General features: G+C 43.7%; 4 protein-coding genes across 4 annotated transcripts; 2 read left to right on the plus strand and 2 right to left on the minus strand.

Annotated features, from left to right (window-relative positions):
• Positions 1-30,437: 30,437 nt before the first annotated feature.
• SRSF9 (serine and arginine rich splicing factor 9) lies at positions 30,438-37,708 on the plus strand. Its single transcript, XM_075276144.1, has 4 exons — positions 30,438-30,683; positions 30,866-31,032; positions 36,869-37,041; positions 37,131-37,708. Exons 1-4 carry the CDS (start codon positions 30,487-30,489, stop codon positions 37,266-37,268), a joined length of 675 nt encoding a protein of 224 aa, XP_075132245.1. The 5' UTR covers positions 30,438-30,486; the 3' UTR covers positions 37,269-37,708.
• GATC (glutamyl-tRNA amidotransferase subunit C) lies at positions 37,665-40,817 on the minus strand. The gene is made up of 5 exons (XM_075276152.1): positions 40,666-40,817; positions 40,540-40,587; positions 38,119-38,288; positions 37,941-38,044; positions 37,665-37,864 (listed from the first exon to the last, which is right to left on the minus strand). The coding sequence occupies exons 1-5, from the start codon at positions 40,738-40,740 to the stop codon at positions 37,800-37,802; spliced, it is 462 nt and encodes a 153-aa protein (XP_075132253.1). The 5' UTR covers positions 40,741-40,817; the 3' UTR covers positions 37,665-37,799.
• A 33-nt stretch (positions 40,818-40,850) lies between these two features.
• Positions 40,851-41,579, plus strand: TRIAP1 (TP53 regulated inhibitor of apoptosis 1). The gene is made up of 2 exons (XM_075276163.1): positions 40,851-41,102; positions 41,182-41,579. The coding sequence occupies exons 1-2, from the start codon at positions 40,956-40,958 to the stop codon at positions 41,272-41,274; spliced, it is 240 nt and encodes a 79-aa protein (XP_075132264.1). The 5' UTR covers positions 40,851-40,955; the 3' UTR covers positions 41,275-41,579.
• Positions 41,580-50,648: 9,069 nt separating this feature from the next.
• COX6A1 (cytochrome c oxidase subunit 6A1) lies at positions 50,649-59,746 on the minus strand. Its single transcript, XM_075276176.1, has 3 exons — positions 59,584-59,746; positions 59,320-59,459; positions 50,649-50,897 (listed from the first exon to the last, which is right to left on the minus strand). The coding sequence occupies exons 1-3, from the start codon at positions 59,681-59,683 to the stop codon at positions 50,799-50,801; spliced, it is 339 nt and encodes a 112-aa protein (XP_075132277.1). The 5' UTR covers positions 59,684-59,746; the 3' UTR covers positions 50,649-50,798.
• Between the last annotated feature and the right edge of the window lie 1,202 nt (positions 59,747-60,948).

Raw genomic sequence — 60,948 nt, forward strand, 5'->3', positions numbered from 1 at the left:
CCTTGTTCTGTAGGTCAGTCTGTTCACAGTGATATGAAATTTACCGTATGAACTAAACAATTCAAAACTGTTTCCAAAACATAATTTGTTTTGCATCTCCGTATTCAGACACAACTTTTTAATATTTCTTTCTACAGAGCTGCAAAACTGCAAGGGCAGCTGTGGAATGAACATTCACAATATGGTATAAATACTTTACTGTTAACTAACTTGGGCATTTTTGAACTCCAAAATACCTAACATGTCTGTTTTTATCTAATCTAAAAATGTAAAATAGGTGTTGATCCAAATTTTTTATGTTTGCTTTTTAAAAAATGTTTAAAGCCAGGGCCCCACTTTGTGAAAGCGCAGCCTTTTGGCTGCTACAGCAACAAAACACAGCGTGTTACTTTATCTATGAAGTGGATGGGTTCTGGGTAATCCCATCAATACATTGTACAAAAAAAATCAAAACATTATTTCAAAAACATTCATTTTGTACATTAATTATACTGTTGTTTTCTGTATAGGTATAATAGAGTCAGAAAGTCAGTAGAGGAAAGCACTGTGAACTTTCTGCTAAAATGTTGCGGTAGATCCCAAATACCTAGGCCCTCGCACTCTTGTCAGTGTATCATGCTCTAAAACGTTTGGTAGGTCCTCCCCTGGCCTTTTGTTTATCGGCGAGGCCTGCATGCCTTTGTACCTTCTGTTCGTTTATATCATGTTCTTTATTTCTTCCTTTTCTATTGTTATTGAAAAACCTTAAATAAACATTGATTATGCATAAAATGTTGCGGAAAAAAATGTGATGTATTTCGACCCTAGTCTTTTCCGCAGTGTTTTTTTGGCTGCAGCTCGCTATGAGGGGCCTTAGCATAAAAGTTTTTTTTAAAGTCTCCCTGTAGTATTTTTAGTCTTCCTATAGGTTTCTCCAATCACTCATTCAATGTAAGGCAATGCATCTTTATTGTGGTTAAAGGTGTTTTCCAGGCAGAAGATCTGTTTTTCTAGTAATGGGTTAGCAAGTGCATCCATAACCTTTAGCAGTGTTTGGAGTGATTTCTGAGTGTCTCTGGTTGCTGCTGGCAGCCTCTGCATTTGTATGGTGTAACTTCCTGCTGTGCAGCTTCCTGTGTAACTTCTACACTAGTTCCTTCTCATTCAGCTCCCCCTCTTCTCTCACTCCGTTACACTCACCCTCCGTCTCCCTAGCTAAACTATCCCGTCCACTACTCACCCCTTCCCCCTCTCTCTGTCTCACTAGCTAAGCTATCCCACCCATTACTAGCCCCTCCCAGCCTTCTTAGCCCGGCAATCATATCCATTACTAGTCCCTCCCACCCTCTCCCCTCTCCCTAGCTAAACTATTCTGCCCACTACTAGCAGAGAGGAAGAGGGGAGGAGCCATTCCCGGACACAAGAAGGCTCGGTAAATATTGATGGGGATTTTGGGCATTTCGGAAGTGGTGAAACGGAACATCACCAGATTATCAGAAAGTGTCCCTGGGGCGGTCACATGACCGCTCCAGGGATATGGGTAATTATAGATTTTTTTTTTTTAACTGAACTAAAGTAGAAGTTAGGCAGGGGGAGGGGTTCAATTTAGGGTTAATTTTTAGTGTATCTGGACAACCTCTTTAAAAAAAAATTATATATATATATATATATATATATATATATATATATATATACAGGAGGACCCAGCCTTGCACAGGTATATTTCATTTTTTGTTTGTGTAGTGGCACCATAAAAATTGCCCAGTTTTGCACTGGTGTATTATTTTGTATGTCGTATGTGTGTGTGTCCGTAGGCATCATGTGTATCTCAGTTTGGATATCAGTGAAAAACCTGCGATCAGTTGTTATGGAAACCTGGAGTAAAGCTGTGTGTATTTGACCTTGTGTAACTGTCATCCACAGTGCTCTTTAAAGCTGACATACAGAAGTGAAGAAAAATGGCTGGGTTGTTATGGAAACCTAGAGTAAAGCTCTAATATGTGAGGGTGTGTGCTGAGCTGTGTATCTAATCCTCTGATGTGTGATGCTGTGTATCTAATCCTCTGATGTATGCTCAGCTGTGTATCTAATCCTCTGATGTATGCTCAGCTGTGTATCTAATCCTCTGCTGTTTGATACTGTGTGCTGAGCTGAGACCTGGTCTAAATGTTTCCTTGATACATGATGTGTACGCGTGTACTAAATTTGGTGAGGATTGGTCCAGTTGTTTGGTTGTGCATAAAGAACAGAAAGACAGAAACTCATATATATATATATATATATATATATATATATATATATATATATATATATATATATATAAAATATACACACACTCACCATATTGATGAACCCTGAAAGATTGGACCAAGCCCCAAACTTTTGGAAAATATGTGTTGGATCTAATCATATAACATATCACTGTAGAGGTATACTGTGTGGGGATCAAAAAGAAGAAAGCAATATTATGTGTGGAGGACCTCAAAAGGGACAATGTATTGTATGGGAGCCAAAAAGAGGAGGGCAATATTATGTACTGAGGTCTAAAAAGGGACAATGTATTGTATGGGAGCCAAAAAGAGGAGGGCAATATTATGTACTGAGGTCTAAAAAGGGACAATGTATTGTGGAAACCAGTAATTGGGTCTGGATACTGTGGTGGTCAGTAAATGGGGTAATATACTGTGTGGAGGTCAGTAAAAAGGGCATTAAACTGTGTTTGGGATCCCACATATACAACTTTTTGTACCTCGGATAACCCAGTTAAAAGTTTTAGGAATGTGTGTCTCTAATGACACAAAGTGCGCACTGAAATGGCATATATCTTTAAAAATTTAAATATTCACTTTGTACATTAATTTTTGGGAAGCACTTAGGCTATCAAAATGATAATACCCTCTGAGGGGTGTATTTTCTAAAATGGGGTCACTTTTGGGGGGGGGGTTCCATTCTACTAGTAGGGGCTCTGCAAATACGACGTGGCACTCTATGAAAAGTATTCCAGCAAAATTTGTCCTCCAGAATCCAAACAGTGCTCTTTGTACTCCGAGATCAGCCATGTACCCATGCAACAGTATACAACCACAAATGGGGTATTGCCATGTTCAGGAGAAATTGTGTAACAAACTCTGGTGTTCTTTTTTTTTTTTTCATTAACCCCTCATAAAAATGAAAAATTTTGGGCTAAATGGACGGTTTATTTATTGAAAATAATTTTTACGGCCCAATGCTAATACACAGTCCAGTCACATTAATTTGACCACCTGTCGAAATCCAGAATAACCACCTTTGGCAGAGCGGACCGCTGTGAGACGTGCAGGAAGGGATGTTGTGATGATGTTCACTGGGATGTTGAGCCATACCTACTCCAGTGCTGTGTCCACCTGCGCTAGGTTACACGGTTGAGCATCCATGGCGCGAGCAAACCGATCAAGGTGGTCCCACAAATTCTCAATTGGGTTCAAGTCTGGGGAATTTGCTGGCCAAGGGAGTACGGTAAGCTCATCCTGGTGCTCCTCGAACCACGCACGTACACTGCGAGCTTTATGACACGTCACATTGTCCTGCTGGTAGATGTCATCATCCTGAGGAAAAACAATTCGCATTTAGGGGTGAACATGGTCCGCAAGGATAGATGCATACTTGTCTTGATCCATCGTGTCTTCCACAGTGATCAGTGCACCCAGATGGCTGATGACACGTGCCTTCTGCGATGGGTTATTTAACGTTGACGTCAAAAGTAGGTGGTGGTCACATTAATATGACTGGACTGTGTATTTGGGGAGTTTCTAATATATAGTTTGGAGTTTGGAAATTTTCTTGTAAATCTGGAAAAATCAGGAACAGTGTTACATATGTAAGACTTCTAATGTACAAAATAAATTAAAGGATGATTAAAAGATGATGCCAATATAAAGCAGAGGTATATGGTAGATAATACTTATTCATGTATTTGGATGGTATGACTACTAGAGATGAGCGAACAGTGTTCTATCGAACTCATGTTCGATCGGATATTAGGCTGTTCGGCATGTTCGAATCGAATCGAACACCGCGTGGTAAAGTGCGCCATTACTCGATTCCCCTCCCACCTTCCCTGGCGCTTTTTTTGCTCCAATAACAGCGCAGGGTAGGTGGGACAGGAACTACGACACCGGTGACGTTGAAAAAAGTAGGCAAAACCCATTGGCTGCCGAAAACATGTGACCTCTAATTTAAAAGAACAGCGACGCCCAGCTTCGCGTCATTCTGAGCTTGCAATTCACCGGGGACGGATGTTTCCGTCCAGTTAGCTAGGGGTTAGATTCTGGGTAGGCAGGGACAGGCTAGGATAGGAAGGAGAAGACAACCACAACAGCTCTTGTAAGAGCTAAATTCCAGGGAGAAGCTTGTCAGTGTAACGTGGCACTGACGGGCTCAATCGCCGCAACCCAGCTTTCCGCGGATCCTGAATGGAATACACTGACAGTGTATTCCCGTATACCCGATATATACCCCCGATACCCGTTCCAACGGTGTGCCCCCCCACCTTCACCCCAGAAATACCCTGCAAGTCCCCTAGCAATAGAATTGGGGCTATATATACCCACTATTTTTGCTACTGCCATATAGTGCCATTGTCTCACTGGGAATTCAAAGAATATATTGGGCTTACATATAACTTCAATTCCAGGGAGAAGCTTGTCAGTGTAACGTGGCACTGACGGGCTCAATCGCCGCAACCCAGCTTTCCCAGGATCCTGAATGGAACACACTGACAGTGTATTCCCGTATACCCCATATATACACCCCAAATCCCCGTTCCAACGGTGTGCCCCCCCACCTTCACCTCAGAAATACCCTGCAAGTCCCCTAGCAATAGAATTGGGGCTATATACACCCACTATTTTTGCTACTGGTATATAGTGCCATTGTCTGAATGGGAATTCAAAGAATATATTGGGGTTACGTGCACCCACAATCTTTGCTACTGGTATATAGTGCCATTGTCTGACTGGGAATTCAAAGAATATATTGGGGTTACGTGCACCCACAATTTTTGCTACTGGTATATAGTGCCATTGTCTCACTGGGAATTCAAAGAATATATGGGGGTTACGTGCACCCACAATTTTTGCTACTGCTATACAGTGCCATTGTCTCACTGGGAATTCAAAGAATATATTGGGGTTACGTGCACCCACAATTTTTGCTACTGGTAGATAGTGCCATTGTCTCACTGGGAATTCAAAGAATATATGGGGGTTATGTGCACCCACAATTTTTGCTACTGGTATATAGTGCCATTGTCTGACTGGGAATTCAAAGAATATATTGGGGTTACGTGCACCCACAATTTTTGCTACTGGTATATAGTGCCATTGTCTCACTGGGAATTCAAAGAATATATTGGGGTTATGTGCACCCACAATTTTTGCTACTGCTATATAGTGCCAGTTTCTGACTGGTAATTCAAAGAATATATTGGGGTTACGTGCATCCACAATTTTTGCTACTGGTATATAGTGCCAGTTTCTGACTGGGAATTCAAAGAATATATGGGGGTTACGTGCACCCACAATTTTTGCTACTGCTATATAGTGCCATTGTCTCACTGGGAATTCAAAGAATATATGGGGGTTACGTGCACCCACAATTTTTGCTACTGGTATATAGTGCCATTGTCTGACTGGGAATTCAAAGAATATATTGGGGTTATAAATACCCTCATTTCTTGCTACTGCCATATAGTGCCAGTTTCTGACTGGTAATTCAAAGAATATATTGGGGTTACGTGCACCCACAATTTTTGCTACTGGTATATAGTGCCATTGTCTGACTGGGAATTCAAAGAATATATTGGGGTTACAAATACCCTCATTTCTTGCTACTGGTATATAGTGCCATTGTCTGACTGGGAATTCAAAGAATATATTGGGGTTACAAATACCCTCATTTCTTGCTACTGGTATATAGTGTCATTGTCTGACTGGGAATTCAAAGAATATATTGGGGTTATAAATACCCTCATTTCTTGCTACTGCCATATAGTGCCAGTTTCTGACTGGTAATTCAAAGAATATATTGGGGTTACAAATACCCTCATTTCTTGCTACTGCCATATAGTGCCAGTTTCTGACTGGTAATTCAAAGAATATATTGGGGTTACGTGCACCCACAATTTTTGCTACTGGTATATAGTGCCATTGTCTGACTGGGAATTCAAAGAATATATTGGGGTTACAAATACCCTCATTTCTTGCTACTGGTATATAGTGCCATTGTCTGACTGGGGATTCAAAGAATATATTGGGGTTACAAATACCCTCATTTCTTGCTACTGGTATATAGTGCCATTGTCTGACTGGGAATTCAAAGAATATATTGGGGTTATAAATACCCTCATTTCTTGCTACTGGTATATAGTGCCATTGTCTGACTGGGAATTCAAAGAATATATTGGGGTTATAAATACCCTCATTTCTTGCTACTGGTATATAGTGCCATTGTCTGACTGGGAATTCAAAGAATATATTGGGGTTACAAATACCCTCATTTCTTGCTACTGCCATATAGTGCCAGTTTCTGACTGGTAATTCAAAGAATATATTGGGGTTACGTGCACCCACAATTTTTGCTACTGGTATATAGTGCCATTGTCTGACTGGGAATTCAAAGAATATATTGGGGTTACAAATACCCTCATTTCTTGCTACTGGTATATAGTGCCATTGTCTGACTGGGAATTCAAAGAATATATTGGGGTTATAAATACCCTCATTTCTTGCTACTGGTATATAGTGCCATTGTCTGACTGGGAATTCAAAGAATATATTGGGGTTACAAATACCCTCATTTCTTGCTACTGGTATATAGTGCCATTGTCTGACTGGGAATTCAAAGAATATATTGGGGTTATAAATACCCTCATTTCTTGCTACTGCCATATAGTGCCAGTTTCTGACTGGTAATTCAAAGAATATATTGGGGTTATAAATACCCTCATTTCTTGCTACTGGTATATAGTGCCATTGTCTGACTGGGAATTCAAAGAATATATTGGGGTTATAAATACCCTCATTTCTTGCTACTGGTATATAGTGCCATTGTCTGACTGGGAATTCAAAGAATATATTGGGGTTACGTGCACCCACAATTTTTGCTACTGGTATATAGTGCCAATTTCTAACTGGGAATTCAAAATGCGCAAGGCTCCCGGAAAGGGACGTGGACGAGGCCGTGGGCGAGGTCGGGGGAATGGTTCTGGGGAGCAAGGTAGCAGTGAAGCCACAGGGCGTCCCGTGCCTACTCCTGTGGGGCAGCAAGCATTGCGCCACTCCACAGTGCCAGGGTTGCTTGCCACATTAACTAAACTGCAGGGTACAAACCTTAGTAGGCCCGAGAACCAGGAACAGGTCTTGCAATGGCTGTCAGAGAACGCTTACAGCACATTGTCCAGCAGCCAGTCAAACTCTGCCTCCTCTCCTCCTATTACCCAACAGTCTTGTCCTCCTTCCTCCCAAAATTCCCAAGCTTCACAGAACAATAACCCCAACTGTCCCTGCTCCCCAGAGCTGTTCTCCGCTCCTTTCATTGTCCCTCAACCTGCCTCTCCACGTCACGATTCCACGAACCTAACAGAGGAGCATCTGTGTCCAGATGCTCAAACACTAGAGTCTCCTCCATCTCCGTTCGATTTGGTGGTGGATGACCAGCAACCCACCCTCATCGACGATGATGTGACGCAGTTGCCGTCAGGGCATCCAGTTGACCGGCGCATTGTGCGGGAGGAGGAGATGAGACAGGAGTTGGAAGAGGAAGTGGTGGATGATGAGGACACTGACCCGACCGGGACAAGGGGGAATGTCAAGCGGGGAAAGTAGTGTGGATGTTGAGGCAGGTGCAGCACCAAAAAGGGTAGCTAGAGGCAGAGGCAGAGGTCAGCAGCTTAGGCGAAGCCAGGCCACACCCGGAATCTCCCAAGATGTTCCAGTTCGTACCCAGCCCCGAAAAACTCCCACCTCGAGGGCACGTTTCTCGAAGGTGTGGAGTTTTTTCAAGGAATGCGCCGAGGACAGATATAGTGTTGTCTGCACAATTTGCCTCTCGAAATTGATTAGGGGCTCTGAGAAGAGCAACCTGTCCACCACTTCAATGCGCCGTCATTTGGAATCCAAGCACTGGAATCAGTGGCAGGCAGCAACGGCAGGACAAAGGCCGCCTGCCGTTCACGCCACTGCCTCTGCCACTGCCTCTGCCTCTGCCACTGCCACTGCTGACTGTGCTGGCGATGCACTCCAGAGGACGAGCCAGGACACCACTTCATCTGCCTCCGCCACTTTGTTGACTTCTCCCTCATCCTCCCCTGTTCCTGTCTTATCTCCTTCTCCTGCACCATCAAAGGCACCATCAGGCGCTTCTTTACAACAACCCACCATCTCTCAGACATTGGAGCGGCGGCAGAAATACACTGCTAACCACCCACACGCGCAAGCCTTGAACGCCAACATCGCTAAACTGCTGGCCCAGGAGATGTTGGCGTTCCGGCTTGTTGAAACTCCCGCCTTCCTGGACCTGATGGCAACTGCGGCACCTCGCTATGCCGTCCCTAGCCGTCACTACTTCTCCCGGTGTGCCGTCCCCGCCTTGCACCAGCACGTGTCACTCAACATCAGGCGGGCCCTTAGTTCCGCTCTTTGCACAAAGGTCCACTTGACCACCGACGCGTGGACAAGTGCATGCGGACAGGGACGCTACATTTCACTGACGGCACACTGGGTGAATGTAGTTGAGGCTGGGACTGCTTCCCAAACTGGCCCGGTGTACCTCGTCTCCCCGCCTAACATTCCTGGCAGGGACACGAGAAGAACACCCCCCTCCTCCTCCTCCTCTACCGCCTCCTCCTCCACCACTGCCTCCTCCTCCGCCACCGCCTCCTCCTCCGCTGTTAGATTGACCCCAGCTACGAGTTGGAAACGTTGCAGCACTGGCGTTGGTAGACGTCAGCAGGCTGTGCTGAAGCTGATCAGCTTGGGGGACAGACAGCACACTGCCTCCGAGGTGAGGGATGCCCTCCTCGATGAGACGGCAATATGGTTTGAGCCGCTGCACCTGGGCCCAGGCATGGTCGTTTGTGATAACGGCCGGAACCTGGTAGCAGCTCTGGAGCTTGCCGGACTCCAACATGTTCCATGCCTGGCCCACGTCTTCAACCTAGTGGTGCAACGTTTCCTAAAGAGCTACCCCAATGTTCCAGAGCTACTGGTGAAAGTGCGGCGCATGTGCGCCCACTTTCGCAAGTCGACAGTAGCCGCTGCTAGCTTAAAATCTCTCCAGCAACGCCTGCATGTACCACAACACCGGCTTTTGTGCGACGTCCCCACACGCTGGAACTCAACGTTTCAGATGTTGAATAGAGTGGTTGAGCAGCAGAGACCTTTGATGGAATACCAGCTACAAAACCCTAGGGTGCCACAAAGTCAGCTGCCTCAGTTTCACATCCATGAGTGGCCATGGATGAGAGACCTTTGTGACATCCTACGGGTCTTTGAGGAGTCCACAAGGAGGGTGAGCTCTGAGGATGCGATGGTGAGCCTTACAATCCCGCTCTTGTGTGTTCTGAGAGAATCCCTGATTGACATCAGGGATAACTCAGATCACACAGAGGAGTTAGGGATAGCATCCGATCCGTCACAGCTGGAGAGTAGGTCCACACATCTGTCCGCTTCACTGCGTTTAATGGAGGAGGAGGAGGAGGAGGAGGAGGAGGAAGAAGAGTTGTCCGATGATGTGATGGTGATACAGGAGGCTTCCGGGCAACTTCGAATCGTCCCATTGTTGCAGCGCGGATGGGTAGACATGGAGGATGAGGAGGAAATGGAGATTGAACTTTCCGGTGGGGCCAGAGGAGTCATGCCAACTAACACTGTGGCAGACATGGCTGAGTTCATGTTGGGGTGCTTTACAACCGACAAGCGTATTGTCAAAATCATGGAGGACAACCAGTACTGGATCTTTGCTATCCTTGACCCCCGGTATAAAAACAACATCTCGTCTTTTATTCCGGTAGAGGGGAGGGCCAATCGCATCAATGCTTGCCACAGGCAATTGGTGCAGAATATGATGGAGATGTTTCCAGCATGTGACGTTGGCGGCAGGGAGGGCAGTTCCTCCAGTAGGCAACCAAGTTCTCACCGGTCCACACAAACGAGGGGCACACTGTCTAAGGTCTGGGACACCTTGATGGCACCCCCTCGCCAAAGTGCCGCCACGGAGGGTCCTAGTGTCACCAGGCGTGAGAAGTATAGGCGCATGTTGCAGGAATACCTTTCCGACCACAGCCCTGTCCTCTCCGACCCCTCTGCGCCCTACACGTATTGGGTGTCGAAGTTGGACCTGTGGCTTGAACTTGCCCTATATGCCTTGGAGGTGCTGTCCTGTCCTGCCGCCAGCGTCCTATCTGAGAGGGTGTTCAGTGCAGCCGGTGGCATCATCACTGACAAGCGCACCCGTCTGTCAGCTGAGAGTGCCGACCGGCTCACTTTGATAAAAATGAACCACCACTGGATAGAGCCTTCATTTTTGTGCCCACCTGTGTAAAGCACCCCAACATGAAACTCCATGTCTGTACTCAACCTCTCCAATTCCTCCGCATCCTCATACTCATCCACCATAAGCGTTGCACAATTCTGCTAATACTAGGCTCCCTCCACCCTGATTTCCCCCAACTCTGCTGGTTAGAGGCTCCCTCCACCCTGATTTCCACCAACTCTGCTGGTTAGAGGCTCCCTCCACCCTGCTTTCCCACAACTCTGCTGGTTAGAGGCTCCCTCCACCCTGCTTTCCCACAACTCTGCTGGTTAGAGGCTCCCTCCACCCTGCTTTCCCACATCTCTGCTGGTTAGAGGCTCCCTCCACCCTGATTTCCACCAACTCTGCTGGTTAGAGGCTCCCTCCACCCTGCTTTCCCACAACTCTGCTGGTTAGAGGCTCCCTCCACCCTGATTTCCACCAACTCTGCTGGTTAGAGGCTCCCTCCACCATGAATTTGCCCAAACTGGGCTGTTTAGAGGCTCCCTCCATCATGAATTGGTCCAAACTGGGGTTTTTAGAGGCTCCCTCCACCATGAATTGGTCCAAACTGGGGTTTTTAGAGGCTCCCTCCACCATGAATTGGTCCAAACTGGGGTTTTTAGAGGCTCCCTCCACCATGAATTTGCCCAAACTGGGCTGTTTAGAGGCTCCCTCCACCACGAATTTGCCCAAACTGGGCTGTTTAGAGGCTCCCTCCACCATGAATTGGTCCAAACTGGGGTTTTTAAAGGCTCCCTCCACCATGAATTGGTCCAAACTGGGGTTTTTAGAGGCTCCCTCCACCATGAATTTGCCCAAACTGGGCTGTTTAGAGGCTCCCTCCACCATGAATTGGTCCAAACTGGGGTTTTTAGAGGCTCCCTCCACCATGAATTGGTCCAAACTGGGCTGTTTAGAGGCTCCCTCCACCATGAATTGGTCCAAACTGGGGTTTTTAGAGGCTCCCTCCACCATGAAGTGGTCCAAACTGGGGTTTTTAGAGGCTCCCTCCACCATGAATTGGTCCAAACTGGGGTTTTTAGAGGTTCCCTCCACCATGAATTTGCCCAAACTGGGCTGTTTAGAGGCTCCCTCCACCATGAATTTGCCCAAACTGAGCTGTTTAGAGGCTCCCTCCACCATGAATTGGTCCAAACTGGGGTTTTTAGAGGCTCCCTCCACCATGAATTGGTCCAAACTGGGGGTTTTTAGAGGCTCCCTCCACCATGAATTTGCCCAAACTGGGCTGTTTAGAGGCTCCCTCCACCATGAATTGGTCCAAACTGGGGTTTTTAGAGGCTCCCTCCACCATGAATTGGTCCAAACTGGGGTTTTTAGAGGCTCCCTCCACCATGAATTGGTCCAAACTGGGGGTTTTTAGAGGCTCCCTCCACCATGAATTTGCCCAAACTGGGCTGTTTAGAGGCTCCCTCCATCATGAATTGGTCCAAACTGGGCTGTTTAGAGGCTCCCTCCACCATGAATTTTTCCAAACTGGGGTTTTTAGAGGCTCCCTCCACCATGAATTGGTCCAAACTGGGGGTTTTTAGAGGCTCCCTCCACCATGAATTTGCCCAAACTGGGCTGTTTAGAGGCTCCCTCCATCATGAATTGGTCCAAACTGGGGTTTTTAGAGGCTCCCTCCACCATGAATTGGTCCAAACTGGGGTTTTTAGAGGCTCCCTCCACCATGAATTGGTTCAAACTGGGGTTTTTAGAGGTTCCCTCCACCATGAATTTGCCCAAACTGGGCTGTTTAGAGGCTCCCTCCACCATGAATTTGCCCAAACTGAGCTGTTTAGAGGCTCCCTCCACCATGAATTGGTCCAAACTGGGGTTTTTAGAGGCTCCCTCCACCATGAATTGGTCCAAACTGGGGGGTTTTAGAGGCTCCCTCCACCATGAATTGGTCCAAACTGGGGTTTTTAGAGGCTCCCTCCACCATGAATTTGCCCAAACTGAGCTGTTTAGAGGCTCCCTCCACCATGAATTGGTCCAAACTGGGGTTTTTAGAGGCTCCCTCCACCATGAATTGGTCCAAACTGGGGGTTTTTAGAGGCTCCCTCCACCATGAATTTGCCCAAACTGGGCTGTTTAGAGGCTCCCTCCATCATGAATTGGTCCAAACTGGGCTGTTTAGAGGCTCCCTCCACCATGAATTTTTCCAAACTGGGGTTTTTAGAGGCTCCCTCCACCATGAATTGGTCCAAACTGGGAGTTTTTAGAGGCTCCCTCCACCATGAATTTGCCCAAACTGGGCTGTTTAGAGGCTCCCTCCACCATGAATTGGTCCAAACTGGGGTTTTTAGAGGCTCCCTCCACCATGAATTGGTCCAAACTGGGGTTTTTAGAGGCTCCCTCCACCATGAATTGGTCCAAACTGGGGGTTTTTAGAGGCTTCCTCCACCATGAATTGGTCCAAACTGGGGTTTTTAGAGGCTCCCTCCACCATGAATTTGCCCAAACTGAGCTGTTTAGAGGCTCCCTCCACCATGAATTGGTCCAAACTGGGGTTTTTAGAGGCTCCCTCCACCATGAATTGGTCCAAACTGGGGGTTTTTAGAGGCTCCCTCCACCATGAATTTGCCCAAACTGGGCTGTTTAGAGGCTCCCTCCATCATGAATTGGTCCAAACTGGGCTGTTTAGAGGCTCCCTCCACCATGAATTTTTCCAAACTGGGGTTTTTAGAGGCTCCCTCCACCATGAATTGGTCCAAACTGGGGGGTTTTAGAGGCTCCCTCCACCATGAATTTGCCCAAACTGGGCTGTTTAGAGGCTCCCTCCACCATGAATTGGTCCAAACTGGGGTTTTTAGAGGCTCCCTCCACCATGAATTGGTCCAAACTGGGGTTTTTAGAGGCTCCCTCCACCATGAATTTGCCCAAACTCTGCTGGTTAGAGGCTCAATCCACCCTGATTTTCAAAACAAATGTTGGTGCCAACCTCAACTTACTACAAGGGCCAAATTCACTGCTGGTGACAAGCTCTCCTCACTGCAAGTGCCAAATACACATGTTTCAAGGTGTTTTCCTACTGTCAGAGAGGTGGTATTGAGTGTGTAAAGTGTGTAGTTGTTAGGCTGTGATGTTGGGGTAATAGAGGGTCTTTGGTGTGTTAGATGCCCCCAGAAATGCTTCCCCTGCTGTCCCAGTGTCATTCCAGAGGTGTTGGCATCATTTCCTGGGGTGTCATAGTGGACTTGGTGACCCTCCAGACATGGATTTGGGTTTCCCCCTTAACGAGTATCTGTTCCCCATAGACTATAATGGGGTTCGAAACCCGTTCGAACACACGAACATTGAGCGGCTGTTCGAATCGAATTTCGAACCTCGAACATTTTAGTGTTCGCTCATCTCTAATGACTACCTGTCTGAAAAGCAGAGCATATCACATTTTGAAAATTGCTAATTTTTCTAAATTTCCATCAAATTTCCAATTTTTTTTTTTTTTTATAAATTAATACAAAAATATTGATCAATTTTTACCACTAACATGAAGTACAGTGTATCACAAAAAAATGTCAAATTCACTTGTTAAGTTATTGCTGTATAAAGTGACACATGTCATTTTGAAAGATCAGGCCTGGTCCTTTAAGCCTTGTCCTTCAAGGGTTAAAGTTCATGTAACAATCAGGTTCAAATTCTAAAGCAAGATAAAAAGTACACAGTGGTTTATACTTAATTTTGACACTAGGTGGTGCTATGGTGGTTGAACAAAATGTATAAAATATGTATAAAACTGAGGCTTCTTTTATGACCTCAGACCAGTTAGAGAGAATACATCACCCCTTATTTAATATATGAAATATATCGCTAAGTCAGGTTTTATTTATTTTCATTTATTTTTGTTTCTATTCTATTTTCTTTACATGACTACAGGTGCTTCCATCTTACCTGAGTTTCTTCTCTACTTTGTCAGCAGCAATTTGGTAATCTGCTTTACAGCATATAAATAGGCATAGATAGTCTGGAGCCCACTCATTGATGCTTATGAGAGATTTCTCTGCACATGCTCTGTGAAGGAGAAGGAGGAGGGAGCAAATAAACTGTGATATCATCTATTGTTAGTAGTGGATGCAATGGTGGGTCAGTGATGTAAAAGAGATCACTGCTGCCAGCTAAACCCCTACAGAATTGGCAAGTGTCAGTCTATTATAGAGCATAGTGGTCAGAATGAAAATGTCAAGATTTAGTACGTTTTTTTAGATATAGAAAGTGACATGGAAAATAAAATCATTTAACACTTAAAAATATGTTTAAAATAAAAACTTAAATAAAAAAAATGTGTTTTCTCACTGCATTCCCTTTAAAAGCTATATACTGCTGAATTCCCCTGTATTTTTGTCAGTAGGAACCCTGTATATCTGTATTGTTACTGTTGGGTACCACCATCACTGAACTTTTAAATGGGTGGTCTTTACTGCCCAAGTCATTGTTGGGCAGTGGAGAACACCCCCTTGCCAATAAATAACAGTACAATTGTACTGTTAGAGGTTATTCACAGTTCCGTTTGAAGTCCGTTATGATAAGGGCCATTTAGTTTCCTTTTTTGTTTGGCATCTGAGCATGCGTAGATTAAAAAAAAAAAAAAAAAAAAAAAACAGACAAAAAATGGACAGTACACCAGAAGACCGTCTGTTACCATCCGTCATACAGCTGTTAGCCACAGACTTGAATTGTTTGTCAATAATCTCCCATCTTTAACCACACAAGCAACGAGAAGTACAAAAACGTACATAGAAGACTTTTTTCTTACATTATAAGCAGTGAGGTGTGCAAAATGTTCAGTCCTTGCAGTTTACACACATGTTTAAGGTTGTGAGGAGACTCAGCCTTTCCCATCTGCATTTACTGTGTGCAGAAAGAAAACCCCCTCACCTCACTGCTCAAATCACAGCTTGTTCCACAAAAAATAAGCCCTCCACAAGCTCTGTCAGCAGAAAAATCTAAATGTTATGCCTTTCAGAAGATGGCGATGCAAAAATAATGGAATATATTCTGCAAAATTAGCAACACATAAAAAAACAACATAAATTAGGTATCTCACAAATCGTAGAAACCCATAGAATTAAAGGGGTATTCCCACGTTGCATACTCACCATTCTTCACTGCTGTAAAATCTTCTTTCTTTCTCGTTTCTTGCGTCATTTGGTGGGCGGGGTTTCACATGCAACCTGTCATTTAGCTCCGCCCCCAAATTAGCGTGTAGTTCTGCCCACCGCATAGCGTGATCCTATGGTGCAGCTGAAGGGCCTGTGATGTCATCAAAGGTCCTCAAACAACACTATATGCACAATATTGGACTATGAAGTACAGGCAGGAGCAACTCCATTCTGTGTTACATACAGAGACTGCCTGTCTCTGCCATAATGAACACAATTGATTTAGCTAGCCTGATAACTGGAAGAACAGAAGATGAGATCAGAAATGAAAGCAGCTCCTCTCCCCTATCTGAGAGCGGTAAGCTAGGTCACGTGGTGCAGACACAGGAATAGCTAGAAAGACAGGCTCGCTCCCGTGCACTTAGCCCCTCCTCCCTCCCCCCTCAGAGCAGCAGACACTTCACTTGACTTTTGAGCAGATAAGTCAGGGCTGTGGCCACAAAGAATTGAATAAAGTAAGATAGTGGACAAACAAAGCAGTTTTGCTGAAGCAATGTATTTAGGAAAAGTCTTACATTCACATTAACAAGCAGTATAGATAGGATCCTTGTGATGGGACAACCCCTTTAAGGAACTAGGAATTTGATGGTAGGAGTCCCGTACTGTAATTGGTATGGGACAGTATTTTGCTAGGAGGTAGGGACTGCTACCATCAAAGATAACTAGGATGCTACGAGTCCAGCATAAAGTTCAAGCCAGTAACTCTGGCTAACACATGGACTGAGTTTCACAGGTGAAACTTAGTTGTGTGCATCTACAGTTATGCTGTATGGTAAACGAAAAATTTAAATGATAAAACACAATGCCAGATTTGATTTTTATTTATTTATTTCTTACATCCGCCCAGAAAGAGTTAATAAGTTATAGGCACCACAAAATGGGGTAATGAAAAAGCACATCTCATCCTGCAAAGATCAAGTCCTGATATGGCCACGTTGCCAGAAAAAAAAAATAACTTGCACAATGTGAAGACAAAATCCCCTGAAAATAACCAAATCATTAGGAAAAAACTGACTGCAGAAAGAAGATAATATATAAGCTGTGCGAGTGTATATCAGGGTACACCCCAAATTTAGAACATACAAGGGAAAATACACCAGCACAGACTCCCCAGAATGCCTCCAACCGCCTCTGTTATAACACCTAGTTGGAAAATAGTGTGGGATTTGGTGCACCTGATGTGCTCAGTACAGCTTACATATTCACTTCTGGGATATTAAAGCTCACTCCACCACTTGATAAATACGTTGAGGGGTGCAGTTTTCACATTTGGATCACTTTCTGGCAGATTCCTCTTTACTGGCACCTCTTCATTTCTGCAAACATGACATGGCGTGCAAAAACGAAAGCATCTAAATTTGTGCTCGGAGAGCCAAAAAGCAATCCTTCTCTTCTGTGCCTTGCTGTGTACCCAGGAGATCATTGGAGACTTTTGTGAGGGTCATTTCAGTAGAGTACAGAGTGCAGAAACCAGATTGTAAGGACTGAGTTAGCAGAGAGATAGTGGATGAAACGACAATAGCCCAAGCGTTCCAAGATTTTAGAAATGAAGGGGAGGTTAGAAACGGGTCGATAGTTAGCAGCACAGGATGGATTACGGGAGGATTTTTTCAATAGACGGGTTATGACAGCATGTTTGAAAACGAATGGAAAAATTCCAGAAGAGAGAGGTTAAATATTTTAGTAAGGTAAGTCGTGAGGGGAAGGGGTCACTACTGCAGGTCGTAGGGCGAGATGAAGAAAGTAGCTGGGAGACTTCCTCTTCTGTAACAGGTTCAAAAGATGAGAATGGACAGTGTTGTTGGTGAGGGGATCATTGCTATGGGGGATTGGGCAGTTATTTCCTGACAGATCTTATCAATTTTATCATGGAAATACGTGGCCAGGTCATCAGCACTAAGGTCTGTGAATGGCGTCTGCACCTTGGGTGTGAGTAAGGAGTGAAAAGTTTCAAAAAGCCTTTTAGGGTTGCTGGAGAGAGAAGAGATGAGGGCGGTGAAATAGTCTTGTTTGGCTAGGTGAAGGGCAGAACTATATGTTTTAAGCATAAATTTGAAGTGGAGGAAATCTGCAGGTGAATGTGATTTTCTCCACAGACGTTCGGCACACCTAGAGCACCGCTGAAGAAATCGTGTCTGTGGCGCGTGCCCGGGTTGCTGCCTCCTATGTGGGCCTTACGAGTGGAGGGGGGAGCCACCTCATCCAATGCATTTTTAAGGGTTTCATTATAGTGACTGGTGGCTAGATTGGGACAGGAGATTGAGGAGATGGAGACAGAGAGGACTGTAGAGTATCTGAGAGGTGCAGGGTGTCGATAGCACGTAAATTCCTATATGTGTGATGGGTAGGTGTATCCTTTGAAGAGGAGAGAGCACTGATGGTGAGAGACAGAAGATTATGATCAGAGAGCAGCAGAGAAGACAGTAAATTTAGAAACTGTAAGGAGTCGATGGAAGACAAGATCAATCGTGTTTCCACCTACATGTGTGGCGGAAGAAGAACATTGTGAAAGACCAAGAGAAGTGGTTAATGAGAGAAACTGTAAGGCAGCTGGGGAGACAGGGGTGTCAATAGGGATGTTAAAGTCTCCCATGATGAGGGTAGGAATTTCACTGGATAAAAAGTGGGGAAGCCAAGAAGCAAAGTGGTCCAAAAATTGGTAGGGTGAGCCAGGTGGACAGTAGATCATGGCTACACGTAAAGAGAGTGGGTGGAAAAATCTGAGAGCATGGACTACTATTTGCTCGTACAAATAATTTCTGCAAAATTTTCTGAAGAGTTAGCAACCATTTAAGGGCCCATTTACACCGCAGAATCTGCTACTGATTTTGAGGCAGATTCTGCCACACACTCTGTTCAATGAGAGGCAGAGTTTGGAGCAAGACAAAAAAAAATAAGCTACCTGGTTGATCTTGCAGCCAATGTCCTGCTTTAGCGTTTTTACACAGGGAACCGAGGGGCAGAAAACGAAGAGATATTTGAGGTGGATGTCCACCTCAAAATATTACCAAGCCCTACAGATGAGTAGAAAATGAGCTGAATTTTGTATGCCTTCCTAATTTATACACATCTCTCAGTATATTAACAGAACAGCAACTGAATATGGGGAGAAATGCAGATTCCAGGCAGCCTGTGACTGTTTGGCAACGAATGGGTTAGATTTGGTAGGTGAGCCATCAGTTTCTACTTTTACTCATATTCATACATTACAGGGAGATGTATAAAATTGTAATTGGACAATTGCTTTATGAGCACAATTACTATGCTGGCATAACTGCTGTGTGGGCACAGATTGTGTGTGGACATAGCTGTTATGTGGGCACATTTGCTGTGTGGGACTATTGGCAACCCAAAGTGGCCATATGGTGAAGTATGCGCCTGCAGACTAGCCATCAAGTGCAGCTTCAGATATTCTGTGTACTGCCGTATATGCTGATGTGCTTATAATGCTTTCTACTGTGTATGTGGAATAAAAACAGTCTTACTGTCTACGGTACGGCTACAGTGCTTACAACACCAAAGGAAAATGTTCACAGGAAAATGTAATGGAAAAAATTTGGTTGCAGCAATGTATGCATTATCAAGTACTAGTTTTCATGGTTGATCATCGACAATTCATTTACAATTTGGTGAATTTATACATTTATTTTAGAATTTTACATTTGAATTTTGTACATGGAAAACATAACAGCACAACGAACAGGCACATAACATCCCAACAGTAATCCAGTATAATGGAGAGTAGCAGGCACAGTAAAAATAACAATGCAAAATGCATATGGCATAAACTAGAAGGATTAGGTGCAATTAGGAATAACAAAGAAACCTTATCATTGAATTTAATAACAATGAATCACATTCACACACTTATCCAGTGCACCACTCCAAGGGGAAGGTCCCTAAGGCAAATCAGCAGCAGTGCCTTTATCTAAGGATCCCAAATCTTCATAAAGCAATCTGGGATACCTCTAGCTGCATAGGGTTCTTTATATTTAGTTAGGTCTGAGTCGATCAAATTGATCCAGTGACTAAGTGTTTGATCCTTAGTTTTTCTCATATAATACAGAAGGAGCCTATATAGCTTCCCGCCATATTTAATAGGGATGAAATTCCTTAACCAAACCCAATAGACTGACTTCAGAAAGACAATCCCCGGGTAGGCCCTCAGCAGTGTTGATAAACCAATGTACTTCCAACCAAAAAACACGAATGTCCAAATATTCCCACATCATGTGTATGAAAGTCTTCACTACTGCAACTGCAGCAGCTATATTAGAAGTATAACATTTGCCAGGATGGGACCCTCCCCTCTACACCAGGATGGCAAGGACCTCATATACCAAGTAGGGCAGTCTCCAGTACCATTGCAAGGTTATTACCACCATGCCGTATAAGAAAGCTGCCTGGCAACACAATAAATGTAGAGGTCAGGGAGAGCCGCCCGTCAAGGTGTGAACTCAAGGTGTGGTGAATTTATTAATGCTATTATACAGACCACTACTACAGCATAAAGTTAGGGCCCCAAGTTTTGGAAACAGTGTTTTTGGCTGCTGTGGAAACAAAATGGAAAAAAAAAAGTTGAGATTTCATTAATATCATCCATAAATTGCAGAAAAAAAAGAGCTGTGGAAAAGATGCATATAAAAAAAATGTATGCATACAAAATTTTTATGTTAATTTTTGCTGTCGATTTAAAACTGAATGGGGAAAACAGAAAACTACAACAAAAACGCAATGAAAAATGCTGAGAAACGTTTTTCTCTGCAGGTTTTATTCCCTTATTATATTTATAGGGAGCCCCCTGTATAAGAAGAAATTGGCTTTTTCGTGAGAACGGAATGGGAAGTATATAGGAAGGAAGTATAAAGGAATGGGAAGTATATAGGAAGGAAGTAGAAAGGAATGGGAAGTTTATAGGAAGGAAGTAGAAAGGAATGGGAAGTTTATAGGAAGGAAGTAGAAAGGAATGGGAAGTTTATAGGAAGGAAGTAGAAAGGAATGGGAAGTTTATAGGAAGGAAGTAGAAAGGAATGGGAAGTATATAGGAAGGAAGTATAAAGGAATGGGAAGTATATAGGAAGGAAGTAGAAAGGAATGGGAAGTATATAGGAAGGAAGTATAAAGGAATGGGAAGTATATAGGAAGGAAGTATAAAGGAATGGGAAGTATATAGGAAGGAAGTAGAAAGGAATGGGAAGTAGAAAGGAATGGGAAGTATATAGGAAGGAAGTAGAAAGGAATGGGAAGTATATAGGAAGGAAGTAGAAAGGAATGGGAAGTTTATAGGAAGGAAGTATAAAGGAATGGGAAGTATATAGGAAGGAAGTAGAAAGGAATGGGAAGTTTATAGGAAGGAAGTAGAAAGGAATGGGAAGTTTATAGGAAGGAAGTAGAAAGGAATGGAAAGTTTATAGGAAGGAAGTAGAAAGGAATGGGAAGTATATAGGAAGGAAGTAGAAAGGAATGGGAAGTATATAGGAAGGAAGTAGAAAGGAATGGGAAGTATATAGGAAGGAAGTAGAAAGGAATGGGAAGTATATAGGAAGGAAGTATAAAGGAATGGGAAGTATATAGGAAGGAAGTATAAAGGAATGGGAAGTAGAAAGGAATGGGAAGTATATAGGAAGGAAGTAGAAAGGAATGGGAAGTTTATAGGAAGGAAGTAGAAAGGAATGGAAAGTTTATAGGAAGGAAGTAGAAAGGAATGGGAAGTATATAGGAAGGAAGTAGAAAGGAATGGGAAGTATATAGGAAGGAAGTAGAAAGGAATGGGAAGTATATAGGAAGGAAGTATAAAGGAATGGGAAGTATATAGGAAGGAAGTATAAAGGAATGGGAAGTATATAGGAAGGAAGTATAAAGGAATGCGAAGTTTATAGGAAGGAAGTAGAAAGGAATGGGAAGTTTATAGGAAGGAAGTAGAAAGGAATGGGAAGTTTATAGGAAGGAAGTAGAAAGGAATGGGAAGTTTATAGGAAGGAAGTAGAAAGGAATGGGAAGTATATAGGAAGGAAGTAGAAAGGAATGGGAAGTATATAGGAAGGACGTATAAAGGAATGGGAAGTATATAGGAAGGAAGTAGAAAGGAATGGGAAGTATATAGGAAGGAAGTAGAAAGGAATGGGAAGTTTATAGGAAGGAAGTAGAAAGGAATGGGAAGTTTATAGGAAGGAAGTAGAAAGGAATGGGAAGTTTATAGGAAGGAAGTAGAAAGGAATGGGAAATATATAGGAAAGAAGTAGAAAGGAATGGGAAGTAGAAAGGAATGGGAAGTTTATAGGAAGGAAGTAGAAAGGAATGGGAAGTATATAGGAAAGAAGTATAAAGGAATGGGAAGTATATAGGAAGGAAGTATAAAGGAATGGGAAGTTTATAGGAAGGAAGTAGAAAGGAATGGGAAGTTTATAGGAAGGAAGTAGAAAGGAATGGGAAGTTTATAGGAAGGAAGTAGAAAGGAATGGGAAGTTTATAGGAAGGAAGTAGAAAGGAATGGGAAGTTTATAGGAAGGAAGTAGAAAGGAATGGGAAGTATATAGGAAGGAAGTAGAAAGGAATGGGAAGTATATAGGAAGGACGTATAAAGGAATGGGAAGTATATAGGAAGGAAGTAGAAAGGAATGGGAAGTATATAGGAAGGAAGTAGAAAGGAATGGGAAGTTTATAGGAAGGAAGTAGAAAGGAATGGGAAGTTTATAGGAAGGAAGTAGAAAGGAATGGGAAGTTTATAGGAAGGAAGTAGAAAGGAATGGGAAATATATAGGAAAGAAGTAGAAAGGAATGGGAAGTAGAAAGGAATGGGAAGTTTATAGGAAGGAAGTAGAAAGGAATGGGAAGTATATAGGAAAGAAGTATAAAGGAATGGGAAGTATATAGGAAGGAAGTATAAAGGAATGGGAAGTTTATAGGAAGGAAGTAGAAAGGAATGGGAAGTTTATAGGAAGGAAGTAGAAAGGAATGGGAAGTATATAGGAAGGAAGTAGAAAGGAATGGGAAGTATATAGGAAGGAAGTAGAAAGGAATGGGAAGTTTATAGGAAGGAAGTATAAAGGAATGGGAAGTATATAGGAAGGAAGTAGAAAGGAATGGGAAGTTTATAGGAAGGAAGTAGAAAGGAATGGGAAGTTTATAGGAAGGAAGTATATAGGAAGGAAGTATAAAGGAATGGGAAGTATATAGGAAGGAAGTAGAAAGGAATGGGAAGTTTATAGGAAGGAAGTATAAAGGAATGGGAAGTATATAGGAAGGAAGTAGAAAGGAATGGGAAGTATATAGGAAGGAAGTAGAAAGGAATGGGAAATTTATAGGAAGGAAGTAGAAAGGAATGGGAAGTTTATAGGAAGGAAGTATATAGGAAGGAAGTATAAAGGAATGGGAAGTATATAGGAAGGAAGTAGAAAGGAATGGGAAGTTTATAGGAAGGAAGTATAAAGGAATGGGAAGTATATAGGAAGGAAGTAGAAAGGAATGGGAAGTTTATAGGAAGGAAGTAGAAAGGAATGGGAAGTTTATAGGAAGGAAGTAGAAAGGAATGGGAAGTTTATAGGAAGGAAGTAGAAAGGAATGGGAAATATATAGGAAAGAAGTAGAAAGGAATGGGAAGTATATAGGAAAGAAGTAGAAATGAATGGGAAGTATATAGGAAAGAAGTAAAAAGGAATGGGAAGTTTATAGGAAGGAAATATAAAGGAATAGGAAGTATATAGGAAGGAAGTAGAAAGGAATGGGAAGTATATAGGAAGGAAGTAGATAGGAATGGGAAGTATATAGGAAGGAAGTAGAAAGGAATGGGAAGTATATAGGAAGGAAGTAGAAAGGAATGGGAAGTATATAGGAAGGAAGTAGAAAAGAATGGGAAGTTTATAGGAAGGAAGTAGAAAGGAATGGGAAGTTTATAGGAAGGAAGTAGAAAGGAATGGGAAGTTTATAGGAAGGAAGTAGAAAGGAATGGGAAATATATAGGAAAGGGAAGTATAGAGGAAGGAAGTATAAAGGAATGGGAAGTATATAGGAAGGAAGTAGAAAGGAATGGGAAGTATATAGGAAGGAAGTAGAAAGGAATGGGAAGTATATAGGAAGGAAGCAGAAAAGAATGGGAAGTTTATAGGAAGGAAGTAGAAAGGAATGGGAAGTTTATAGGAAGGAAGTAGAAAGGAATGGGAAGTATATAGGAAGGACGTATAAAGGAATGGGAAGTAGAAAGGAATGGGAAGTATAGAGGAAGGAAGTATAAAGGAATGGGAAGTATATAGGAAGGACGTATAAAGGAATGGGAAGTATATTCTTATACTTCTACCTTCTGCTCAATTCACTCGTGGCTTTGGCTCAAAAAATTGCAGCAAAATTTGTAGCAAAAACTACGTTTGAACTAAGAGAGGGCCTTTGTCTTAAGCCAGCTATTACTTGGATCTGGCTTTGAAGACACTTGAGTCTGCTGGGTGGGTTGTTGCCTGCCTGGGAGTTTGGAAATATGTACTGCATCTTTGTCTGAGAGCCCAGTCCGATGTTCTCATTGGAGGGTCTGTGTCTCTTCTTTGCGCTGGAAGTGTAGGCCGTTTCCTTGAGATACTGCATCCTTCTGAGAGCTCCAGGAGTTGCTATTGAAGGTTGCAATTAGAGCCAGCTTGATGGGCTGTGGGGGTGTTTTGGGAAGAACAGTGATTCACTTCTTGTGCTGTGATGTAGCAGTGCATCTCCCCCAATCTGGTAGTTGAGTTTCTCAAGGATACCTTCCTCAATCAAGTGAAGCTAGCAGCAAAAACTAGTTTTTGTCTCCCAGATTCTGGATCTCCCTTAATTTGTTAGGGCCAACTCTACCCAGTCAATCTACTTCCTGAGGATCAGATCTTTAGTGCACTCTACATTTTAATCAACCACCATAGGCTGAATTCCTGGGGTTCAGGAGTCTATGACCTTTGGATGCTTAATTTTGAACTGATGAATTCAAGAGGGCCCTCCGTTGGTGTTCTTCTTTCTACCTCCCCATCATTGTGCTTCTGTAGGATATAAGGGAGGTTATTATTGTTAATCTGTTTTCCTTTAATTCTAACATCATTACAAGGCTTCCTCCCTACTATTCAGTTTCTGTATAATTACAAAGTGAGGTGTTTTTTTCCCCCTTATGTAGTCTAAAAGGGGGTAAAATAAAAAAAAATATGGCTGTTTTTTGGCTAAAAAACCTTTCTACACTTTCTGCCACTAGGTGTCTTCTTTCTAGCTTGAAGTTAACAGCATTAATACTTGGGAAGTACACTCACCGGCCACTTTATTAGGTACACCATGCTAGTAACGGGTTGGACCCCCTTTTGCCTTCAGAACTGCCTCAATTCTTCGTGGCATAGATTCAACAAGGTGCTGGAAGCATTCCTCAGAGATTTTGGTCCATATTGACATGATGGCATCACACAGTTGCCGCAGATTTGTCGGCTGCACATCCATGATGCGAATCTCCCGTTCCACCATATCCCAAAGATGCTCTATTGGATTGAGATCTGGTGACTGTGGAGGCCATTGGAGTACAGTGAACTCATTGTCATGTTCAAGAAACCAGTCTGAGATGATTCCAGCTTTATGACATGGCACATTATCCTGCTGAAAGTAGCCATTAGATGTTGGGTACATTGTGGTCATAAAGGGATGGACATGGTCAGCAACAATACTCAGGTAGGCTTTGGCGTTGCAACGATGCTCAATTGGTACCAAGGGGCCCAAAGAGTGCCAAGAAAATATTCCCCACACCATGACACCACCACCACCAGCCTGAACCGTTGATACAAGGCAGGATGGATCCATGCTTTCATGTTGTTGATGCCAAATTCTGACCCTACCATCCGAATGTCGCAGCAGAAATCGAGACTCATCAGACCAGGCAACGTTTTTCCAATCTTCAATTGTCCAATTTCGATGAGCTTGTGCAAATTGTAGCCTCAGTTTTCTGTTCTTAGCTGAAAGGAGTGGCACCCGGTGTGGTCTTCTGCTGCTGTAGCCCATCTGCCTCAAAGTTCGACGTACTGTGCGTTCAGAGATGCTCTTCTGGCTACCTTGGTTGTAACGGGTGGCTATTTGAGTCACTGTTGCCTTTCTATCAGCTCGAACCAGTCTGGCCATTCTCCTCTGACCTCTGGCATCAACAACGCATTTCCGCCCACAGAACTGCCGCTCACTGGATGTTTTTTCTTTTTCAGACCATTCTCTGTAAACCCTAGAGATGGTTGTGCGTGAAAATCCCAGTAGATCAGCAGTTTCTGAAATACTCAGACCAGCCCTTCTGGCACCAACAACCATGCCACGTTCAAAGGCACTCAAATCACCTTTCTTCCCCATACTGATGCTCGGTTTGAACTGCAGGAGATTGTCTTGACCATGTCTACATGCCTAAATGCACTGAGTTGCCGCCATGTGATTGGCTGATTAGAAATTAAGTGTTAACGAGCAGTTGGACAGGTGTACCTAATAAAGTGGCCGGTGAGTGTATGTCCCTAGATATGACCCATGCAATTCCACACTGTGAAAGTTGGGAGAGATGGACAGGGTTGATTTTCCTCATAGCACATCTGCAGACTGCTTTATGCAAACTCATAGCAGAGAGTAATAGCAACTAAAAAGAAAAAAAAAACTTCAGGATCATTTAGTTCTCTGTCCAAAAGGTTGTTGATAATACAGCCCAACCGCGGTTGGAGGACATGAGGAGGTGGGCACAGCATTTAGACATAACAGGCAGAATCAGCTTTTTGCAGAGGTGGGGGTCACCATATAGTGCTAATATTGGTATATCTGGGTAGGGGGCCCACTCAGATGTGCTTTTCCTCTAGATATGCCTCAGGCTCCAAGCATAAAGAGGATAGGAAGATGTGAATGAAGGAGACCACTTTGGGGAGGAAGGACAGAAACAGGCAAACAACCTTTTGAAGGAAGAGAACAGGGGGCTTATGGGATAGATAGCCTAAATAATCACCATTTATCGTAATAAAGGTAAAATCTCAGATTAATCACCCAGGCCTACTGTGAATGTAGATAATAGCCAAAAAGAAAGTGACTTAGGACAGAAGGAAAAGAGAGATTTCATGTGGGAACTTGGAGGGAGGAGCCTACAGTGCATTGAGGACCAGATTTAGGTCACATGACTCCAAAGGAGAACAATAAGGAGAAGCAAATGTGAAGGAAAGTCTTCAGCTGAGGTCAGGTTTCTGTTGGGCATTGCGAGTAAAAAAAAAAATAAAAAAGAGTAGTTCAACAGCTAGCCTGCCAGACCGTTAATGAAGCATCCCAACAACAACTGCTGCAGAGGATAGCTGGGGTAAACTGAAGCAGTCAAGTGGGTGGGGAGGGCTAAGAAGAGACTGACTGTGGCCAAGAAGTCAGGGGGGAAGAATTGGGTTAAGCTGCAGCCTAGTCCTGGATACTATATTAGGCCAGAGCTATAATGACATACTTCTGGTGCAAAGAACCAAATCTCTGAAAACAAAGCAAAGGAGGAGCATGAATAAGGAAGAGCAGAATCCAGGGAATAAAATACAGTATATTCATCTGACCATAGTCACAATTTCCACTATTGGTCAAAAAAAAAAAAAAGACATCCATGATTTTTGTTGATACTGGTAGAGCTTATGTGGGTTATTCTACTGTACTTGTGATTATCATCATTTACGGCTAGGGTTGAGCAATCGGAATCGGAAAAGATCGTTGATCGAGTAAATTTCATGATCAGGTTCCGATCCCACCTAAAAAAGATTGCTCCCCGTTCTTCTCGCTCCTCTTCTTTCTCCTTCACATGCCTTCAGAGCGCCATGCGCACCCCCGCCTCCCAGGCTAGTGTTAGAAATGCTGGGATAAGGCAGGGCTTGTGGTTTAGGAGACTGTGGGCGGGTACTGGGAGGGGAGACATGAGTGATGCACTCACGTCTCCCTGCCCTCACTCTCCTAAGCCATAACAAGCCCCGCCTACTCCCAGCATCTCTAACACCAGCCCGGGAGGTGGGTGTGCGCACGGCGCTCTGAAGCCATGTGAAGGAGAGAGAAGAGGAGCGAGAAGAACGGGGAGCGGCAGCAATTCTGTGCAGGTAAGTGGGGGGGACTAAGTAGCCGGGGGATTTTTTTTCAATCACTACACAGCGTGGAGTGCAAAAATTAAAGGGGTATTCCCACCTCACATACTCATCAGTCTTTACTGCTGTAAAATCTTCTTTCTTCCTGGTTTCTTGCATCATTTGGTGGGCGGGGTTTCACATGCAACCTGCCGTTTAGCTCCACCCCAAATTAACATGTAGCTCCGCCCACCCATATTGGACTATGAAGTACAGGCAGCAGCAACTCCATTCTGTGTTACATACAGACACTGCCTGTCTCTGCCATAATGAACAGAATTGAATTAACTAGCCTAATAACTGGGAGAACAGGAGAAATGAAAGCAGCTCCTGTCCCCTATCTGAGTGCAGGAACCTAGGTCACATGGTGTAGACACAGGAATAGCTAGATACACAGGCTCGCTCCCGTGCACTTAGCCCCTCCTCTCTCCCCCCTGAGAGCAGCAGATACATCACTTGACTCATGAGCAGCTAAGTCAGGGCTGTGGCCACAAAGAATTGAATAAAGTAAGATCGTGGACAAACAAAGCAGTTTTGCTGAAGCAGTGTATTTAGGAAAAGTCTTACATCCACATTAACAAGCAGTATAGATAGGATCCTTGTGATGGGACAACCCCTTTAAAGCGTTTAATTTTTACATATTTACTTTCATAGGAATTTATTACAAAGCCAGTGATTGGATTAGAAAAGATTTTTTGCTGCTGATTCAGACTGACCATGGCTGTCGGCCATTTGTGAAGGAGTCAGACTTGACCTGTGGAAAAACAGAGGATTGGTGGTTTGGTCTTAAAGGGGCTCTATCACTGGGAAAAGTCATTTTTATCTAAACATATGCTTGCATAGGCTTTAGAAATGCTACTTCACACCTACCTTTAGTATGTAGATTGCCTCAGGGCTCGTTCACATCTGTGCCTGGTCTACATTCTTCAGGTTTCCGTTTCCTGCACAAAACAGAGGCAGGAGACGGAAACCTGCAGGACTCTTTCTCACCCATTCATTTGAATGGGTGAGAAAGCTGTCCAGCCGTGAGCGTTTTATGCTCTCCGCCGTGAAACCGGGTTTTTTAATCCGGACACAGAGTCGGACATGCAGTACTCTGTGTCCGGCATAAAACGCTCACCACCGCTCACGGCCGGACCCGATCTGTGGTTTCTGTCTTCTTGCATGCAGAAGACGGAAAGCACAGAACAGAGATCAGAACGCAGGTGTGAACCTAGCGTCAGTGGTTTCTGAAAAAGTCTGTTTTTATTAATATGCTAATGAGCTTTCAGCCAGTGCAGGAAGTTCCCAGCAGCCTCCTCTCTTCTATTATCTCCTATGTGTGTGAGGGCAAACAGGAAGCTGAGTCATCATCATCATCAGCCTCCCATAGAAAACAACAGGTAGAGGTGTGCACGATGCATTGTGCACCAGTCTAATTAGCATATGAATAAAAACGGACTTATTCAGAAACCACTGAGGCAATCTACATACTAAAGGTAGGTGTGGAATAGACTTTCTAAAGCCTATGCAAAGATGTGATTAGTTAAAAATGACTTTTCCCAGTGATAGAGCCCCTTTAAACTCCACAGTCCCCTAAAATAAAGTGCAGAGATGCTCTTTCTTAAAAATGAGAAGCCTCCAAGCCAGAAGGCCCTAAGACTGAGTTCGCACAGAGTTTTTTTGGTCAGGAATCCGCCTCAAAATCAGCCTCCCTTTAGAACTCTATAGGGAGGCTTTTTTTGGAGGCTGATTCCTGACCAAAAAAAACTAAGCCAAAAGGATCAGAGATAAATGATATCCCCTTCCTGTCTCCACCTGGTCTTTGACCCAGTGTCTCCTAAGCTGCCAGCAGTCTGGTTGCACCTCCCTTTGAAGAAGAGGATGGAACCTATAGGGCGACATATATCTCTTTCCTGTAGACCTTGAAAGGATCCAGAAGGACATCCTCAATCCTGTGACAAACCTGATAAGACACAGTGACAACACAGGCTATAAATAAATGGTGTACAGTGATAATGGCCCAGTCATCCAGCCTGGACAGGTCACTGTGCCCAAACCAGTGGCTTGCTATAGTGTATTAGCAGCTGGTGGATGGGGGTCCCTGCTGTCACACCCCCACTGATCTGCTCCTGATGGACTATCCTCAAATTAGGTCATTAGCTCCGAGCTCGACTTGAAAGGCGCATTCCCTTCATTATATGCAGGCAGGCTCCGTTGCCCTAGGCTCAGGTTTATAACGATTTGTAATTACAGCGCGTGCAGCTACCTGAAGCAGGCGTGACTGGCTACACGCGGTATAATGATGGTTAGGAGCGTCTGTCACTGACAGTGCTAAATAAAGGCATGCACGGAGTTACTACAGTGGGTGGACTGGCGGGCTGCAGCTCCTGATAAGGGCCGGGCTTCCGGTGGCTTCCTACCCTCCAGGGCGGCAATGACAGTCTATCTACCCCCCTAGTGAGCCAGTGCCTGTATACAGGAGCCTCAGCTGACCAATACATAACAATGGCTAGAGAGAGCAGGCCATTGTCTCCATGGCTCAGATACCGGGCTCATGAATTCAATACTTTGCCGTGTGCACGGCCGCTGCTGATGTATCAGCGACCACTTTAGTCTGCACGCTCCCGCGCAGACGTTCCCTTTAAGAAGCGCTCCCGCGGGCACTTCCGCTACTAGGTACTTCCGGTACTCTCCCGCCGTGCTCCGCGCGGCCGGTCACAGGAAGCGGCAGGATGTCTGGCTGGGAGCGGGACAGCGCACGGGGCTCCGGCGACGGGCGGATTTATGTGGGTAATCTGCCGGCCGATGTGCGGGAGAAGGAACTGGAGGAGCTGTTCCATCGGTACGGGCGGATCCGGACCATCGAGCTGAAGAGTCGCGGGGGGAGCGGCGCTGCACCGTTCGCCTTCATTAGCTTCCAAGATCCGAGGTGAGCGGCGTCCTCCACGCTCTTCTGGGGCTGTAACCGCCGCGGAGGCGCCTACCGCGTGTCTGAGGAGGGGGCGGGGGGCTTCCGGGTAGTAGGCCCGAGCGGGGCTTTGTTATGGCTCGGCGGCTGCAGTGAATGGGGGGCGGGTAGCGGCTCCAATCTCACGGCTTTCTCTCATTCAGGGATGCGGAGGACGCAGTGTTTGGCCGGAATGGATATGAGTTCGGATCTTGTCGGTTGCGTGTGGAGTTTCCACGATCAAACCGGGGCTCAGGGGGCGGATATGGAGGACCTCGTGGAAGGAACGGACCTCCCTCCCGGCGATCTGAATACAGAGTCCTCGTCTCAGGTAACACAATACAGCCGTGTGCTGTGCTGACAGGACGTGTAGTCCCCTTAAAGGGCAAGTCCATCTTATCATTGGTACCATTGTCTAGATTGAAGGGAGGTCACTACTAGTGTTACTGACCAGATTGGAGGGACTGCTTAGTGTGTGTGTGTGTGTGTATATATATATATATATATATATATATATATATGCGCCATTTACCTGACAGTGCAAGGAGTGGGAAATATTTACCACAAATACTATTACTTTTGGAACCATGTACACAATCATATGCCATCTATTTGTGAGGAGAGTATGAGCATCTAAGATAGTAAACTGCAGGGTTATCTAATCCATTAATGGCAGCATCACCTAAAGGGAGTCTGTCAGCAGTAAGTTGGCTATGAACCTAATCCCTGCGCCTTGTATAGGTTATTCTGCAATTTCCACATATGTCTCTGTTACTCAGCCTTGGAGCTCCATTTTCATGTCGGGTTTTCTTTCATGTTTTGTTCTGGTACAAATGAGAAAAGTGATTTGGGGGAGGGGTGTGATCTCTTGACAAGGCTTTGGTGTCAGCTATAGATTCCTGGGCAAAGCTTATGAGAATGGGGCTCCAATAACGTATAACGGAAGCATATTTGGAAACTGTAGAGTCACCTCTACAAGGAACAAAGTTTAGGTTTACAACCAATTCACTGCAGACAGATTTCCTTTAGAGGTTTTTTGAGACCCTCGGACTACTGCACTGTGTTCTGATGCTGGAAGGTACTTCTCAAGTAATAGGCACAGTCTCCAATCAGATACTGATAACCTGTATCCATGGAAAGGTCATTAGTATTTTTAGGAGAGAAAAAAAGCCTGGTCAGAAAACTTCTTTAAAATGAAGCAGTAGACCATGAGCTGATCTGACTAGCTTGTGTGGTCTATTGTATTTTGGTTGACATTGTTGCACCTGACCACGATCCATTTCTGGAGTTATCCAAATAAATAAATGTTGATGGGGCCAGTAAAAAAAAAAAAACCATGCTTTACAATCCTCTGCCCGGTCCTCAGTTTCTAGCAGCAGCTCTGATCTTCTGAATACAGGACCCACTGCCTGATGTCAGCAGTGACATCTCATTTATGCCAGGTGACAACTGCAGCCATTCACATGCCTCACAAATGGCCCCTGACTGACAGGTCTCAGTACTGACATGCTGTTTATGTCATGTCTGTGGTCTTTGTTGGTTGTAGCGATCACCTTGCTGAAATGGGATGTCACTACTGATAGCAGCCCTTGGGCCTTTACACCACACCAGAGCTGGCGTCCTATCAGCAGCACATTGCTTACAAATAAGTCAGATAACCCCTTTACAGGAGGTTGATTGACCCTTTTTATATTGATGACTTATCTTTGAGATTGGGTGATCTTAGACTTGGCACCCTTGTAGAACACCAGAATGAAGGGGCTGTGTCACAGTCCCTGCAGCCTCTTCACTGTTTTATATGGCAGCTGTACTCTTTCACTTTACTTGCATTCACTGTGCTGGAATGGGCTGAGCCACAGATGGACATTGTTACAATTGCAAAAAAAAAAAAATGGATGCAGCACGTGCCTTACGCTGGGTTCACACCAGCGTCTAGGCTCCGTTATCAGGTTTCCGTCTTCTGCATGCAAACCTGTCATGCCAAGTCCGGCCGTGAGCACCAGTGAGCATTTTGAGTTCTCCGCGGCGAAACCTTTTTTTAAAAAAAAAAAAAAAGCCACAGAGAACTGCATGTCTGACTCTGTGTCCGGTTTAAAAAGAAAACTGTTTCGCCGCGGAGCGCATAAAATGCTCACTGGCGCACACGGCCGGAGACTTTTCAAACCCATTCAAATGAATGGGATTGAAACATGTCGTCAGGTTTCCGTCTCCTGCCCTGTTTTGTGCAGGAAACAGAAACCTGCAGAACGGACTCCCGGGCGCAGATGTGAACGAGCCCTTAGTTCTTTAATGAGGTGATTGGTGAAGGCGGTTTGGACTCCCCCAGTTGATATTGATGAGCTATAATGCCCTTTCCCTGGCTGCAAATAATGGCTGTAATCTGTAGCATTTGGTATATGGTCACTCACTCATTTTAAACAGTTGTAATATGGTAAATTTTTAGTTTGGGCACGGCCTTAGTAAGTTACCGTATTGTATCTTGAGACCATAACTCTGAAAAACTGATAATTGGTTCCAAACACGCCAAAATGTCACACAATGAAAATGATATATGATCAGATAACTGATCTGCACATAGAAAATTCATATGTCTGAAAAATCTGATGAAAGCTGTAAATCCCTTTCGATGATGATGATGATAGGAGCCTTTTTAGGGTTCTGAAAAATAACATGAAGCTGGTATTAGGACATATAGTACTGTAGGGAGGCGCTACTAGTCAGCCAGTAGGTGCATGTACTTTACCACTGAAGGGGTTTACCAGTGACATAACTTCTAGCCAAGCATTGCATGTCCAGCCTGGTTTCAAGTTATAATGGGCCAGAAGAGGCCATTGTATGCAGAAAACATTATATTGAGAAGTCTTTGTAGCTTGAGGGATCACTTCACTACATTTTTATAGTAAGTAGCCCATGGCAAGGAGCTGATCTGTGGATCCTTGTTCAAAGAATGGTTGCTTAGATGAGACAGACCTCATAGACATTTTAAGGGGTTATTTCAAGGTTACAGCCTATTGGTATGTTTATTTGCGGATAGGCAATACTTGTCCTAAGATTACAATATGATATATTAACAGGCTAAGGGGTTTGTTAACGCATCTTGAGACTAGAGATTCTTAATATAAGTCAGATTTTCTTCTCTAACACTATTTTGACTGGCAAAATGACGCTGACAAACCCATCACTGTGACTACAATCTGTGTCTGTATTGATCATATACTTCTTCTCTTCTGTGATACCTCCTTCAGAATTTGCAGTATTGCCAACATCAACATTTTAACCCTTACTCTTCAAAGTACACAATATTGTCTCCTCTTCAAAGCCAATAACAGTTCAGTGGTTTTTGACATGCGGAGTGCACATCGCTGCAGTCACTCATTTCCTATATATGATGCCATAGATATAGTAGCAGTACTCACAATGTGAACACATGCCAGGAACAACAAGAGAAAATACAAATTTAGTAAGAGTATGTTCGCACAATTTTTTTGCAGGACGAAAAAATCTGCTTCAGGAAAAACATTAGGTTTCTTTGACAGATCTGAAAGCAAATTGTCAGCCCTAAATAACTAGTAGTATTGATTTACGCAATTCCAAAAGTCACTACTAATTGGCAATTTGACAGACGCCTCCTGTATCTTATACTGTACAGGCATACCTCTATTGGTATTGCTTATCTAGTGCAACTATCAACTATTGCTTCTAGGGAAGAATGGAGGCAGCACCAGAAGTGAAATATTAAACCATACTTTGGAGCCATTCTTTAGTTTTCCAGTTGTGGGGAGGGGTGCCCTACAGTGCTTATGCAATCTTTTCTAAAATCTACCTGAACTGTTATAAGCTCTGGGTATCATGCACAGCCATTTACAAGGATTGTTCCTACACATTTGATAAGATAGTGTAATGCCATCATTTGATCAGGACGGTTGTAGTTCCTGATCATCCCACCTAAAGTAGTAGGCCCCCTTGTCCTGCAGTCTAGTATTGCAGGCACCTGTTTTTAGATGCAAATGACTTGCCATCTTCCCCGCTGTAGAGCTTTCTGTTGCCAAGTGTTCACTTCTGATTAGATGCTTTGTTGTAGGATTGTTTCCCCAGGGTTTTTACTTATGCTCACTGTGCATGACTGGTCACGTGGTAAAGGAAGCAGATGTGCCGGGTCTAGTGTATAGCTGCATTCTGTCTTAGGAGTGAATAGTCTACTTCTCTGCACCTTGGCTTTATACACTAGAGGTTCCTAAAATGATATAACTGTAGAGGTTTTGTACCATGTAGACCGTCTTGTTAGAAAAGTTAGATTACTATAGTCATAAAAATAAATGTATTGCAAGGGGGGAGCAAGTGAAAATACTGCAGCTGTGTAGTGATGCATGTGATGTATTAACATATAGTTAGGAAATAAACATCAATGGGTCAGTTCAGCAGTGACGTTGAAAGAGACGGGTGAATCTGTGCAAGGTCTAGGTAATGTACTTGTTACTGCTGTATTTATCAGAATGCCCGCAACTTGGCCGAACCAAACTCGTAACTGTATGATGCTATGAGTTATGGAACAGAACTCTGTCAGGCTGACATTCACAACGTCTTGGATCACTGGGATGTAGTGAGTTCAGTTCGGTCTTGGAAATGCAGCTGTCACAATTTTACCCTAAAGCACTAACCAGCTTTCATTTGCAAGTGTGTCCTCATGGCCTGAAGGGAAGAACCTCCACAAATCTCCGTAATTATTCATAAAACTTAGATGCCTCATCATAGAAACTGGGGCTTGGCATTTCAAAACATAAATGATCATGAGTGTAGGGGGTGAAAATTATACTACGGAGGTGGGGAAAAACAAAGCTGGAGGTAAAAGAGGGAACATTAGAATGTCCACTCCATTTATATATGGTATTTGACCAGCTTTTCATGAATTCCCTTATAGTTCTTGTAGCTTTAAGAACAGTATTTTATCCAATATATTGCTTTATCTTGCCCAGTTTGCCAGATACCAATTATGCCTGTGTTTACAGCTGGTTGCTTAGGTTACAGACCATCTCTCTGGTCGGCTGACGACTCAGTACATGCTACTGACCACATATATTCTTTTCTTTCTCTGCATAATACTCTTTACTGCTGAGCCCTGGCCACTGAGTAGAGGAGAATTGGGGGGGCTGATGCAACCCTGAGATTGGAAAATCCTTTTAAGGATCCTTATACACTACTGTGTGCAGGCCGCCGGCTGTGATTGAACAGCACATGGATGATATGAATGAATAGGGTCCCAGAATCATGACTGCTAAACCAGACAGGAATAGGACCTGTCCTAAATTGTGCTGCCAAGACTGTAGGCCCAGATATGGAATCGGGTCAGTGTGCTATCTGGGAAAAACTCAGATAATACACTGAACCAGCATATGGTTGTATGCAAGGGGCCTAAAGCTAAGGCCCCAAATAATGGGCTGCAGGAAAAAAGGACTGCTAGAAAAACTGTGGCGGAAATTAATTCCAATTTTTCCCACAGTGCTTTTCACAAAGTCCACAGAGGAAAACTGTCTGCTTCAATTATACCTATAGGGAAACCATCGGTGTTCTCGTACTATAATTGACTTGCTGAGATTTCCAAAAACGTGACTGTTTTGAAGAGTGTGGATGGAATTCGCTAGATGGGTAACAAATTTAGAAAGCAGCTTTTTCTTGCTACTTGTTATGAACACTGCATTGATTACTTGTCCATGGTGACCTCCTTGCATTTTTTCTTAAAATGACCCTGGAAAGCTGCTCAAATATTTTAACTGGTTTTCCCAAAATTGATTAGGAAGAATCTGAATGTTGGGGATCACATTGAAGGGACCGTAATGAATATGATATGTTCTCAATTTGAAAGAGGAAGCTGGACCACAGTCTATGGGACTGGTGAAGATGGCCACATAAAGCACTTGGCTATCTTTTCTAATTCCATAGAGCTTGAATGGAGTGGTAGCATGCACTTGTAATAGCTCACTGGGCAGGGTTGTTTTTACGAGCTCTCTCCTTAACTATGCATGAGACCCCTTTGACCATAAGAGCTGCAAAGGCTTTTGTAATAACATTGTGCAAAATTTCTAGCATGCATTTAGGAAGGTTAATAGACTTATGTTCTTCCACACACATAATAAAATGACATTGTAATCCAGTTGCTTTTTTTCTTTCAGGTCTTCCCCCATCGGGGAGCTGGCAAGATCTGAAGGATCATATGAGGGAAGCTGGAGATGTCTGTTATGCTGATGTACACAAAGATGGGATGGGGATTGTGGAGTTTATTCGCAAGGAAGACATGGAATATGCTTTGAGGAAACTGGATGACACAAAGTTTCGTTCTCATGAAGTAAGAGTACATCTAATTGGTTATGCTTTACACTATCACATGAAATTAAGTAAGCCTGACACTTAATTTTTTTTTCTTTTAATCTGTAGGGTGAAACTTCCTATATCCGTGTCTGTGCAGAAAGAAATGCCAGCTATTCACGATCCAGATCCCGCTCTAGAGGCCGTGATTCACCCTATCAAAGTCGTCGTTCTCCCCGTTATGCCTCCCCCTTCCGACAGTACTGAGCTGCCACACAGGGACACTTTCTATGAATTTAATTCTGAAGACCATCTGCTCTTACATTCCACGACTGATGGATTTCATCAACTGTCTTTTATACCATTATTTTCTGCCCGTATTACTTTTTTTTTTTTTTTTTTAAATTTTAGGAGATGTGTGCTCTTTGCATCAGATGTTTATGTTTTTTTTTCAATTTGTCATTTTAAGCAGGCAGCAGACAGTATTGTGCCTAATCTGATGTCTGAATAAGTGTGCAGTGAGCGATAGGTATACGGGATATAACACGGTGGAATGCTGTGGCGCTGAGACAAACATAAGGGAATGTTCATGTTTGTCTTCTCTATAGATCTACTCCCACAAAATTTGTTAGAATATTATTTGAAATAACTTTTAATCCCTGATCAAGTTTGTATGTGTTTCCTTTTATTATGAAAGTGTTTCAGTTGGATAAAATAAACATCTGTAGCTGTCCTAATAAAACAGTGAGATTTCCTAGTGCTGCATTCTTTGTTTTGACACGTACAAATCCCAAGTAGTCACAGGTCTCCATTGCTGGAAGAGAGATAGATATTGTCCTTCTGTGATGGCAAAGGGATATTTCCTGTTGGCATATAAAGTTAGATTAGTCTACAGTGAAGATATTACATCTCTACACAATTTTTATTTTTTATATTCACCTGGAGGTGCTACAAAGTAATCTTCAACAGTAGTCTTTGAATTTCTGAGCAGAAGTTCTGTACAGTTTCCAGTGGTTACTGCATCAGTCCTCACATACAGTGCCCTATAACAGGAGAAGCAAACTTATAGATGGCCTTTCCCTTGTTAATGGGGAGTTCCACCATTCTGAAACCCTACCTGTCCTCTAACACTGATGATAATGGTTCCACGCCTTCTGTATTAACAAGGTGTAACTGACTGGCAAACTGAATTGCGCTTTTAAGACGTTCTACCCCTTCTTGGTTGCGAAAGTCAACTAATGCCAAACGCTCTAGGTGGTCAATCACCTCTGCAGATACATGACAGTCCTGGAAAAAAAAAAATTAATGTTTCAGTAGTACCATGCAAGTTTAGTATGAACTGACGACTGGCTGAGTTCATTTGCTTGGTGGAACAATTTCATTTAGAACTAGTCTCTTATAAGCACCTCAGCATATTTCAAGTCTGTGCTGATTGAAGGTAGATCAGAGATTACTAAAATGATTAAATCTAGCACTTAAAGGGGTTCTACCATTAAACTACCTTTTGTTCTAATGAACATGTCGGAATAGCCTTAAGAAAAGCTATTCGTCTCCTACCTTTAGACTTTGTCTGCGCCGTTCCGTAGAAATACCGGTTTTAACCGGTATGCAAATGAGCTCTCCGCAGCGCTGAAAGGCCGATGAGCGCATCCCCATTGCTGCCCGAGAGCTCTTACCTGCACCGCCTCCTTGTTCTGCAGCAACTCCGCCTCTTCTGGCTTCTCTTGCTCTTGTAGTTCTATACAGGAGCATAGAGAGGCCACCCCAAAATGGCCGTCGGCCAGCTCCTGAATTGAACTGCAAGAGCGACTACCCCAAAATGGCTGCCATTTTTGGGTAGCTGCTCTTGCAGTTCAATACAGGAGTCGGCCGGCGGCCATTTTGGGGTGGCCTCTCTATGCTCCTGTATAGAACTACAAGAGCAAGAGAAGCCAGAAGAGGCGGAGTTGCTGCAGAAGAAGGAGGCGGTGCAGGTAAGAGCTCTCGGGCAGCAATGGGGATGCGCTCATCGGCCTTTCAGCGCTGGGGCCCGCCCTCATTGCTGTGGAGAGCTCATTTGCATACCGGTTAAAACCGGTATTTCTACGGAACGGCACGGCGGAGACCACGTCTAAAGGTAGGAGACGAATAGCCTTTCTTAAGGCTATTCCGACGTCGTAATTAGAAAAAAAAAAAAAAGTTTAATGGTAGAATCCCTTTAAGATTTTATCTATTAATCTGAACTTCTACTAATCAGTATCTGTGCTCAAAGTGTGAAATTTGATATGAATGATCATACATAACACAATAAGCAGTGACAACAGTATCCATAATGAAGACATCTAGTGTAGCTAATCCTATACTGTATTGTGATATGCTGCATGAAAAAAAAAAATCTGCAGTGTAAACTGCTTTCATTGTAGCATGGTATGTGTTCAGCTACAGGCCTAGATGAGATGATAGCCAAAGACTAGTCTGCTCTGCATTATAATGGACATGTTAAATTGGTTTCCAATCCTATCTGGAGAAGTTGTTAAAACTTGGCCATAATAAAGTGAATACCGGCACCATTAGGCAGCTTCACAAATACCCAAATTATGCACCAAGGGTAAATTAATGTATTTATATTCAGATGTAACCCACTGCATTGTAAAGCAGGATAGCAAAATCTTCATGCAAGACATTGATTTTTGAGCATTGTAAATATGTATGAGGCTCTATGCACACTGGTCAATCCAGACTGGAAATTCTAGTCCATACACAAACCAGGACTCATTGTACCATAGTGGTCTATGGCTGTAGGAGGAAAGCAAAACAAGAACAGCACTGAGCAAAGCCCTGTGTATTACCGTTTATATAAATGGATATTATTCAAATGTACAAATGGTTGCTCATCTTTTAGGATTGCGATAGTCACAACTCTCACTGACGACATGGTATTAGCTGCAAGTTCCTCTGTCTCAGATGGACGGCAGTGATACAGGAAAGAAGGACCAGATCCAGACAGCAGAAACAGACCATTGATGGGTGAAGAAATGAACCAGCGCTCACCAGGTCATTCAGATGCAGCTAAATTCCTATTATTGATTAAAAGTGTATTGGCTTTTAGTCAATAAAAAGAATTTATCTGCATCTGAACGACCTGGTTCATTTCTTCATCCATCAATAGTCTGTTCTGCTGTCTGGATCTGGTTCTTCTTTCCTGTGGCTATAAGAGTTCCTGGCTGCATGGCTTCATTATCTCATAACATATAGTATGAGTAGTAGTGGTGCTAGGAGGCTGGTACTCTCAGCATCATAGATCATAGGACCAGATTGCTGGCTATAAGAGTTCCTGGCTGCCTGGCTTCATTATCACATAACATATAGTATGAGTAGTAGTGCGGTAAGGAGGCTGGTACTCTCAGCATCATAGGACCAGATTGCTGTGCGTGCATGGGACCTGAAGCCACTAACTGCATAGACTTATGTGAGCACATACTGGCAATGACATGTGAGATCTGTGATACATGACACTTTGTGTGTCTATTATCACTCTATGACTGCTGGGTGTGATCACCTGAGAGTCTCTGTCTGCTTCCATGCTCCAGGTGGGGTTCTGCGGTACCTGAAAGGCAAACATCATATGTTTAGTGCAGGCGTCAGTTTCCCTCCAGTGCTGCCATGACTGCTGCGTTGCCTTTACCTTACTCTGTACTGACAAGAGCCGCCTGAACTCCGCCATCCTCCAGCAGCGGGGAGCTGCCTTTTGCAGCCACATCTTTGAAAACGGTTTTATGTGTGTGACGTCAGGAAGAATGCGACCACCGACGTGACCTTCATAAGCGCGTCCGCCATATTTACTAAGGGCGCCTTTCACGGCGTTTTCTAATTTTCCCTCAAGTAAGATGGCCGCTGCAGCATCCTGACCTCGATGAGGCTGTTTGGCCCGTAACGTTTGAAGTGTCACTTGTTAGGCGTAGGTCTCCTGACATTATGAACAGTGTGGGGGAGGAATGTACCGATATGAAGCGCGAGTACGACCAGTGCTTCAACCGGTGGTTTGCCGAGAAATTCCTTAAAGGGGAAGGCAGTGGGGACCCGTGTAACGAGCTGTTCCAGCGGTACCGGCACTGTGTTCAGGTGAGGCGAGCGACGCGCTGGCTGTAATGGCGGCTGCTAGTTGTCGTATTGTTACTGACGGTCCTCTTGTGATTTACAGAAAGCCATCAAGGACAAGGAGATCCCGGTGTACGGAATAGAGTTCATGGGGCCGAGCAAAGACAAACCCGACTCTACTAAAGAGGGGTCGTGACGGACGGCAATGGCGGCCCCGACCTCGCACTGCTCCTGCCTCTTTTATACTAATGTTTAAGAAGTAAGGCCTGGTATAGACTGCACGTACATGTATTACTGACAGGCAGCCATTGCACTTCTACATGAGGGGGCTGAGAGTGGCCTGTGTGGTCCCCACCTCTGCCCAGGTAGTTGTGTCAGCTCTGAGGGTTACAGTCTTCTAGAAATGTCAGGTAATGGACTCCAGGTTCTTAACTATTTATTTTCTGAGGTGCTGGAAGTTTGTATTCCTCCTTGTATATAACAATAAATTCTATATCTTTACACTTGGTTTTGCTGTGTTCTTAAGGTACAGCTATCCTAACGCTGCTGTCAGGCGTTCATGGCCATGTGCTAGTGAATTATTATTATTATTAATTAATATTTTCAAACCAATAGCACATGGCCCCATAGAATATATTTGTTTTGTAAAAGTGTGACCAATATGTTAAATAATAGAGCATGCTTTTTCTAAGGCCTTATTCACATCTACATTTGGGCTTCCGTTCGAGGAGTCCGCTTGGGGACCCCCCGAATTGAAACCTATCCACATAAAAAAAAGCGGTTTCCTTAGGTCCCCATAGACTATCATAGGGTCCGAGTGGTTTCCGCTCAAAACATGCAGAGAGAAAAGTGCTGCTTGAAATACAAGGATATCACACTGCCCCACACCACAGTCTGCAAGGAGCCTTAGGGGGTGTTCACACTACCACTGGAAGTCCGTTCTGATAGTATCTGTTTAGAAAAAATAAAAGACGAATGCCTATCATAACAAACGTTAACGAACACTGACTGATGCTAATGTATCCGTTAATGGAAACGTTAACATCAGTTAGGGGTCATTAACAATATTGCTGGTGACTGTTAGTAGTGTTCGTTGCTATTGTCCATTACAAGGGTTTAGCAATGGACATTAAAGGGATTCTACCACTAAAACACATTTTTTTCTAGTTAACACGTCGGAATAGCCTTTAGAAAGGCTATTCGTCTCCTGCGCCGCGCCGTTCGTTCAAAATACCGGTTTGTACCGGTATGCTAATGAGTTCTCTCGCAGCGATGGGGGCGTCCCCCATCGCAGGAGCAGCGATGGGGGCGTCCCCATTGCAGCTCGAAAACCGACCGCAGCGCCGCCTCTGTGGTCTTGCGTATCCTCCCCTTGCTTCTTCAGCGTCCTGTCACACGCCTGCGCAGTACGCTCTGTTCGGCGAAGATTGCCGAATGTACTGCGCATGCGCGAAATTGCAGTGCCCGCACTATGGCTGGGACTGCAATTTCGCGCATGCGCAGTACGTTCGGCAATCTTCGCCGAACAGAGCGTACTGCGCAGGCGTGTGACAGGATGCTGAAGAAGCAAGGGGAGGATACGCAAGACCACAGAGGCGGCGCTGCGGTCGGTTTTCGAGCTGCAATGGGGACGCCCCCATCGCTGCAAGAGAACTCATTAGCATACCGGTACAAACCGGTATTTTGAACGAACGGCGCGGCGGAGAGCGCTTCTAAAGGTAGGAGACGAATAGCCTTTCTAAAGGCTATTCCGACGTGCTAACTAGAAAAAAAAATGTGTTTTAGTGGTAGAATCCCTTTAATAGAACCGTCACAAATCCCATTGAAGTCAATGGAAAATTTATTTTGTGTCCATTAATGTCTGTTATACACCAAATCTGTTACATGTCAGGCTTTTTTTTTCGTGGACAAAAAATCTGACATGCGTTTTTTAGGTTGTTTTTTTTTGTCAGTGAAAGAAAAGGTTTTGTGACGGACGTCAAGCGTTTGTTATTTTTTAACAAATAAAGTCTATGGGTAAAGGACAATAACTGACAGGTGTCCATAATGCTGTCTGTTATTACGGTCTGGGTTTGTTTTGTTTTTTTTGGGGGGGGAGGGGGTTCTGCGCATGTTCAGAAAGCAGAAAATAGACAGTTAGGGCTCGTTCACATCTGCGCCCAGGACGCTGTTCTTCAGGTTTCCATTTCCTGCACAAAACTCATTTGAATGGGTTTGAAAAGTGTCCGACTTTGAGCACCGGTGAGCGTTTTATGCTGTCCGCGGCGAAACAGTTTTTTTTTTTAAACCGGACACAGAGTCGGACATGCAGTACTCTGTGTCCGGTTTTAAAAAAACTGGTTTCGCTGCGGAGAGCATAAAACGCTCACGGCCGGACTCGACATGATAGGTTTCCGTCTTCTGCATGCAGAAGACAGAAACCTGAAAACGGAGTTCAGGCGCTGGTGTGAACCCAGCGTAACTGATGTTAATATCCGGTTTTTTGTTTGTTTTTTTTTTGGGGGGGGGGTTCCAACTGATTCATTAAATATATCAGTAAAAAAAAAAAAAAAAGACAGATTAACATCAATTAGTGTTCGTTAATGTTTGTCATGACAGGTGTCAGGGTTTTTGGGTTTTTTTTAATGGACACTATCATAACAGATATCCTATGGTAGTGTGAACCCACCCTTATTATCTGTTTTTATACTGTCTGTTTTTTTTGTTTTTTTTTGGTTTCTGCTTTCTGAACATGCTCAAAAAAAAAACCCAAAACCGGAGAGGTATAACGGACACCCGTTTGTTACTGTCTGTTAGCCATAGACATTAATGTAAAAAATTAACGGCCGCTGACCATCCGTCATAAGTTTGTTATTTTTAACAGGCACAAAAGTCATGCACCATGCATTATGTCCATGAAAAAAAATAAAATGGACGTGATGGGTTTGATATAAACAGACATCTAAAATCCCATTGAAATCATGGGATTTTTAACAGATTTATGACTGTTCTGTTAGTGTAAACATTTTGTAACTGATACTAGCATTGGATACCACTAACAGTAGTGTGAACGCCCCCTTACAGTGAGCAGGCTGTAAAAGTACACTTACAGCTTACTCAGTTTGCTTAGAAGAAAAAAAAATACACACGTGAATATTACTTAGGTTTTGTATATGCATATAAATTACAAAAATATATATTCCCCTGTAGGTTACTGGGATTAGCTTTTAGTGCCAAGGAAAGTGTATTCAGTACATGCTGGTCATTCCATTATGGAGGTACAATACAGCTGATAGATTTTTATCAGTGTCATATTGCAGATCTGTTCGCCTGTATATAAGGGCTCGTTCACACGGGGCAAGAGGGCGCTGAATCCACGTCATAATCCGCCCCCTCACAATAGAGGTCTATGTATACCGCTAGCTTACTTTTTTCTGTGAGCAGCATGTTGCCATTCATGGAAAAAAGAAGCGAGCTGCCCTCCAGACTAGGCACATTCATTTGGGCCTACTCCAGAGCGGGAAGCTGCAACAGTCGTGGCAGGCCCATTTTGGCCCTATTCTGACGCAGCTTCCCGCATCACAATCAGGAACAAAATACGCCATACTGCGCCCCGTGTGAACTAGCCCTTAGGCTTCTCGGTGGGAACCTTTGTAATGTCTCATGCACACAAAATGTATTATTTTTGTTTACACATACAACAAAAATACTGTAGAGTCCTACTCTATTTTGGTCTGTTTTGCGGACTACAGAGTGCCCTTCTCGTCTGTGAGTCCCTGAATCACAGACCTAGAGAGGCTGAAAAATGGCAGAAAAAAGTGAAAAATAGAACCACCACCACCATAGCTTGCAATCTGTAAGTTACTGTGGATCTGTCAAAGTCACTGCTACTCTGTGCAGTACTGTAGTGATATTTACCTGGACTACAGCGAGAAGAGGCACAGGGGCGCTGCCTGTCAATCTGAGGGAGGGGTGAAGGTGGCACACACAGTTGGAAGGCTTACTATTTTGGAACAACACACTTGTTACTCCAAAAAGCTTATTTGCGTAATAATAAAAATGGCAATATATTGGCTCTGGAGACACAAAAGGAGAAAACACCATTAATTTAGGGTCTCCTGAATCAATCTGTGGGGCTGAGACTCCCTGTAATACAAAGGTTTGTTGCATTGCCATGGCAGTCTACAGCTGCTGCATTACAAGGCCATATACAACATTGATCCAGAACACAACCTTGATTTGTGACATGGTTTCCTCACTATATGAATGTGTGGATCCCTTCAGGCTAATGCTAAAATAGACTTAAAAAAAAAATGTTACTCTTCAGGATGCTGTGATAAAATGAGATCATATTTCACAGATTTTTTTGTTTGCAATGTTTGCTGTACTACAACTAAGAAAGTTAACACCGGTATTGTGGCATGCGTTTATAATGAAAATCACAGCACTTGATCCATGACATTAAGGACACAAACAGCACCCAGTGGACTCGATGTCTTGTTATGGGGTTCACTGAGTCTAGAATATGTGACAGTCACTCCTTATGCAGCCTTCAGATATGAACAGAGTCATAATGGCATTAGAACAATAGCATCTTAAAGGTCTATATCTTATTTTGTTTCTGTGCTGGTCACAGCAAGTCTCTCCTATTGGATAGGGGCGTAACGTCATAATCAGTGGAGCCCTGAGAGCTGGAGTGAACTGCACTCAGCTATCCCTTATGGTTCTATTGAAATGACTAGAATGGTGCCCCCTGTTGTACAGCAGCTCCATTTAAAAACCAGGATGCAGAACACCCCAGTCAGTTCTATGTCTGAGAAAGATATGTAAACAATTACAAGTGCAGAGGTTAGACCCTGGGTCTTGCTACAAGAGGGTGTAAAAGTGCTTCCCGTGCTGCTCTAGAAAAACGGTCTCAGGTACCTCTTGAAATCATTTAACCCACTTGATAGCATTTGAAAGGAGGTGCATAATTGTCAGACAAAAGCAAGGATGATTGTTTTTTTCGATGAATTACCCACCATCTAGTCCATGGGAGGGATGGGGTGTGGCCAGAGCTGTGGAAGCAGAGAATGCACTTGTTGGATTTAAACAGGGCCATGCCCAGCCTCTCTACTAGGACATGTTTACAGTCGGACCAACTCCTTATAGTGCTGGTGAAACATTGTGGTGGTGTCCTTGCCTATATGCACACATTCCCTGCTATTCCAGGGAGAAGCTTAAGGGTAAGTTCACGCAGAGTTTTTTGGCAATTTACAGCCTCAAAACCCTGACCAAAAAAGACAGCTCCCATTGAATTCAATGGGAGCCACTCAGGTCTTTTTGAAAAAGCAGCGAAGTGCTCATTCTTCAGGCCGAGTTGCCTCGCGAATCTGCCTGAAGACACTCCCTCCTCCGGACTAGGCCCTAATCCGAAGCACAGTGCGTGGCTGGATGCCGGTGCAGTGCAGCGGCTTTCAGTCGCGGCTGTTTTTTTTGGATCGGAACCTGATGAGGCCTCTGCCTCAGGTTCCGATCCAAAAAACCCTGTGTGAACTTACCCTAATAGTCACCACTGTGACTTGGGAGTGAGAGGTACCAGTATGCTGAGTGCCTTGATTCCTACATAATACTTATTGCGATATCTCTTCACCATCAGGGCATTTCTGACAGTCTAGTTAGGCTGTGAGGAGCGTCCCTCCTGACAGTAGAGCCCTATGGACCGTACTGTCAGGAGGGGGCGCTCCTCACAGCCTAGCTAGACTGTCAGGAATGCCTTTCTAACGGTGAAGAAATATCGGCAATGGCCCAATATGTCTTGCTCCGGGTCACATAATGGGAAAGCCGACAGTGCGCTGAATTTGGTGCAGTGTCAGCTTTCTAGTGGTGTATAAAACCACATGTGCCCAAGGACATGAAAGGTCCTATAAGTTTTAAATAGAGGTTTGTTGGTTTTTTTTTTTGCTGGATTGGTTAGGACATCCTGCAGCCACATAGCAGGCTTACAAAAGGCATTTTTTTCAGCAGCATAATGTTTGCTACCAGCAGGGATTCCCAGGAATGTCTCCGCCAGATCACATTTCATTGGGCTGTGCCAGATTTATCAGAAATCAGGCATTTGTGGGACATTCTGGGATGCCATCTTCAATAACCTATAAGTATGCAGGATCTATAGGCCCAGCTGAAAAATCTGGGAGCAAATATAACACAACATACCATATGCCTCCACGCCAACCATATTTCATATTGTATCCAGACTAGAGTTCATATTTCAATCTGTTCATGTGGTTTTGCACTATAAACATGGCACTTGCAGATAACAGCAGTTTCATTTGGATAGATCTACTTCAGGACTTATGCTTGGTTCACACATCAGTATGCCATCCGTCCGTTTGAATTCAGTTTGAGACTAAAAAGGGACTGATGCACATACTGATTGTATACTGACACCTTTTTATGCTGTGTCCGTCCCCTAGAGGACAGATAAGGGGATTAAAAGTAAAAAATTGTAAACATTATATGTCCTTATCTCTACCCTGTTTACAATTTTCTACTTTTAATCCCCTAAAAAGGTGTCAGTATACAATCAGTATGTGCATCAGTCCGCTTTTAGTCTCAATTAGTTGATTTTTTGTTTGGGTTTTTTTTTTTTTTTTTTTGGGGGGGGGGGGGTGTCAGCATTCCACTTAAAAGTTTCTAAAATGTGTGAGAAATATAATGGGTTCATCTCATGATTAAGTTGCAGATTTATCCCATTCAAATGAATGAGACTGGGCTACAACACCAAACACAGCTGCTATATAACGTACGGCACAGTGCCTTGCATTCAGTGATCAGACAGCGACTCTGCAACCAGTTTAACTTGGGGGATGCTGTCAGATTCTGATAATCTTAATCACTTTATAGAGATGATTCTACAATTTCTAAATATGCCATTTTTATTTAGGAAGAATATGCAAATCTGTCTCCCAAGATGTAAACAGGGAGACAGTGGCCTCTGTTATGCTGCCCTCTATAGCATCATCAGCGCAGCCTAGAGAGAATTGATTTGGTTTAAGTGAGAGGCTGAGAGACCAGATTATGGGGATAACGTCTATCCTTAGGGAGAGACCACCTTCTCAAGTGTGTGGAGACTTAGGGCTCTTTCACACGTGAACAAAGGGGCGGATTTTGCTTCAAAATCCGCCCCTTTACAATGGTGGTCTATGGAGACCGCCGGGCTTCTTTTTTCCCGCTAGCGGCGGGCTGCTGCTAGCGGAGAAAAGAAACATGTCCTTTTTTCAGGCGGAAGCTGCGGTGCGCTGGACCGCGGCTTCCGCCTAGCGGCAGCACCCTCCTGTGTCGGCTCATTCATTTGAGCCGGCTACGGAGGGGAAAGCCGCGACCGCAATGGTCGCGGCAGGTGGGTTTTGACCAGAGAGAGACTCGACTCGCCGCGTCTCTCTCTGTCAAAACCTGCGCGGGCCCCCAACGTGTGAACTAACCCTTATACAGCCATAGTTGATTTTTTATTTAGTCAAACTCTTTTCTCATTTGTTGCCATTTAAATGAAATTGTGGCCTATTCAATCTGTTTCAACCACAATTACCGTATTTTCCGGACTATAAGCCGCACATAAAAACCTACGATTTCCTCAGAAATCGTAAGTGCGGCTTATAGTCCGGTGCGGCTTATATATGGATGGAAGCGGCGGCAAAGACTGCGTGCCGCTTCCATACATACATAAAAGGCACCGTAAGGGTGCATTCACACTACCGAACGCCGGCGTGTATCACAGCCGTACACGCCGGCGTTACAGCAGGGCTGCCGGACACTTCCTATTCATTTCTATGGGAGCAGGCATGCGAGCGCTCCCTATAGAAATGAATGGAAAAAAAGCAGTCCATTCATTTCTATGGGGAGCGCTCGCATGCCTGCTCCCATAGAAATGAATAGGAAGTGTCCGGCAGCCCTGCTGTGACACCGCCGTCCTGAAAGAGAACGTGAAACTTACCCAACGGTGCAGGGCGGGCGGGCATTCAGGCCTCCTCTGCCTCCGATGTTCCGTCCTTCTCCTCCGGCGCTCGCTGATAATGGCCAGGGCGCATGCGCATAATGCTTCTACTGCGCATGTGCCCTGGCCATTATCAGCTTGCGAGCGCCGGAGGAGGACGGAACATCGGAGGAAGAGGAGGCCTGAATGCCCGCCCACCCTGCACCGCTCGGTAAGTTTCACGTTCTCTTTCAGGACGGCGGTGTCACAGCAGGGCTGCCGGACACTTCCTATTCATTTCTATGGGAGCAGGCATGCGAGCGCTCCCCATAGAAATGAATGGACTGCTTTTTTCCATTCATTTCTATAGGGAGCGCTCGCATGCCGGCTCCCATAGAAATGAATAGGAAGTGTCCGGCAGCCCTGCTGTAACGGGGGGGGGGGGTGTAGTAGTTTAACCTAACGTTTACGGTTGGGCTCTATCAGCATGATTTTGCTGATAGAGCCCCTCCTCGCCTGCCGAGCGCTTCCAATAGAAGCGGCTGGCACGCGGGGGGTTAAGCGGCCGCTGGCAAAGTCTGCCTGCCGCCGCTTTCAATAAGATATAATGCGCACCGGACTGCGGCTTATAGTCCGGTGCGCCTTATATATGAACCGAGACGGACTATAAGGCGCTCATGGGCAATGCGGCTTATAGTCCAGTGCGCCTTATAGTCCGTAAAATACGGTATGATGGACAGTTTGCAAAGTTTCATTTCATTCAGAGTAAGAACTGTTGCATTTGTGCACATTTTATCACATGCCAATACAGAAGCACAGAAAGCTGCATATAGTCTCCACTTACCCAGCTGGCCACATATGGAGGCTGAAGTGCTCAAACAGATTCACCTAGGAAATGCTTGCAGAACAGAAAACAGCAGTACCAGAAGGAAAGTCTAGCACCTTTGATCCAATAAAGGTGAGGTGTATATTGAGGTATTTAAAACCACATATGCACTGGGACACTTGAAATGAGTGTAGGTGTGCTAAACCTTCCTCCTGGCATTGCGGTTCTCAGTATGGAACCACTATGTCTTAAGACAATCTTGCCAAAACTTTTACACTGGAGCAAATTTAGCAGTCCCAATAGGACCGTATATACTTGGACTAGACAGTAATGTGAGACTTATGACAGTGACTAATGTTTGATAAATTTGGTGCTTCTTGCCAGTTTTGGTACACATTGGCACATCTTAAACCACACCCCTTGACAGGTTTTATGTACTTAATTTTTTTTCTCAGAAGTGTGGAAACACTATATAGCCGCTCCCCTCCCCCCTAAACAGACTGAGCATTTAGCTTAGTACGATCTCCCCCCCCCCCCCCCCAAGCTTTACATAAAGTTGAATATTTCTGTAATGTTAATAAAAAACTGTACCAAGTACAGCAAGCCAGAGTTATTAGGAGAAATGGCTTAATGCATATCTCAGACTCATGTTACTCATGCTGAAGGATTTTATTAACATCAGCCAGATCGACTTGTACCCACCTGAAAATTTTTTACATAGCACAGTCACCTTACAAGTTGCCATTCATTATATGGCATGAAAAGTATCCAAACAGTAGTGTTCACCTTTATTAAGAACACCAGTCAACATATATAGGCCAAACCATAAACTTTATTTGGAGGACTTCTACTGCGGCTGCAGAAGGTTAAGAGGCATGTACAGCATTAAATAGAATAGCATGATCCCTGCATATTATATGGGCCCATACAACACACTGGTCCAGATACCAAAGGTGTCCAAAGTTTAATGTTCAGAATGCTCAGACTCTTCATATCCGGTGGGCAGAGGGTTCACGTGAGGGTTATGGAAGAGACTCTTCACCCCATCTCCCCAAGGAAATTTCTGTTAAAAACAAAACAGAGGAATAACCTATTAATGGTTGTAAAGAAATAAAACTGCAACTCTACACATTTACACTATTAGCCAACAATTGTAAAGTAAAAGATACTGCAGATCGTAAGGGGTTATCTGGTTTCTAACATTGATAACCTACCCTTATGATAGGATATCAATATTAGATCTGCAGGGGTCCAACACCCAGGATCCGCAGATCGCTGATACCCTAACAGCACGGCTCTTGGTACCATTCACATACCACAAGCCGCATTGCTCACTCCCTGTTACATAGCCCACCCGTAGGCCCTGCACTATGTATAATGTGCTTCAGATACAAATTTGAATAAAAAGTGATCAAAGCAATTCCCCAAAATGGTAGAACTGAAAAGTACACCCGGCCCCGCAAAAAAAAAAAAAAACCACGACGCCCTCTGCATCCCCGTACATGGAAGTATTAAAAAAAAAAAAAAAAAGCTATGGGTGTCTGAATATGACGACTTTCAGAAAAAAATTTAACAGTTTTTGAAAAAATTTTTAAGGTGTTAAAATGTAAATAAAACTATATAGATTTGGTATCCCCGGAATCGTACCGAAACACAGAATACAGGGGACATGTCATTTTGGCTGCACAGTGAACGCCGTAAAACCGAAGCCCATAAGAAAGTTGCAGAAATGCATTTTTTTTCTTCAAATCCACCCCATTCTGAATTTTTTTCCAACTTCCCAGTACATTGTACAGAATAATTAATGGTGGCATCATGAAGAACAATTTGTCCCGCAAAGATTAAGAGCTCATATGGCTCTGGGAGCAGAGAAATAAAAAAAAAAAAAAAAAAAGTTATGGGGTTTAGAAGGAGGGGAGTCAAAAATGAAAAACAGAAAATTCAAATATGCCATCGGCAGGAAGGGGTTAAAGGTGTTGTCCTAGAAACTCCACTGGGCGGTGGCATTGTTGTTAAAATAAAGGTGTTTATCCCACATTACTCCATAAAAAAAGCTCTAACCTTGAACTATGAGACAGTATTAGGGCTTTTAAAAATAGTCCCAACTCTCAAGACAATGTAAGAGTCAATTCACATTTGCGTACGTATTCCGTTTGGTTAGAGTCTGCATGGAGACCCCCCGGACGGAATACAATCGCAACAGCAAGCGCTGTGCAGTTAAAGCTCATGCACCCCATAGATTATAATGGGGTCTGTGTGTTTGCCACGCACTGCCTGCACGACTCATTTGTGCGGGCAGTGCGCGGCAAGCACACAGACCCCATTATAGTCTATGGGGTGCATGAGCTTTAACTGCACAGCGCTTGCTGTTGCGATTGTATTCCGTCCAGGGGGGTCCTCATGTGGACTCCCCCGGACAGAATCCAAACGTGAACCAGGGATAACTTAGAGAAAAGAAGGATGGAACAACCAATCCTGCTTCTGGCAGTAGCTTATCTTCTTTATGAACAGAGAAGTCTGCCAACAGCACAATCCCCATCTTGAGGACTACATATGCATGCTCAAGCCAAATGTAAGCACAAGAGTGTGTCACTGTTCAGGAAAGATAGCTGTCAACTAAACAAGCCTTTGGTTAACAGCTATTGAAGGTGTGTAGCCAGCTTTAGTGCTCTCAGCTTCTGGTGCCCTAAAATCTGTTTATCAAGCCAACACTAGACCATCTTATACATGGCATACTTTACAGTTTTCTCTAGCAGCTTATCCTGGTAACTAGTTTTGTTCAATGTTTTATCCTTTAGGATATGTTCACATGGCGGAAAACGAAGAGGATTTCCTCTTCATTTTCTGCTGCAGCATATTCAGCCCAGGTGAATGGGCCTAATCAGCAGGGAGTCTCGAGCCGCAGAACCCACGGCAAGATCGAGTAGGACACTTTTTTTTTTTACCCCTTCAATATCCTGCCGCGATCTCTGCCTTCCATTAAAAACAATGGGAGGCAGAATCTGGGAGGAATCTGCCATGGATTCAGGGGTGAAGTCCACCCCTAAATCTGCAGCAAATTCTGCTGAGTGAAACTTAGGTGACTATACTGCTACAAAAAAAATAAACAAAATTTTCTAAATAAATTTATATACCGTATGTATGAACCCGATTTCGATCTTTTTTAAAAAATTGATAGCTCAGTGAACCTGGTGTCTGGTTTGCATGAAGCAAGTTAGAGCAGGAGGAGCTCAGAAAATTGGTCTATAGTTCTGATTGAAAATATTCAGTATAATTAGGGATGGACTTGGAAAAACGTTATCAGTTCCAAAGGAGAATTATTAACCCCTTCCCGACCCATGTGGTACTATTACCACATGGATGTCTAGTGCTTCACGACCGATGTGGTAATAGTACCACATGGATGTAAACAATCCCCGCAGCGCAGTGCGGGCATTCTAGGAGCGGGTGTTAGTTGTATCTGACACCTAACACCCTGCTCCATCACCCTCCATCGGACATGAGTGCCGATTTTGGGTTTTAACCCGTTGATTGCCGTGATCAAACATGATCACGGCAAACAACAGGTTGCCCGATCTTGTGGGGGTCCCCGGCACCCCCCGCTGCGAGATCGGGGGGTGCTGGTACCCCCACTATGTGGCCAGGGGTCTGTTTAGTGACCCCAGCCAGCCCTGAGTCCCACTTACCTTTTTATCCTGGTTTTATCCTGGCCGGGATCTTCTGTAGTGAGTCTGTGCCGTCCGCACAGCTCACTTCCTGTTTATAGAGTGATAACACGCAGGCTGTCACTGCAGCCTGTGTCTCACTCTATACTAGAGAATCAGTGATGCAATCATCACTGCTCTAAGTGTCCCATAGGGACACATGAAAAAGTTAAAAAAAAAAAAGTGGAAAAAAAAAAAAAAAGTGTTTGCAAACATTTAATAAAGTTATAAAGCCCCAAAAACCCTTTTTTTCTATAGAAAACAAATTATATAAAAAAAAAACCTAAAAATTAATAAAAACAATACATATTTGGTATCGCCGCGTCCGTAACAATCTGTACAATAAAACTGAAACAATATTTAATGTACACGGTAAATGACGGGAAAAAAAAACGGAAAAAACCCGCTGGAAGTAGTGATTTTTTTGCTCTCACCTTACAGAATGTGCTATAAAAAGTGATCAAAAAGTCAAATGCACCTAACAACAGTACCAATAAAAAGCACACATTGTCCCGCAAAAAATAAGCCCCCAACCAACACTGTCAACCAAAAAATAAAAATGTTACGCCTCTCAGAAGATGGCGATGCAAAAAACATTGATTTATGTCCCCAAATGTGTTTTTGTTCTGCAGAATTAGTATTGCATAAAAAATATAAATGAGGTATCGCCGTAACCGTACCAACCCACAGAATAAAGATAATATGTTACTTATACTGTACGCTGCATGGCGAAAAATTTAAAAGGTAAAACGCAATACCAGAATTGATTTTTTTTTTTTAATCCAGCAAAAAAAAGAGTTAATAAAATGTATTCAGTAAGTTGTAGGCACCCAAAAATGGTGTCATTACAAAATACATCGCATCCCGCAAACAACAAGCCCTTATATGTCCACGTCACCAGAAAAATAAAGAAAATATAGCATCTAATAATGCAAGAACAAAAGCCCGTAAAAATCGCCAAATTATTAGAACACAACTGGCTGCGGCAGGTAGGGAATATATAAGCTGTGCGAGCGGATATCAGGGGACACCCCATGTTTATAGCTTATGAGCGAAAAGACACCAGAAGTGACCCCCAAAGTGACCCCCAGAGTGACTCCCCCAATTATAGGAGCTACTGGGACATAGTAGGGAATGTGGTGTTCCCAATGTCCTCCGCACCGCTTATATATTCCCTCTTCGCCATCCGCTGTGCAGTCACGTCCAGGATACTAATACTCACTACACCCCCTGAGAAATTTTTTGAGGGGTGCAGTTTTCAAACTGGGGTCACTCCTTTGGGGAATCCACTTTTCCGGTACCTTACAGGCTCTACAAACATGACATGGCGTCCAGATACCAAACATCTGAATCTGTACTCCAAAAGCCTCATCGCGCTCCTTCCCTTCTGCGCCCTGCTGTGTGCCCAAACTGCAGTTTATGCCACATGTATGACACTGGTGTAACCGGGATAATGTACGTAATGTCATATGTGGTATAAACTGATATAAGGGCACATATATGACACTGGTGTACCCGGGATAACATATGTAATGTGATATGTGGGTATAAACTGATATTGGGGCACAGCCGGATACAGAAGGAAAGAAGGGTTATTTGGTTTTTGGAGCACAGACTTAGACGGTTTGGTTTTTTTGGATGCCATGACACTTTTGCAGAGAGCCTAAAATTGCCCTTACAAAATGGGGTCACTTCTTGGGGAATTCCAGTTCACTGGCACCTCCAGGGCTCTGCAAAAACATGGCGCCCAGAAAGTCCCTCTAAATCTGTACCCCAAAAAGCGTAGTGCTCCTTCCCTTCTGAGCCCTGCTGTGTGCCCAAGCAGCAGTTTACACCCACATATATAATTTTTTGCCCCTCAGGATGGCCCACTTAATAGTTTTAGGAGTGCAGGTCTCTGACAACACAAAGTGGGTGCAATGTAGTGGACACCAAAATGGCATATTTCTTGAAAAATTAAAATTTTCATTTTGTACATTAATTTTTGGGAAGCATTTTTAGGCTCAAAATGATAATACCCCTTGATTCATTCCTTGACGGGTGTAGTTTCTAAAATGGGGTCACTTTTGAGGGGTTTCCATTGTATTGGTACTTTAGGGGCTCAGCAAATGCGACATGGCACCTGAAAACTGCCCTCAAAAGCCAAATAGCGCTCTTTCCATTCTGAGTCCCGCCATGTACCCATACAGCAGATTATGGCCACATATGGGGTATTACCATGTTCAGGAGAAATTGTGTAACAAACTCTGGGGGGCTTTTAATTCTCTAACTACTTCAAAAATTTAAAATATGGCGCTAAATGGACAATTTATTGGAAAAAAAGTAATTTTTCATTTTCACATCTCAATGGTAAAAAAATTTGTGAAACACCTGTAGGGTCCAAGTGCTCACTAAACCCCTTGATAAATTCTTTGAGGGGTCTAGTTTTCAAAATGGGGTCATTTTGAGGGGGTTTCCACTGTTCTAGCACTTCAGGGGCTCTCCAAATGCAACATGGTGCCTGAAACAGATTTCAGCTAAATTTTCCCTCCAAAATCCCAATAGCGATCCTTCAGCTCTGGACCTCACAGCGTGCCCATACATCACTTTACATTCACATATGGGGCATTTCTGTAGTTGGGACAAAATGCGTAACAATTTTTGGAGTACATTTTCTCTTTTATCCCCTTGTGGAAATGCAAAATTTGGGGTTAAAGCAACATTTTATAACAAAAAATGTCACTTTTCCTTTTATCGGGCCAATTCTGTTACACTCCTGTAGGGTCAAAGGGCTCACTATACCCCTTGGTAAATTCCTTGAGGGGTATAGTTTCCAAAATGGGGTCACATTTTGGGGGTTTCCACTGTTTTGGCACCTTGGGGGCTCTGCAAACGGGACATGGTGCCTGAAAAGTATTCTAGCAAAATCTGGCCTACAAAATCCAATTAGCGCTCCGTCCGCTCTGAGAGCGACCGTGTGCCCGTACATTAGGGTACCAGCACATATTGGGTATTGTCGTGTTCGGGAGAAATTTTGTAACAAAATGTGGGGTGCAATTTTTCCTTTAACCCCTTGTGAAGATGAAAAATTTGGGGCTACAGTGACATTTTATTATAAAAAAAGTAATTTTTCATTTTCACATCTCAACGGTAAAAAAATCTGTGAAACACCTGTAGGGTCCAAGGGCTCACTATACCCCTTGATAAATTCCTTGAGGGGTCTAGTTTCCAAAATGGGGTCACATTTTGGGGGTTTCCACTGTTTTGGCACATTGGGGGCTCTGCAAACGGGACATGGTGCCTGAAAAGTATTGTAGCAAAATCTGGCCTACAAAATCCAATTAGCGCTCCATCCGCTCTGAGAGCAACCGTGTGCCCATACATTAGGGTACCAGCACATATGGGGTATTATCATGTTCGGGAGAAATTGTGTAACAAAATGTGCGGTGCAGTTTCTCCTTTAACCCTTAGTAAATGTGTAAATTCTAGGGCTAAATAAATATATTAGTGACAGAAATTGAAAAATGTAAATTTGACCTCCATTTTGTTGTAATTGCTGTGAAATGCTGAAAGGGTTAAGAAACTTTCTAACTGCTGTTTTGGATTCTTTCAGGAATGCAGTTTTTAGAATGGGGTGACTTATGGGGGGTTTTATTAGAGAGGCTTTTCAAGTACCCTTCAGAACTGAACTGGTCCCTTGAAAAATGTGCTTTGGAAATTTTCTTGAAAATTTGGAAAATTACTGCTTGACTTGTAAGCCTTATAATATCTGAAAAAAATGAAAGGGTGATTAAAATTTGATTGCTACATAAATCAGAGATATGGTTAATTATATTTATGAAAAAATTTGGGTAGTATGGATTTCTATTTCAAAGGCTTGCAATTTCAAAGTTTGAAAACGGCATTTTTTTCAAAATTTTCACCAAATTTCCTATTTTTTCATAATTAAAGACAAAACATATCGACTAAAATTTACTACTGACATGAAGTACAATGTGTTACGAAAAAACAATCTCAGAATCACTTGTGTAAGTTAAAGCGTCTCAAAGTTATTGCCATTTAAAGTGACACATGTCAGTTTTGAAAAAAGAGGCCTGGTCCTCAAGTCACTTTTGAGCTGTGTCTCTATAGGGTTAAAAGGAGTTATCCAGTTTCTAATACTGAGGATCCATCCTTAGGACAGGCCATGAATATTAGACATCTGCAAATCTGCTGTTCAGGGACTGTGCAGCTCTACCCACTAGCAGTAGGATTTGTTGTGTCAAGGTTTGGTAGGGCAGCCAGTACCAAATAAACTTCAACAGGCAGCACTAACAAGATCTAACATTATCGACTTATCCTAAGGATAGGCATCAATTTTTTTTTATTTTTTTTTTTAAAAGGCATTATCCAGTTTCTAAATGGTAATTTGCCAATATTGATATTTTACCATAAGATTAATCATTTGTTGAATAGTTACTTTCTAAGGCTAATTTCACATCTGCACAGAGGACTTTTCCCCCCAATAGATTCAATTTTATAATGACAGACCCCATTATAGTCAATGGGGTCCATTGGATTCAAATGTGAACGATATTTTAGTGATTGAGGGTGCATTCCCACTGAGGAAAATGGTGCTGAATCCACGCCAGATTCAGCACCATTTTCCTCAGTGGGAATGCACCTTTATCTATCAGCTGTTCTAGTCCTCAGACAGAATGGAATGGAGAGATCACGATATTGTGAACTTAGCAATAGAAAATCATTTTTTTACTGAATTAGAAGAGATTTCCAACTTCTGTGTGACCAAGACTGTCAATCACATGTTTATTAATTTCAATCTCTGCTCAATCTATGCTTAGCAGTCCAGTTGGATGTCCACCAAAGTGACTAACAGCTGTCTCTGAATGCAGAAACATATAGGGAGGATTGTCACAAAACATGACCACCCACTGGACTCCTTAATGTAAGAGGTAGAAATGCATTAAAGAGAATCTCTCATGTCCTTGGGCACATGTGGTTTTATATACCACTAGAACTAGAATGCAGACAGTGCGCTGAATTCAGTGCACTGTTGGCTTTCCCTTCAAGTGCCCCCAGGATGGAGAACATTGGTGCCGATACCAATCTATGCCCACTGCCAGAAGGGCGTTCCTGACAGTCGGCAGCATTCCTCACAGTTTAGTGGTAAGTAACACCCCCTCTGGCAGTATAGGGCTATGGATGAATACTGTCAGGGGGGGGGGGGCTCCTCACCTCCCAGCTACACGGTCAGAAACACCCTGCTGACAGTGGGCAGAGATCAGTGCCAAAACTAACTACCAATATATGCAATGGGAAAACCAATAGTGCACCAAATTCAGCATACAGTGGGCATTCTAGCGGTATATAACACTGCATGTGCCTGAGGACATGAAAGGTCCTCTAATCTGCTCAGATCCTCCTACTGTATAACATGCCTACAGATATTTGAGGCTTCCCATGGTCATTATTAGGCAGCTTGTCTGAAGGTCATTCCAGACAACCACACAAGCTTCACCAATAAACTGCTGACAATTGGCAAAATGACCTGCTGGAGAAGACGGGCCATGGCCAATCTGCAGACTGCCAATAGTTTAAAAAAAAAAAAAGATTCCTATAAAATCACATCTCCATTTAGACATCTGTGACATTTTTGTGATACAGCAAATGACAAAGACCCCCTCTGCTATACAGCCCATAGAAAACTATGCCCACACAGAGTAAATGCAGCCCCACAAGCCTGTCAGCAGTCTCCAGTCTGCCAGTTAGGATCTCCCCCCGGGGCCCCCTCAGGATGGCTACCTTGTTCCGGATCCGCAGGTGCTCGTAGGCTACGAATTCTGGGGGAGGCTCATGGTGCTGGGCCTTCAGGTAAGCGTTCAGCATGCACACGGCCACACCGGGCAGCGCCACCACAAAGGTCAGGATCTTCCAGGTACGACCTGTAAAGAGACAGAGAAGACACTAAAACACCGGCGCAACCGGGGTGACCTTCACTGACCGCGCCCGCCTGCCTGAAGGTGACCGATGTATAGGCTGCCCTCCTACACTGGCGTCACCCTGTACCTGCATCACCATGCTCAGCATGAGCTGCCGCTGAAAACAGACGACCACGGCTCGCCACAGAACGACGAAGGATACCAGAGAGTCTACCACAGGCCGCCATGATGTCCCTCACTGAGAGCGGAGGCGGACGTGAGGAGCCTACTATACAGGAGACCGGAAGAGGCGGAAACCGTCGTACTGCGCATGCGATCAAATTCTTATCTGCAGTAGCTCAAATTCCTTCCCTAAGTGCGCACGCGTGGAGGGAAGTGCATGAGCAGGGCACGTAACAAGGACGATGGGAGGGGCGTAGCTGTGTGACGTTTCCTTGCTGACAGGTAGTGTCTGGAACTATTATATGTTCCCTGGTGCTTCAGTGTCTCCCAGCGTGACCCTGTCCCAGCAGGACAGAACTGCACTGGGAGACCCCGGTGTACCAGGGACAGGTATATAGATATTTTTTACATTTTCTCAGCCTCCCCGGCATAAAATAATAAAAAAATATCCTGGACAACCCCTTTAATAGCTTATACTAAGTGTGGTGTGCAGGGTCAGATAGAAACCAGCCCAGGCGGTACAAGGATGATATCTGTGACCTCCACACACTCATAGATTTCATTACTGAGCCCGGATCCACATTAGCTCTTATTCATTTTGTTTCCTGCTATAGGAAAAATATTTTATATGTTTATAGACCGGGCATTTTCAGACACCTGGATGTATGATTTGTTTATTTACTTTTATTTCAAATTTGGGGAAGGGGAGATTTGAATTTTTAATTTTTTACTTTTATTTTCATATTTTTATTTTTTAATTTTAAACTATTTTATTAGCCCCCTCTAGAGGCTTGAACCTGTGATCTTTTGATTGCAGGTCCCATAGAATGTAATATAACTATGGGGTTTTCACTGACCTGCCTCAATAGCTATATTACTATAACTAACCTTGGAGCCATCTCACATCAATATAGGGGACTGACATGGGGGGGGGCAATTTTACAATTTGGTGGGGGCATTGCCCATGTTCAGAGTGAACTCTGATTGCGGGCATTAGTGCCGGGTCACATGCATTAGCACAGGCCTCACATTGCGGAAATGCAATGGTTTTTGTTGCAGATTTTGCTGCATGTTTTTTAAACAAAGCTAAGAATGGCTACAAAAGGTATGGAAATAGGGAGGAAATTCTTATACTTTTATCTTCTGCTAAGTCCACTCCTGAATGTGGCTCAAAAGATGAAGCAAAATCTGCAACAAAAAAAAAAAGCTGTACTGCCGCCACAACATGGGGCCTCAGAAGGAAGTCCCACATTATTAAGCAGCCCACAGGTTTCAAAAAATATGGAAAGGATTAGAGATGAGCGAGTATTATTTGAAACTACCGTTTCGA

The sequence above is a fragment of the Leptodactylus fuscus genome, chromosome 1 (assembly GCF_031893055.1).
Source record: "Leptodactylus fuscus isolate aLepFus1 chromosome 1, aLepFus1.hap2, whole genome shotgun sequence".
Classification (NCBI taxonomy): domain Eukaryota; kingdom Metazoa; phylum Chordata; class Amphibia; order Anura; family Leptodactylidae; genus Leptodactylus; species Leptodactylus fuscus.

What these genes read in the sequence shown, in the direction of transcription:
- SRSF9 (XM_075276144.1), top strand. Translation starts at nt 30,487, where the DNA reads ATGTCTGGCTGGGAGCGGGACAGCGCACGGGGCTCCGGCGACGGGCGG. An exon ending in ATTAGCTTCCAAGATCCGAG is followed by an intron (nt 30,684 to 30,865) that starts GTGAGCGGCGTC and finishes TCTCTCATTCAG; the next exon opens with GGATGCGGAGGACGCAGTGT. An exon ending in ATACAGAGTCCTCGTCTCAG is followed by an intron (nt 31,033 to 36,868) that starts GTAACACAATAC and finishes TTTTTCTTTCAG; the next exon opens with GTCTTCCCCCATCGGGGAGC.
- GATC (XM_075276152.1), bottom strand. Translation starts at nt 40,740, where the DNA reads ATGTGGCTGCAAAAGGCAGCTCCCCGCTGCTGGAGGATGGCGGAGTTC. An exon ending in TCTTGTCAGTACAGAGTAAG is followed by an intron (nt 40,588 to 40,665) that starts GTAAAGGCAACG and finishes TTTGCCTTTCAG; the next exon opens with GTACCGCAGAACCCCACCTG. An exon ending in AAGCAGACAGAGACTCTCAG is followed by an intron (nt 38,289 to 40,539) that starts GTGATCACACCC and finishes TTTTTTTTCCAG; the next exon opens with GACTGTCATGTATCTGCAGA.
- TRIAP1 (XM_075276163.1), top strand. Translation starts at nt 40,956, where the DNA reads ATGAACAGTGTGGGGGAGGAATGTACCGATATGAAGCGCGAGTACGAC. An exon ending in GGTACCGGCACTGTGTTCAG is followed by an intron (nt 41,103 to 41,181) that starts GTGAGGCGAGCG and finishes TGTGATTTACAG; the next exon opens with AAAGCCATCAAGGACAAGGA.
- COX6A1 (XM_075276176.1), bottom strand. Translation starts at nt 59,683, where the DNA reads ATGGCGGCCTGTGGTAGACTCTCTGGTATCCTTCGTCGTTCTGTGGCG. An exon ending in TGCTGAGCATGGTGATGCAG is followed by an intron (nt 59,460 to 59,583) that starts GTACAGGGTGAC and finishes GTCTCTTTACAG; the next exon opens with GTCGTACCTGGAAGATCCTG. An exon ending in ACCTGCGGATCCGGAACAAG is followed by an intron (nt 50,898 to 59,319) that starts GTAGCCATCCTG and finishes TGTTTTTAACAG; the next exon opens with AAATTTCCTTGGGGAGATGG.